We start from the raw sequence: 72,089 nt of genomic DNA, 5'->3' as shown, positions 1-72,089 counted from the left end.
TTTCCTTTGAGGTATAGTTGATTAACAATACTGTGTTAATTTCTGCTGTACAGCAAAGTGATTCATATATATATATATACACACATACATATATATACATTCTTTTTCATAGTCTTTTCTAATATGCTTTATCATAGGATATTAAATATAGTGCCCTGTGCTATACATTTGGATCTTCTTTATCCATTCTATATATACTAGCTTGCATCTGATAATCCCAAATTCCCAATTCATCCTCCCCTACACTGGCAGCCACAAGTCTGTTCTTCATGTCTGTGAATTTGTTTCTGTTTCATAAATAGGCTCATTTGTGCCATATTTTAGATTTCACATATAAGTGATTAAAAATGATATTTGTCTTTCTCTTTCTGACTAACTTCACTTAGTATAATAATCTCTAGGTCTAACCATGTTGCTGCAAATGATATTCTTTTGTTCTTTTTTATGGCTGAGTAGTATTCAATTGTATATAGATACTGCATTTTCTTTATTCATCTGTTGATGGACATTTAAGTTGTTTCCATATTTTGAGTATTGTAAATAGTGCCACTACGAACATAGGGTTGCATGTATATTTTTGAATTATAGTTTTGTCTAGATACACGCCCAGGATTGGTATTGCTGGATCACATGGCAACTCTACTTTTAGTTTTTTTGAGGAACTTCCATACTGTTCTTTGCAATGGATGCACCAACTTTCATTTCCACCAACAGTGTAGGCGAGTTTTCTTTTCACCACACCCTCTCCAGCATTTGTTACTTGTAGATTTTTTAATGATGACTTTCTGACCAGTGTGAGGTCATTGTACTTTGATTTGCCTTTCTCTAATAAAGTAGCGATGTTGAGCATCCTTTCACAGTGCCTATTGGCCATCTATATGTTGACAAGCTATTTTTTATTTTTTTTTTGAAAGTTTTTTTTTTTAATTTTTATTTTTACTTTATTTTACTTTACAATACTGTATTGGTTTTGCCATACATTGACATGAATCCACCACGGGTGGACATGCGTTCCCAAACATGAACCCCCCTCCCACCTCCCTCCCCATTAACATCTCTCTGGGTCATCACTGTGCACCAGCCTCAAGCATGCTGTATCCTGCATCGGACGTAGACTGGCGATTCGATTCTTAAATGATAGTATACATGTTTCAATGCCATTCTCCCAAATCATCCCACCCTCTCCCTCTCCCTATGTGTCCAAAAGTCCGTTGTACACAGCTGTGTCTTTTTTGCTGTCTTGCATACAGGGTCGTCATTGCCATCTTTCTAAATTTCATATATATGTGTTAGTATACTATATTGGTGTTTTTCTTTCTGGCTTACTTCACTCTGCATAATCGGCTCCAGTTTCATCCATCTCATCAGAACTGATTCAAATGTATTCTTTTCAATGGCTGAGTAATACTCCATTGTGTATATGTACCACAGCTTTCTTATCCATTCATCTGCTGATGGACATCTAGGTTGTTTCCATGTCCTGGCTATTATAAACAGTGCTGTGATGAACATTGGGGTACATGCGTCTCTTTCAATTCTGGTTTCCTCAGTGTGTATGCCCAGCAGTGGGATTGCTGGGTCATAAGGCAGTTCTATTTGCAATTTTTTAAGGAATCTCCACACTGTTCTCCATAGTGGCTGTACTAGTTTGCATTCCCACCAACAGTGTAAGAGGGTTCCCTTTTCTCCACACCCTCTCCAGCATTTATTGCTTGCAGATTTTTGGATCACAGACATTCTGACTGGTGTGAAGTGGTACCTCATTGTGGTTTTGATTTGCATTTCTCTAATAATGAGTGATGTTGAGCATCTTTTCATGTGTTTGTTAGCCATCCGTATGTCTTCTTTGGAGAAATGTCTGTTTAGTTCTTTGGCCCATTTTTTGATTGGGTCGTTTATTTTTCTGGAATTGAGCTGCATAAGTTGCTTGTATATTTTTGAGATTAGTTGTTTGTCAGTTGCTTCATTTGCTATTATTTTCTCCCATTCAGAAGGCTGTCTTTTCACCTTGCTTATATTTTCCTTTGTTGTGCAGAAGCTTTTAATTTTAATTAGATTCCATTTGTTTATTTTTGCTTTTATTTCCAGAATTCTGGGAGGTGGATCATAGAGGATCCTGCTGTGATTTATGTTGGAGAGTGTTTTGCCTATGTTCTCCTCTAGGAGTTTTATAGTTTCTGGTCTTACATTTAGATCTTTAATCCATTTTGAGTTTATCTTTGTGTGCGGTGTTAGAAAGTGATCTAGTTTCATTCTTTTACAAGTGGTTGACCAATTTTCCCAGCACCACTTGTTAAAGAGATTGTCTTTACTCCATTGTATATTCTTGCCTCCTTTGTCAAAGATAAGGTGTCCAACACAGAAAATAGTGTAAAATGTGCCTTTTGCAGCTTTCAAAATTGCTTAAAAAGTTTGAAAATATTTGAAATAATGTTTTCCAAGGAGGTTGGAGTCAGGTTTTACCTCCTCTTTCTATTTGAATTGCAAATACATTTTAAAGTTAAAATTACTTTGGTAATGTCAAAGGAAAAGGAGGAAGGAATGCCAACATGCTCAGATGGTTTCCAGCAGGTTGTATTATGGATGCTATTGGGGTAGCATGCTCCCCATCTCTTCCCATTGCCCACACCACGTTTGGTGGACTATTTTACTTCAGTTTAGGAAATTCTCCCCCGCACAGTCTAATTAACTCAAAACCATTCATTTGAGTTATAGTACCTGGCACATTAGCTAGCAGGGCACCTCTCCTTCCACCATGCTGCCAAATTACTGACATTTGTATGTTTTTGGCTGAGGGAAATGGAAAACTTTTCCATTTGTGCTTTCTTGACGTGCTAAGATTCTCTCTTGACTCACACAGTGTGATTCCCTTGAATAGTTTCACTTCCTGCTGTTTGGAGATTTGTAAGTACATCATAGTTTCTGAATATTTCGACTGCATACAGGCTTGCTTTGCCTTTGTCTGTGACTCACATATCTAAGTATTAACTAATTTTCCTAGAGAGAACTAACTTCCCATTTCTTTTAAACAGATCTTTTCCTCTTCTCCAGGTGTTCAAGTATTTTTGGTTGTTTATTCATTTATTTAATTTAAATGAGCTCATTAATAGCTTCTGCCACTATTATAGCCACATTACATTTGTAATGAATTTAAAAATGGAACAAAAATTTATAATATCTATTTCACCAAAATTACACCCCACTGTAAATCATCATCAAAAAGAGTGAATTTCTAAGTCAGCCATCCAAAGCTATTTGTGATTTAGCTCTTGTAAAATTTTCAGCTTTGTCTCCCCACCCAACATCTAAATTTTGACTTTCACCCCATTCTCAGGAAAAGCTGTGTACAGCCCTTATTTTCATTTATTTGTTCTGTTATTTTTCTTATACTAAATGTTTGTCTTTACCTATTCTACATTTTACACTTCCTTCCATTTGGAAATAATTATCAATGGCTTCTCATCAATTCTTCCTAATTAGGTTAGCCAAATAAAACACAAGATGCCCTGTTAAATGTAAGTTTCACATAAGCAACAACTAACTTCCATAAGCCTCTTATCCTTCTCCATCAGAGGGTAGACAGAATGAAAACCACAATCACAGAACACTAACCAATCTGAGCACATGGACCACAGCCTTGTTTAACTCAATGAAACTGTGAGCCATGCTGTGTAGGGCCACCCTAGACAGATGGGTGATGGTGGAGAGTTCAGACAAAACGTGGTCCACTGGAGAAGGGAATGGCAAACCACTTCAGTATTCTTGCCTTGAGAACCCCATGAAAGTATGACAAAGCAAAAAGACATGACACTGAAAGATGAGCTCCCCAGGTTGTTGGGTGCCTGATACTCTACTGGAGAAAAAGAAGAAATAGCTCCAGAAGGAGTGAAGAGGCTGAGCCAAAGTGGAAACAATGCCCCGTTGTGCATATGTCTGGTGATAAAAGTAAAGTCTGATGCTATAAAGAGCAATACTGCATAAGAACCTGGAATGTTAGATCCATGAATCAAGGCAAATTAGAAGTTGTCAAACAGGAGATGGCAAGAAGGAACATTGGCATTTTAGGAATCAGCGAACTAAAATGTACTGGAATGGGTGAATTTAACTCAGATGACCATTATATCTACAACTGTGGGCAAGAATCCCTTAGAAGAAATGGAGTAGCCATCACAGTCAACAAGAGTCTGAAATGCAGTACTTGAATGCAATCTCAAAAATGATAGAAGATCTCTGCTCATTTCCAAGGCAAACCATTCTAATACTCCAAGTTTATGCCCCGACCAGTAATGCTGAAGAAGCTGAAGTTATATGAAGACATACAAGACCTTCTAGAACTAACACCCAAAAAAGATGTCCTTTTCATTATAGGGGACTGCAATGCAAAAGTAGGAAGTCAAGAAACACCTGGAGTAACAGGCAGATTTGGCCTTGGAGCACAGAATGAAGCAGGGCAAAGGCTAATAGAGTTTTGCCAAGAGTATGCACTGGTCATAGCAAACACCCTCTTCCAACAACGCAAGAGAAGACTCCACACATGGACATCACCAGATGGTCAATACTGAAATCAGACTGATTATATTCTTTGCAGCCAAAGATGGAGAAGCTTTATACAGTCAGCAAAAACAAGACCGGGAGCTGACTATGGCTCAGATCATGAACTCCTTATTGCCAAATTCAGACTTAAATTAAAGAAAGTAGGGAAAACCACTAGACCATTCAGGTATGACGTAACTCAGATCCCTTATGATTATACCATGGAAGTGATAATTAGATTCAAGGGATTCAATCTGATAGAGTGCCTGAAGAACTATGGACGGAGATTTGTGACATTGTATAGGAGGTAGTTATCAACACCATCCCCAAGAAAAAGAAATGCAAAAAGGCAAATGGTGTCTGAGGAGGCCTTACATATAGCTGTGAAAAGAGGAGAAGCAAAAGGGAAAGGAGAAAAGGAAAGATATACCTATTTGAATGGAGAGTTCCAAAGAATAGCAAGGAGAGATAAAGCCTTCCTCAGTGATCAATGCAAAGAACAGAGGAAAACAATAGAATGGGAAAGACTAGAGATCTCTTCAAGAAAATTAGAGATACCAAGGGAACATTTCATGCAAAGATGGGCACAATAAAGGACAGAAATGGTATGAACCTAACAGAAGCAGAAGATATTAAGAAGAGGTGGCAAGAATACACAGAAGAACTGTACAAAAAAGATCTTCACGACCAAGTTAATCACAATGGTGTGATCACTCACCTAGAGTCAGACATCCTGGAATGTGAAGTGAAGTGGGCCTTAGGAAGGATCACTACGAACAAAGCTAGTGGAGGTGATAGAATTCCAGTTGAGCTATTTCAAATTCCAGAAGATGATGCTGTGAAAGTGCTGCACTCAATGTGCCAGCAAATTTGGAAAACTCAGCAGTGGCCACAGGACTGAGAAGGGTCAGTTTTCATTCCAATCCCAAGGAAAGGAAATGCCAAAGAATGCTCAAACTACTGCACAGTTGCCCTCATCTCACATGCTAGCAAAGTAATGCTCAAAATTCTCCTAGTCAGGTTTCAACAGTACATGAGAGATTGAAGCCAGGAGGAGAAGGGGACGACAGAGGATGAGATGGTTGGATGGCATCAATCCCAGAGTTTGAGCAAGTTCTGGGAATTGCTGATGGACAGGGAAGTCCATGGAGTCACAAAAGAATCGGACACGATTGAGCAACTGAACTGAACTGAACTGAACTGATGGTTGGTGGGGAGAAGGCGTAACAATTTGACAAGGAACACAGCTGGCATTAGAAGAGCAGCTCCTGGCTGACAGCCAGCAAAGGAATCAAAACCTCAGCCTTATAGCTGTAAAAATGAATTTATGCCCACAACCTAAATAACTTTTAAAAGAATGTTCTCTGACAGAGCCATCAGAGGTCAGCCTAGGCCAGCTGACACCTTGATTTTGATCTCCAGAGACCTGGAGCAGAGGACCCAGTTGACCCTGCCTGGACTTCTGACCTACAGAATTGTGACATGATAAATTGATTTAAGTCATTGACTGTGATATTTTATTTCAGCAGCAAAAGAAAATTAATACAATTACCTTTACACAGTTTATAGACATTTTGTGGGACATACTTATACTAAAAAGTTCAGTTCAGTTCAGTCGCTCAGTTGTGGCCAACTCTTTGCAACCCCATAGGCTGCAGCATGCCAGGCTTCCTTGTCCATCACCAACTCCCGGAGCTTACTGAAACTCATGTCCACTGAGTTGGTGATGCCATCCAGCTTCTGTCGTCCCCTTCTCCCCCTGCCTTCAATCTTTCCCAGCATCACGGTCTTTGCTAGTAAGTCAGTTCTTCCCATCAGGTGGCCAAAGTACTGGAGTTTCAGCTTCAGCATCAGTCCTTCCAATGAATATTCAGGCCTAATTTCCTTTAGGATGGACTGGATGGATCTCCTTGTTGTTCAAGGGACTCTCAAGAGTCTTTTCCAACACCACAAAAGCATCAATTCTTCAGTGCTCAGTTTTCTTTATAGTCCAACTCTCACACCCATACATGACCACTAGAAAAACCATAGCCTTGACTAGACGGACCTTGGTTGGCAAAGTAATGTCTCTGCTTCTTAATATGCTGTCTAGGTTGGTCATAGCTTTTCTTCCAAGGAGCAAGCATATTTTAATTTCATGGCTGCAGTCACCATGTGCAGTGATTTTGGAGCCCCCAAAAATAGTCTCTCACTGTTTCCATTGTTTGCCCATTTATTTGCCATGAAGTGATGGGACCAGATGCCATGATCCTGGTTTTCTGAATGTTGAGTTATAAGCCAACTTTTTCACTCTCCTCTTTCACTTTCATCAAGAGGCTCTTCTGTTCTTTGCTTTCTGCCATAAGGGTGGTGTCATCTGCATATCTGAGGTTATTGATATTTCTCCCAGCAATCTTAATTCCAGCTTGTGCTTCATCCAGCCAGACAGTTTTCATGATGTACTCTGCATGTAAGTTAAATAAACAGGGTGACAATATACAGCCTTGACGTACTCCTTTCCCAATTTGGAACTAGTCTGTTGTTCCATGTCCAGTTCTAACTGTTGCTTCTTTACTTGCATACAGATTTCTCAAGAGGCAGGTAAGGTGGTCTGGTATTCCCATCTCTTGAAGAATTTCCAACACTTTGTTGTGATCCACAGTCAAAAGCCTTGGTGTAGTCAATAAAGAAGAAGTAGATGTTTTTCTGGAACTCTCTTGCTTTTTCTATGATCCAGCGGATGTTGGCAATTTGATCTCTGGTCTCTGCCTTTCCTAAATCCAGGCTGAACATCTGGAAGTTCTTGGTTCATGTACTATTGAAGCATAGCTTGGAGAACTTTGAGTATTACTTTGCTAGCGTGTGGGATGAGTACAATTGTGCAGTAGTTTCAACAACCCCTACTACCTGGGATTCTCTCTGTCTTTTCTTCTACCACATCACTACTGCTGCCAGCATGAGAAAAAGCTCATGTAATTAGACTGAGACCTCCTGGATAATTTGGGATAATTTCCCTTTTAAAAAATCTATATCCTTAATTACATCTGCAAAATCCCTGTTGCCATGTATTACAATGTAACATGGCTTCCCTGGTGGCTCAGAGGGTAAAAGCATCTGCCTGCAACCCTGGGTTGGGAAGATCCCCTGAAGAAGGAAATGGCAACCCACTCCAGGATTCTTGCCTGGACAATCCCATGGACAGAGCAGCCTGGTAGGCTACAGTCTACAGGGTCACGAAGAGTCAGACCCGACTGAGTGACTTCACTTCATAAAGTAACATATTCAGAAGTTCAAGGGATTAGGCCATTATTCTGCCTACCACAGTATAAATTCTCCTAGGATTATTTTCTGGCATATCCTTCACTTGGATGATTTGGAGAAATATCTTACAGCAATATTGCTTAATTTATTTTGGCTACAGCATTGAGTTTTGTTTCAACAAAAAGAGGCTAGAAGTTCTTTGAAGAGTTCTTATAAGCCAAACTTTAATAATCAATAGAAGGAGAAGTTGACTATTGATTTAGAGAAAGAAAGGTCTATAATAGATCACTGGTGAAACTTGTAAATCAAAGGAGAACAAATAAATGATACAGGAGCGATGTGGATATCTATTTTATCTAGGAGCCAAAGGATATAGGGTAGAACAATTACTGTATTTAACATTATTGCAAGCGCGATCTTTTCCTGAAGGATATTAAATATCATTAGCCTGCTCTTAAAAATAGAAGACAATTTCCTATTTTGCACATCACTGAATTTATAGCATTTAAAATGAACTGAACTTCTCTTTTCTCTTAAATTTTTTTCTAACATCAAAAGAATCATGATGGGTTTTAATTTCCATTTGTAACTTATTAACCGGTAATCTGAATGAAATTAAAAGTCAATAATACAGAATTTTAGAGAATCTACACTCTGTTGGGTAGTATGCTAGACCCAAAGGATACACATACAGTTATGTTATACTCCATGCCTACAGGAAACTCACAGGCATATAAACAAATAAATAAAAATACTGTGCAGGCAGGGAACCTGGAGAAGCTAGCACACATGGAAGGCATGTTTTACTCATTGTTTCTGTTTTTCTCTTTTCAATTGCACTTTTTTTAGAGCAGTTTTAGGCCCACAGCAAAACTGAGAGGAAGGTATAGCTATTTCTCATATGCCTCTGCCTTCACACATACATTACAGATTGTGATATCGCTCAGTCAAATCTGACTCTTTGTGACCCCATGGACTGTAGCCCACCAGTCTCCTCTGTCCATGGGGTTCTCCAGGCAAGAATACTGCAGTGGGCAGCCATCGCCTTCTCCAAGGGGTCTTTGTGATCCAGGGACTAAAGCCGGCTCTCCCACATTGCAGGCAGATTCTTTACCATCTGAACCATCCTGAAAGTCATCCCCACCAGAGTGGTACATATATGTTTCAATCAATGAATGTACACTGGCACATCATAATAACCCAAAGTCCATAGTTTATCTTAGGGTTTGCTTTTGGTAATGTATATTCTATGAGTTTGAGCAAATGTGTAATGACAGGTATCCATCATCAAATATCACAGAGTGTTTTCACTGCCTTGAACATCCTCTGCCTAATCACACACTGCCCCCATCCCAATCCTTAGTAACTGCTGATTTTTTGTTTGTTTTTACTATCTCTATATTTGCCTTTTCAGAATTTCATATGGTTGGAATCATATGATATATGGCCCATGTAGATTGGTATAAACATTTAAGATTTCTCCATATCTTTTCATGGCTGAAAGTTTGTTTTTAGCTCTGAATAGGAGATCCAACCAGTCCATTCTGAAGGAGATCAACCCTGGGATTTCTTTGGAAGGAATGATGCTAAAGCTGAAACTCCAGTACTGTGGCCGCCTCATGTGAAGAGTTGACTCACTGGAAAAGACTCTGATGCTGGGAGGGATTGGGGGCAGGAGGAGAAGGGGACGACAGAGGATGAGAGGGCTGGATGGCATCACTGACTCGATGGACGCGAGTCTGAGTGAACTCCGGGAGTTGGTGATGGACAGGGAGGCCTGGCGTGCTGCAATTCATGGGGTCGCAAAGAGTCGGACACGACTGAGCGACTGAACTGAACTGAAATGAATAACCCATTATCTGATGTTCCACAGTTTACTTAAATATTCACTTACTGCAGGATATCTTGGTTACTTCCAAGTTTTGGCAGTTGTGAATAAAGCTGCTATAAACATCTACATGCTGGTTTTTGTGTTTGTTCACACAGGTCGCCAACTCTTTAAGGTAAATACCAAGAATAACAATTGCTGGATTGTATAGTAAGAGTATGTTTAGTTTTGTAAGCTTTTCTAGTTTTGAAGGAGGTATGAGCAAAGGTACTGAAGCATGAAAAAGCACAGGGTATTCGAGGAACCATAATTATGGCCAGTCTTTGGGGTCACAAAGAGTTGGACACGATTGGGTGACTGAACAACAAAGCACGGCCAGAGGGTAAAGAGCAAAGCGAAAGTAGTGAAATTAAGGCTGGAAGCTCGGTAGGCTTGAAGCCTAGCACGCCCTGCATTTGATTCCATGAAGAGGAAGCATAAACTTCTTAATCAGTGAAATCGCGTGATTGGACTTGCACTTTAGAAAGACTACCTTGGCTTCCCAGAAGAGAATAACTCTGGGTTGGAGGTCAGTTACAGGATTTCCCTGGTGGCTCAGATGGTAAAGCATCTGTCTACAACGCGGGAGACTCGGGTTTGATCGCTGGGTCAGGAAGAACCTCTGGAGAAGAAAATGGCAATCTACTCCAGTACTCTTGCCTGTAAAATATCATGGATGGAGGAGCCTGGTTTGCTACAGTCCATGGGGTCGCAAAGAGTCGGAGACGACTGAGCGACTTCCACTTCACTTCACTTCGCAGGCTGGAAAACCAGTTTAACAAGATTGAGGATGAAAGCTTAAACTAAAGCAAGGGAGGCCAAGATGTAGAGCAATGGAAAGACTTGAGAGATCCTCCACTAAGATCCTCAGACTTCAGGATGGTTAAAGTTATGGGGAAGAAAGAATAAAGGAGAAGGATTCAAGAGTTTTTAAAAAATTCTGGCAAGGGAGGAAAATGTAGATATTGGATAAAGTCTGACTAAATTAGGAAGTGAAGGAAAACAAGCAGGGGAGGGGAGGATGGATGATTGGATGGTGACAAAAGAGTTTCTCATTCGTCAAACTTTGATTTCTCTGAGCCCGCTTCCATCAAGGCTTTCGCCCCAGGTCCTGTCTTTGGTCTTCCAAGTCCAATTTTATTAAGAATCCTGCTGAGTCAGTTTAGAGAAAATCTCCCACCCTTGATATCTAGTCACACTGGTCAGTCTTTAGCAAGAATCACCGCTACCCTTGGCGTCCCCTCTTAGTAATTTTTCATCCACTGGCCATTCTGCTCCTTGGCTACACATCTCCAACTGTCTTTGTTGTATTTGTAATTCAGCCCAATCTCTTTCCCCAATGGCAAAAATCTTGACACCTATGGCAAAAGTACTAAATAAAGTCTTAACTGTTTTAACAAGTATAATTTTTTTAACAACAGGGAGGAATGTCTCTCTGAAACTAAGGTTATTTCCATATGCTTCTAAAGTGTAGCTTGTGCATGTACATTTTAACTATAGTATGGCTAAATAACCTGTCTAGATCACACACTGCAGAGGTTTATCAGGCATTATGATGTACATAATCCAGCCATTTGTGCCCCAAGAGCCTGGCAAGCTGGCTTCCTCCTCTTAATTAAAAAGAAAAAACGAGGTGTAAGTCTGACACCCACTATGTGACAGCTCATACAATTCCTTCCTTAAACACTTCACAATCATCTTATATGGACTAAAGCAGTAACACTCACCCGTGCAAGACATGACAAGGCTAGAGAAAAGGGAATCTGTCATGGCAACATTTTGAAGTTAGTAATGACTACTTTTCTGTTTTCTAACCTCAACTTATTTAAAGGAAGCTGCAGTAACCATCCAAATTTTCTGTTTTAGCAGTAAAGCTTCTTGACATATAATGGCTATGCTCGAAAAAATACCTTTTTTTTAAAAGACATTGAATTTGAATTTCGTGTCAATGTCACGTGTCCCAACAAGTTTTTTTTTTTTTTAAACTATTGAAAATGAAAACCCCATTCTCACTTTGCAGACGTACAGAAACAGGCCATGAGCTGTATTTGCCTTATGGGTTGTATAGGCTATTTGCAGACATGGTAGGCATAAAATGTTAGGATTGAAAAACCAACGTGTTAAGTGTGGGACCTTCTGGAAACAAGAGCATAGCGGGGCTTTACTGGCTGACTTCCAACAGGATAACGTATGTGAAAGAGCTTTCCAGCGATTTTTAGTCCAAGTGGCGAAGCTAAGGAATGATGACAGCAAGAGTGGTTAGGACCCCGGTCCATGCCGCTCACCATCCTCCAGGCGGCTGGTACGCAGCCCGGGTTCCGAGAACCTGAAGAAGAGGGGACAAAACCTCAGTGGACGCGGAGACAGATGCTTAGCTCAGCTGATCGCTTACTGAGTCCTGCACACAAGCCCGCCGAGCCAAAGAAACTCCCACGGCTGGTCGCCAGGCGGCGCCTCTCCTGGTGCCCGCAGGCGCGTGCACGCACGCACGTCTCCCGCCCGCGCTCAGCCGTGCTCTATTGCGCATGTCTGGGAAGGGGGCGGAGCGGCGGCTGACGGACAGGCAGAGGCCTCAGCCAGGCGGAGGAGCTCCTCCCCGGTCGGCGAGTAGACCTGGGCCGCCCTGCGTCACTTCCGCTGGGGCGGGACGGAGCTGGGGGAGGGTGGCACCCCAGCTGCCGCCCGGGTGTTTGTGCTGGAAGCTCAGCTGATGCTGGCGGGCAGAGGGGACGCGCGTCCGGGGAAAAGGCGCTTCGCCCCTGCCGCCCAAGTAGTTGCGGCCTGCATCCGGGTAGGTGGCCCGTGGGGGGCTGGCGGGACGGTAGGCTGGGGGAGAAGGCCGCGGGTCGCCCCCGGGACTCCTTTGGCCCTCCGGGACTTCTGATCTCTCCTCGGAGGGCGCTTCCAGGGCGAGAGGGCGGGGAGACGCCCGGACCCGGGCTCCGGAAGGCGACCGGGCACCGGAAGGGTCCGCAGGTCCCAGCCCTGAGGGGTGCGCGATGCTCTCCTCGTCTTCTGGCCTGGTGGGCTTTGCTGGTCCGCACGGCTCAGACTGTTTAGGTTTTCCTGGTTCAGCTCCGAGCTGTCTGTTCCACCCCCCGAGCCTCGCAGCCGAGGTTCCCTGAGTCTGTCTGACTTCCCCTGGGCAGTAGGTGCTCCGACAGTTCCCGGTTGCTTGTCAAAATCGCGTCCCTATTCTACCTACATGATTCACCACTGTCAGTGCACCTGATGAGTCGGCTGCTCCAGGTTTTTAATTATCAGCAGTTTCTTTGTAACCCCACCCACACTGAACTCTGTCCCCCGCTCCTGTTGCTTAATTGGTTTCAGATGTGTGCCGTTTAATAGGTGAAGGTTTGTTGCACTGCTTCCAGTCGCTGTCATGTAAATCACCATGCGGGCAGGAAACTGGTTTCTATACCTAATACTATGATAACTTTAAATAAAAAGTGGTGACACCTAGGAAAAACTTAGATGAGGAGCTATCACATAATCCTATTTAAAGTGGTGCTTTTTACTTATGCTAACATCCCAGTTGAACTCCATCCCAATCTACAGTCCCGATTATTGAGCTTTCAAAAATGACAAAAGTAGGTTTCAGTGTATCGAGGAAATGCTGTTAAGACAGTGAAATACTGAGCATTTTTAAATCCGGGAGTTTTAGAAACGTTTATTACACTGTGAACTGAGAGTTTAATGCCTCTTATGAGGCAAATATTTCATGCCCATTGTAGCTGTTTATGTCATATCTCTTGTGCACATTAGTTGTACTTTGAGTATAAGAACATATTCTTACTTCATCATTTTTCTTAAATTTTTTTCTCAGTGTTGATCTTGTTTTTCTCTGTTCCTGGGTCAGATCTCAATTAAAACCTTGAGAGCAATGTCCTTTTAACAAGTCATGTTGGATGAAAAGATATAAACATGTTAGATGAAAACATAAACTTTCACTAGTTTATATGTTTACTTGCTTCAAGTGCAAAGTTAATCAAGGTACATCTTTTGAGTTGTTTTTTTGCTTAGTAATAATGACGGAGGATTTGTGCCGAAGGGTTCTTACTGCTTGGTGTGTGGAACATATATTTGCGACAAGGTCATAGAACTCTTAGCGGGACATCTTCCTGTCATGTCTGACCTTTATTTCCCATGTCTTATATTTTATTTCATTCACTGTCCAGTACTTTTTCGGACGTCCTGCCATTGCCCTGAGCTTTTCTGGATGTCTTTTCTCCTGTGCTTTTTTTTTTTTTTTTTCCTGCTTGGCAAGCTCCCTCTTCCTCACTCTGAATGGCTGTCAAGGCTCTACCCTTGTTCTCTCTACACCAGAATTTTAAAATTTGAAACCCAAGGAATACTTTAGTACTTCTGTAAATATCCTGAAATGTCTTGGGAAATATAGTGTATACATGCAGATAAGCATTTTTTCAAGGAAGAGAAACTTTTATCAAATTTTGCAGTCCCCAAATTCTGGAGAAGTGTTAACTGTATATCCTTCTTTGGTAAATCCAGTCTTAGGATTTCAGCCGTCACTGTGCTAGTAACTCCAAACATAAATCCAACAGCCTATGTTCCTGCAGTATGTCTCCATGTGAATGCCCCACTGTTTCTGCATTCTGTAAAACCAAGAGATTTTTTATTAAATTGGCTCCCTTCCAAGCTATCTCATATCCACAAATGGCATTCTCCCTGTTTCTCTGACTAAAAACCCTTAAGTTGTCTTGACACCTCCCTCTACTTACCCTATTCTTTCCTGTCACCAAGTCCTGTGTTTCGCTGATTGCTCTGTTTTCAAAGTGTGGCTCAGAGCAGTAGTCATCTCCATTATAGTTCAGTTCAGTTCAGTTGCTCAGTCGTGTCCGACTCTTTGCAGCCCCATGAATTGCAGCACACCAGGCCTCCCTGTCCATCACCAACTCCCGGAGTTCACTCAGACTCACGTCCATCGAATCCGTAATGCCATCCAGCCATCTCATCCTCTGTTGTCCCTTTCTCCTCCTGCCCCCAATCCCTCCCAGCATCAGAGTCTTTTCCAATGAGTCAACTCTTCGCATGAGGTGGCCAAAGTACTGGAGCTTCAGCTTTAGCATCATTCCTTCCAAAGAAATCCCAGGGTTGATCTCCTTCAGAATGGACTGGTTGGATCTCCTTGCAGTCTAAGGAACTCTCAAGAGTCTTCTCCAACACCACAGTTCAAAAGCATCAATTCTTCAGCGCTCAGCCTTCTTCACAGTCCAACTCTCACATCCATACATGACCATATGGAAAAACCATAGCCTTGACTGGACGGATCTTAGTCGGCAAAGTAATGTCTCTGCTTTTGAATATGCTATCTAGGTTGGTCATAACTTTTCTTCCAAGGAGTAAGCGTCTTTTAATTTCATCGCTGCAGTCACCATCTGCAGTGATTTTGGAGCCCCCCAAAATAAAGTCTGACACTGTTTCCACTGTTTCCCCATCTATTTGCCATGAAGTGATGGGACCAGATGCCATGATCTTCGTTTTCTGAATGTTGAGCTTTAAGCCAACTTTTTCACTCTCCTCTTTCACTTTCATTAAGAGGCTTTTAAGCTTCTCTTCACTTTCTGCCATAAGGGTGGTGTTATCTGTGTATCTGAGGTTATTGATATTTCTCCCGGCAGTCTTGATTCCAGCTTGTGTTTCTTCCAGCCCAGCGTTTCTCATGATGTACTCTGCATAGAAGTTAAATAAGCAGGGTGACAATATACAGCCTTGACGTACTCCTTTTCCTATTTGGAACCAGTCTGTTGTTCCATGTCCAGTGGTAACTGTTCCTTCCTGACCTGCATACAGATTTCTCAAGAGGCAGGTTAGGTGGTCTGGTATTCCCATCTCTTTCAGAATTTTCCACAGTTTATTGTGATCCACATAGTCAAAGGCTTTGGCATAGTCAATAAAGCCATTATAGTACTTTTATCTTAATCCAGTCCAAACCTCTGTCACTTCATGTCTGCATAATTGCAGTATAACCAAATGAAGTCCCCCATAAATTAATTCTTTCTTCCTTAGCGGAGCCTCCACCTGGCAGTTGCTGAATTTCTTCTAGTCACAGCTTCGTTCCACCCCCAGGGGCTGGTCTGAGCCTCCCTCTTCTGCCTACATCTGTATTTGTGTACTGTCCTACAGATAGAGAGTCTGGTCCTCCTGCTCTTTTCTGCTGATGATGGCACTCTACAGTTTACCTTCTTTATCTGTTTGCAGTCTAACTTTTGCCTCAGCTCAATTTGCTTTCCAAACCCTTATCTGCATTTACTAGTGGTGTGTTTTGGGATCAGTTAAATTCAGCTTGTTGATTTTGTTGACAACGCTTTTTGGCAGTTTTGGCCTGATAACTGTCGTTTCTAGAGGGGTGTTTTAAAATTGTATGGTCATGAGATTGTCTAGACTTCCTTAATTGTTCCCCCTTTCAGATTTGCTCTATATGCTGTATTTCTTTGCCAGGTTGATAGGTGTATTGTAGTTGGTCTTGAGGATTTTCTCTTACTGGAAAGAAACAGTGCAGACCCCTTACTGTAATCCCGGCTTTTATAGCTCTGTTCTCTGCTTGGCTCTTGGATCCATGTCTACCATTTTTCCTATTTCTTACTTTCCTTTAACTACCTTACTCTTACTATTCCTGAATAGACAAAGTTCATTCCTGTCTCCAGAGCTTTGATTGCTTTTCCCTCTGCCTTGAGTGCTTTTTTCCTGGATACTTTTAAATAATTTGCTTCCTCACTTCATTCAGGTCTCCAGTAACATGTCAACTCAATTCTCCTGACTACATCAGCTGAAATAGCCCTCCCTGGGCCCTTTTCTCCCCAGCCTCCAGCTTAATTTTTCTTCATGGTACTTCTCGATCTATTGCTTTACATTGTATTAGTGACTTGTTTATTAATAAGTTGTCTTGTTCTCCAAGACCTAGGAAACTGAGGTTTAATAACTCTCAATAAATGGATTATTCCTTTTACTATGAAATAGTATGCCTTTTTTGGAGAAGGCAGTGGCACCCCACTCCAGTACTCTTGCCTGGAAAATCCCATGGACGGAGGAGCCTGGTAGGCTGTAGTCCATGGGGTCGCTAAGAGTCAGACACGACTGAGCGACTTCCCATTCACTTTTCACTTTCATGCATTGGAGAAGGAAATGGCAACCCACTCCAGTGTTCTTGCCTGGAGAATCCCAGGGACGGGGGAGCCTGGTGGGCTGCCGTCTATGGGGTCGCACAGAGTCGGACATGACTGAAGCGACTTAGCAGCAGCAGCAGTATGCCTTTTTAATCTTATTTAATGCTTTTGCTTTAAAGTGCTTTTTGCTTTCTTTTGATTATATAGGCCTTGGTGTATATTTTCCCCTCTTCCTTTATTTTCATCCTTTCTTTGTCATCATGTTACAGTAACATCTAGTAACTAGCTTGTAGCTGGAATTTTCATTCTAAAATTTTACTCTTCCTGTAAATTTTGTACAGGTTTGTGGTTTTTTTTTTTCTTCCTTAATTTTGTTCTATCATTGCACGTCTTAAACCTACTTATTTTTTTTCTATTATTTCTAATCTCGGTTACACTTTTTCTTGTTGGCTGTACTTGCCAGTAGTCTTGCAGTGATGGTTTTTTAACTGTGAGTTCGTCTTCAGTGGGGGTTGCTGAACGAGAGAGTCTCTTGCCTGAGCTTTGGAAGTGTCTTTCCATGGTGGTTTCAGTGGACTCTGCAGGGCCACATGGAGTTCCCTAGCTCAGACTAGTTTCCATTGCTTAGTCTCTGCACCTTAAAGGAAATGTGACTGCACATCCAGGTATGTGATACCTCTTCAACCGTGGGTTTTCCACTGTTGGTTTTGTTTCATTAGGGGTTTCTTTTTTAAAAAAAACTTTATTGTGGTAAAAAAATCATAAAATTTAATATGCTAATCATTTTTAAGTGTATAGTTCAGTGGGATCCTCTAGATTCAAAATTGTCGTGAAACAGATCTCCAGCACGTTTTCATCTCGCACAACTGAAACCGTGCCCCGTAAGCAATGCCCCTCTGCCCCATCCCTGCAGCCCCTGTAACCATCATTCTGCTGTCTGTCCCTGTGAACGTGACTGTTGCAGAGCTCTCATGTAAGTGGAGGCATACAGTACTTGTTCCTTTTGTAACTGGCTTATTTTACCTCATGTCCGCAAGGGTCATCCATGTCAGCGTTTGAGGGGATTTCCTGCCTTTTTCAGTCTGCATAATATTCCATTGTGTGCATATACATGTTGTTTATTTAACTGTCCACGCACATTTGGATTGCTCCCACCTCTGCTATTATGAGTGCTGTTATGAACATCGGTGTGCGAACTTTTTAAGTCCCTGTTTTCAGTTTCTTTGAATATATACCTAGGATTGCTGGATCTTATGGTATTAATTGGTATACTGTGTTTTTGTTGTTTACCTTTTATTGAAGTGTAGTTGATTTATAATGTTGTGTTTCACTATTTTCCATAGTGACTACACCATGTTCCAGTTCCACCACCAGTGCTCTGGTTCAGTGCTCAGCTTCTCCACATCTTTATCAACACTTGATATTTTCTGGCATTTTTGTTTTGTTCTGTTTTTTGGTTTAAACAACAGAATTTATTTCTCAGGTATTTTTTTCTTTTCTTTTCTTTTTTTGGTAATAGCTATCCTGATAAGTGTGGGATAATACCTCATTTGGTTTTGATTTGTATTTCTCTGATATCAGTCTTGTTTTTCATCTTTTCTTGTGCTTATTTACTGAATGTCATCTTTGGAGAAAGATGATGCCTTTCATCTATTCAAGTCCTTTGCCCATTTTTTAATTGAGTTGTTTGATTTTTGTTGTTAAGTTACAGGAGTCCATTATTAGTTTTGAGTATAGCTTTTTTATCCACGAGTCCTTTAGGTGTATTTTATCATGTATTTCTGTGTTGGGGATTGTGGAACTGTTGTGTTAATTCAGCTTATTACATTGACTGCAGATCCTGAGGGGTTCAGAAGAGCCAGCAAGGCAGATAGGTTTGCTTCTTTTCTTTCCTCCCCTCTACAGATTTTAAAATAGTATGCTCACATGCAGTTTGGAAAGATGTTAGTTCAGACTATCTTCTGAAGAATCACAATGGGTTCTTGATTCCTGTCGTTCTGTCTTGTCCTGTTACTCCATCTGTCAGAGATCTGCTGGAAGCATCTTCCTAATGTCATTCCTTTGCTTAACATAGTTCATTGACAGTTTGATCTTTAATCTCTTTGCTAAGATTGTCAGACCCTTCATAATCTGGCTCCTCCTGTCTTTGCAATATCACCTTCGGCCTGTCCCTCATTAATGGCTCCAGGTCTTAGAAAGAATTGACTGTTTGCAATTTTTGCTTATATTGTGTGTGCTTTCTTAAATGCTTTTTTGTTTGTTTGTTTGTGTTTGTTTTCCCCATTATTTAGAATTCTCTCCTTCCCCTCTCCTCTTTTACCATGTGATGAATTACTTTTTTGCCCAGTTTTCAGCATCTTTTTTTTTCAGACTTCCCTGAATGTCTACTCTGACTTTGTGTCTTCCATTCATATAGTTCAGTTCAGTCGCTCAGTCGTGTCCGACTCTTTGAGACCCCATGAATCGCAGCACGCCAGGCCTCCCTGTCCATCACCAACTCCTGGAGTTCACCCAAACCTACGTCCATTGAGTTGGTGATGCCATCCAGTCATCTCATCCTCTGTCGTCCCCTTCTCCACCTGCCCCCAATCCCTCCCAGCATCAGAGTCTTTTCCAATGAGTCAACTCTTCGCATGAGGTGACCAAAGTACTGGAGTTTCAGCTTTAGCATCATTCCTTCCAAAGAACACCCAGGACTGATCTCCTTTAGAATGGACTGGTTGGATCTCCTTGCAGTCCAAGGGACTCTCAAGAGTCTTCTCCAATACCACAGTTCAAAAGCATCAATTCTTTGACGCTCAGCTTTCTTCACAGTCCAACTCTCACATCCATACATGACCACAGGAAAAACCATAGCCTTGACTAGATGGACCTTAGTCGGCAAAGTAATGTCTCTGCTTTTGAATATGCTGTCTAGGTCGGTCATAACTTTCCTTCCAAGGAGTAAGCGTCATATGGTACCATCTGTTAAAGTGCATTGCATTGTTTTCTTAAATTACAAATATGATGCTTTCTCTTTGTAAATAATAGAATCCATCCAAAAGTAAAAGCCCTTCTCAAAAGCCCTTCTTTTTCAATTCTACTTCTCAGTTCACAGGAATAAACAAACAGGTGCTTACCCTTTCAGAATGTGTGTATGTGTGTGTAACCACAGATTTCAGCTGCATATATAGGTTTTTGTTTCCTTGTGTTACATAATATCTTTGTGTCTACATCTGTGTATCCTTGTGTGTATGATATTCATACATATGTTATTGCAGTTTGCCTTCCTCTCTATACTGTATATAAAGGATATACATTGGATACATTGGATCATCTAGTTCCTAACTGCTATATAACATTACATTGTAACTCATTGTATTATATGGTATGTACCGTAATTTATTTAACCATCCCTTTCTAGAAGACACTTAAGAGTTGTTTATCAGTGTTCTGATATTTCAAGCAGTGTGGCAAAGAATGTGTGTATGTACCTGTACTCCTATGCAGTTATTTCTATAGGATAGATTCTTTATGGTGGAAATACTAATCAAAGAACATGTGCCTTTAAAATTTCGATAGATAGCTATTAAAATTTCATTAGATTTTGTCAGGTAGCCCTCTGTGTCCCTTTTTCCCAGGTTATTATCAGTATTGGATATTATCAATTATTTGCATTTTACCAACTGAAAGAACAGAATGTCTGTTTTAAACAGCATTTATGCTGTGGTTATGAGCCCCTTGTCTGTTAGGTGCTGCACATAGTTTTGGAGAAGGTGTGGCAACCCACTCTAGTACTGTTGCCTAAAAGATCGCTTGGACAGTCCATAGGGTCTCAAGGAGTTAGACTCTACTGAAGTGACTTAGCATGACTGCACAGTTTATTCTAGTCTGACTTCTTTGATTAAATGAGCAGTTACTACTAGACCGTGAAATCTTCTTTACAAGGCTATCTCAAGCTCTAGACTGAAAGTTTCTTGGTATCCTCTTTGTGGTCTCAGCATTTAGGACTGTATCTGGCATCAAGTTGTTGAATGTGTGCCTGACACACAGTGAGGCCAGACAAACTGAAATGTCCACGTTTGGAGTGGAGAAGGGTTTATTGCAAGAGCCATAAAGCTGGCAGCTCCTGCTCGAAAGACCTGAACTCTGATGGGTTTGGGGGAAGAGATTTTATAAGCAAAATTTGTGGGGAGGTCTCTTCTGATAGGTTGAGGTGACAGAATGGTGTCCCGGGAATCTTAGTCATCAGCTTTCTGGTTCCAGCCAGTCTGGGGTCTTAGGGCTTGTGCTCAGCCTGCCATTAACCATCGTCTTCCCGGGAAGGGGGTTAGTTCCTGTAGAAGAACTCAGAGATTTCTATAAGATTGTTACATACATCCCCCCAGGATGAACCAGGACCCTGTCCCATCTCTGCGCTGATGTCTCTCTCTGCATTCCCTCACTCTCGTAATTAACTGTTTGAATCTGCCCTTTGGAACTCAGGGAGGGTCTCAGAGGCTGAAGGGCTTTTTCTTACAAACAAGAAATTGGGAACACAAGCTTTCATGCATGGGAGGGTCCCACAGAGTCCTGCTTGGTTTCAGTCCCCCCTTTTCTTTGATATGCCTCAATCCTGAGGGGAACAGGTATTGGACAGGAGAATAACATTTTGGATAGAGGTTAATAAATTCGACAGAGGAACTCGGTTTCATGGGGACTAAGTTTCAGATTAAATATTCTATAAATGGTTTACAGTGAATAGGCATAGAAGACTTAACTATTGTCCTCAAAGAACTTAAAGTCTAATGTCACAAACTAGTTAAGACTTAATAATAAAGAAGAAAAACAGCAGACTATTGTGTCAATGAAAAATTAATCAGTAGGTCTAAGAAAGAATTGGGAGATTTTATTTGAGCCAAAGTTGAGGATTATAACCCAGGAAGAGTCTCTCAGAAAACTCTGAGATACATTCCACCTATTAGAAGTCAAGACACAGTTTATATAAGATGTTTTGAAACAGAGGGCTGTACATAAAATCATAATCCAGACTTAAGTACCAGCACAGTGAGTCACGTGGCCCTTTACAAGGTCAAGAAAAGATGTTCTATCTTGCTGATATTGGGAGAATGTGGAACAGGTATTCCTGCTGGTGGGGGAGGTGTGGTAGGTAGAGAGTGCAGGTAGAAAGGAGGCCAAGGGGCAGAGAAGAACCTTTATGTTTAAGTTTTCCTTGTCTTACCATGAATATAGATTGTGTTTCACAGTTGCATGTTCGGTTTTGTGTTGTAGGAGACCTTATCTACCCGGTAGTAGTAGTAGTGAAGTTGCTCAGTCGTGTCCGACTCTTTGCGACCCCACAGATTGTAGTCTGCCAGGCTCCTCTGTCCATGGGATTTTCCAGGCAATAGTCCTGGAGTGGGTTGCCATTTCCTTCTCCAGGGGATCTTCCCAACCCAGGGCTTGAACCCGGGTCTCCCGCATTGTAGACAGAAGCTTTACCATCTGAGCCACCAGGGAAGCCTTCTCTATCTGGTAGCTTCTCTAAATTCGTTTCCATGAAACATCCTCCTACTCACTTTCTTTTCTCATTTATTTCTATACTAAAAGATCAATTACCTTCTATTTGCTTAAAAATGAAATCTCTATTGCCATCCTGAAAATATATTGCCCTATCTTCTTTTGAGACAAGTTCCTGAGTTTAGTTCAAGTAATGTAATGTATTTTATCTCTTCCCCAACTTCAGTTTTACCTTGAATCCTAATCTTTTTTTTTTTTTTTTCTTGCCATTTTAGGTAAGACCATGAATTATGGCATTTCTTAAATGAAGCATTCAGGAATGAAGTGAAAGTCATAACGTATAGAAAATAAGTAATTTTTAAGTTATGTCTATTAATTTGACTATAGATCTATATTATATTTACCTCCTTAGTAATGCGAGAAGTCTTTGTGGGAAGCAGAGGAGCAAGCAGCTGCCTTTCTTGTGCTCACCTGAACATTACTGGAGGATAAGCCACATCAGTCTACAGAGAGGTGTTCATACGAGCAGAATAAGATGTAAATGGACCAAAAGTGAAGCTCATTCTTGCAGTAAGCACTGTTCCCCCCTAAGCCACCATGGTTTACATCTTGGAATCTTGAGACTTAGCACTTCTGCTCCCAAGGGACTTACAAAAGTGAGCCCTCGTATGTCCCGTATTAAAAATACTTTGAACTCTATTTCAAAGGCTGTTTTTGGCAAACAAAATGAAATGATCTCTCGTTTAGCTCAACTTAAGCCAAGTTCTCGAATATTAAGAAAAGTGACAGATAGCGGTTGGTTAAAACAGAAAAGTGTTAAACAAACCATCAAGTTTCTGAAAAAGTATAGTGACAAGTCAGCAGAAAAGAGTTCTGTTCCAGCAAAGGAAAGTCAAGTTATAGAGAAAGACAATATAGGTAAACCAAGCCTTTTTCATTACACAAATAATATAACCACAAAATTTGGAGAGTCATTCTACTTTTTGTCAAGTCATATTAATTCATACTTCAAGTGTGAGGAAAAAATGTCTCAACAGAAGGAAGATCAACATTTCCAGGAAAAATCAGAACTTGAACTTAAAAAGGTTGAAGATGAGAAACCCAGTTCTCCAGATCCTGGCATCCTGTCTGATAAGAAGTTAGATTCAGAAGCTTCTTTATATTCTGAGGACAAGCCTGGAAGTCCCAGTAGGACACCTGAAGTTCTTCCCATTTCTACTAAACAGAGTATTGCTAACTTTCTTTCTCGTCCCACGGAAGGTGTACAAGCCTTAGTAGGTGGTTATATTGGTGGACTTGTCCCCAAACTAAAGTATGATACAAAGAGTCAGTTAGAAGAGCAGGAAGAGACAACAAAAGCTGAGCAGGCTGTCAGCAAAGACAAAAACGCAGAGGAGAAAAGGCGGTTATCTCTTCAGCGAGAAAAGGCAAGTCGTTATTCATTGTGATTTTAAGTTTTCATTTTGTCAGATTTCTAAGTTTCATTTCCTAATGTGATTTAAGAACTTAGATCATCTGTTGGTATCACTGGAGCAGTTTTCATACTCGAATCATACATATTTTAATATGTCTTTGCAGATCATTGCCAGAGTGAGTATTGATAATAGAACGCGGGCGTTAGTTCAAGCATTAAGAAGAACAACTGACCCAAGACTCTGCATTAATAGGGTTGAAGAACTGACTTTCCATCTTCTAGAATTTCCTGAGGGAAAAGGAGTGGCTGTCAAGGTAATTTTGATTACCTTTAATCTGTTTTCTTCTTGGAATAAAAGTACTAGTAAACCTTCTGAAATGGGGAAGATGACACCTTTCATTTTTCTGTTTAAACATTTTTGTGGTTTTATCATACGTGTGTTTTACATACTCAGTAATTACCCATTTATTCTGTGATATACATTGCACTAAATGCTCATTTTTCTTCTGTAATATGTTATCCTCTTGGTACTCATATCTGTACTTTTAAAATACTTCCACCATTTTAAAATAGAAGATATATCTCAGTGTATTAGTTGAATTGCCCAATAGCTACCAAGGTTTTCTTAAATGCAACGTTAAGTGTTTATGCTATGCAGCAAGTAAAACCATTGCTTGTTTTTATTTCATGATCTTTTTGTATTTGAAAGTCTAAAATAAATTTTATGATCTTATTGGCAGTTGAACTTGTGATTCTATTAATAAAACAAATAGATTTTCTTTGCCTCAGTTTTTTCAAATATAAAACAGTGAAAATAATTTAGATCTATTTAAGTAGACCGTTTTCGTGCTAGCACGCGTGCTACGTCGCTTCAGCTGTGTCTGACTCTTCGCGACCCCATGGACTGTAGCCTGCCAGGCTCCTCTGTCTACGGAATTCTCCAGACAAGAGTACTGGAGTGGGTTGTCATTCCCTTCTCCAGGGGATCTTCTTGACCCAGGGATTGAACCTGTCTCATGTCTCCTGCATTGGCAGGCAGGTTCTTTACCACTACTGCCACCTGGGAAGCCCTGAAATACCATAAAATGTGAATGATGTCTCTCTACCTCTGTACTAAGATTATTTGTGACCTTATCTATATAATTAACAATTTGGACATGTCATATAAAGAATAGACAGTGTTAATATTTCATTAGAGATCCATCAGTGCTTATTTTTTACTTGCCATCCAGAAGATTGTCAGTTAACTTAGTTCATATTTATTCAACAGTTTGATAACAATCTTGCTAAAAAGACATTTTACATTAATTTTCCCTCTGAAATTTCATATAATACATATATTGTAATAGTTAAACTTTAGAATATCATGTTCATAGAATTTGGAATTATCTTTCATATATATGTAATCTCTTACCTAAAAGATAAAATTTTCCAAATATGGAAATGCTTTTAAGTCATTTTAACATTTGGGTGATACACTGAAAGCAAACCTCTAAGATAAAGATGCACACTTTAATGAACTTAAGAAAAACATTTTATTGAAGTATGATACACATGCAGTTGTAAGTATAAAGCTCAGTGAGTTTCCACACACCTTCACGTAGCCAGCACCCAGATGAAGAGCAGAATTTGTCAGCACTGCAGAAGCCTCCCCTGGACCCCGTTTCAGCTACAGTCTCCCAAAACAAGGATCACAAATTAGTCCTGTCTGTTTCTGTACATTATGTAAACTGTTGTTTCTGTCACTCAGCACACTGGTAGGAATCTTTTACATTGTTGTGGGTAGTTGTAGGTCATTCATTCTTGTTTCTTTCTTATTCCATTGTGTGAATGTATTGCAGCTTATTTACTCATGGTAGTGTTGATAGATTTCTGGATAGTTTTCAGTTTTAGTCTGTTGTGACCTGTTTTTGTTAATAGAAACTTTGAGAACTATTTATAACTGACCTTAAATATAGGAACTCTTCAATACCTTGGAGAAATGTGATATATATTTTCTTGTAGAGTGGCTAACCTTCCGAATTTACCTGGCTTCCTTTTTGTTGGTATTGTTGATGTATTCCTTCTTCCTTTTTGTTTCTTGCCCATTGGAATTTAAATATAAAGACTTGATTGCATTGAGCGTTTTCTTGTTGGAGTACACTGTAGATGATATTGTGCACCTCATATTGCATCATGTCAAAACATAATCGGCTGAACAACAATTAGTAATGCTAAGGTTGATCACTGAGTTTGGAAGATTACAGTCTTATCTTTTCACTGTACAGTTAGGCTAGAAGTATTAGTCCACCAACTGTTAACCTAATTGTTTCCAAAACTTGTCATTTTATTAGGGTTGCAGAATGATAAATTTCTAATTCTGTCATTCCTTCTGCCTTATAATTGACATTTTCCTGTAAAAGTGGAGATTTCTTCACCCAACTAAAGCTATTTGGTTACTCTCAGAAATCAGTGTTGCAGGAAAAGTGAAAGAATGCGTAATTTCTTTCTACTTAGTCACCAGTTTTCAAAGGAAAGAGTTTGCTCTAAAAGCTGCTTCAGTGGTGAGATGAATTCTTGGTGCTTTTTTCTTTTTATTATCATTATGAACTCATAATTTTTCATAAGTTGTGTTTCCATAATCTTTCCCCAATCCTTTTTTTTTAATGTGAAATTTATTTTAACTTTGACTAGTAGGGTGCCCTTCAAGCTGTTCCTTGTGTCTTTTTTGAAATTTTTGTAAAACTATTATACAGAGAAAATATACATACTGTATGTATACAGCTCCATAAATTTTAAAAAATTGAACACATCTATGTAACGGCCACCCAGTAAAGAAACAGAATGTTTCTGAAAGCCTCTTTATGCTCCCTTCCAATCATTCTTTAAAAAGATTGACCAGTTTCCTAGCAGTATAGATTAGTAGTACCTCTTTCTGCTTGTCATATAAATGGAATGATACAGAATGTGCTCTTTTAAGTCCCCCTACCCCCATCAGCATTATGTTTGTGAGAACCTTCCATACTGATGAGTGTAGCTAAGGAACATTTATTCTCATTGTTATGTATTCTCTTGTATGAATATAGTGCAATGTAGTGGACATTTGGATAGCTTCCTGTTTGGAAAGATTTAGGAATAGTACTTCTGGGATGCATCTTTTGGAAAACATAAGAGTAGTAGTCCTGCTTGGGCTTCTCTGGTGGCTCACCAGTTGAGAATCTGCCTGCAATGCAGCACACCAAGGTTTCATCCCTAGGTTGTGAAGATACCCTGGAGGGGAACATGGCAACCCACTCCAGTTTTCTCGCATAGAGAATCCCATGTACCTGGGCAGGCTGCCGTCGATAGGGTCGCACAGTTGGACACGACTGAAGCAACTAAGCAACAGCAGCAGCAGCAGTCCTGCTTATAGAGTATGCCTGTTCTCATATTAGTGGATACTGCCAGATGGTTTTGCAGAGTGCTTTCATCAGTTGATACTTTCACCAGGATTGTGTGAGCCTTCTGGTTATGCTTCTTCCTCTCCAATGCCTTATATTATCTTCTTATTTTAGCCATTTTGTTCTATGTTTAGTGATTTAAATTGGGGCTTTAATTTGTCCTTCTCTGGTACCTGTGAAGTTCAGCAGCTTCCCAGTGTTTACTGGCCATTTGTTTACTGCTGAGGCTGAAGCTCCAACACTTTGGCCATCTGATGCGAAGAGCTGACTCACTGGAAAAGACCCTGATGCTGGGAAAGATGGAAGGCAGGAGGAGAAGGGGACGAGAGGATGAGATGGTTGGATGGCATCGCCGACTTCATTGGACATGAGTTTGAGCAAGCTCCGGGAGTTGGTGATGGACAGGGAAGCCTGGCGTGCTTCAGTCCATTGGGTTGAAAAGAGCTGGACATGACTGAGTGACTGAGGTGAACTGTTTACTGCCCTCATGAAGTGCCTCGTCCAGGTCTTGCTCGTTTTCCCATTGGGTTGATCAGCTTTTTCTGTTTGATCTGGAAATTTTCTTTATCAATTATGGATATATCTTTATATATTATAACATATGTATATGTTATACATGTATGTGCCTTATAAATATATTCGCCTACTCTATGGGTTACCTTTCATTCTTTCTAATGGTTTTTGATGAGTAGATGTTCTTAATTTTAATATATTACAGTTTATAAATATTTTCCTTATGATTAGCACTTTGTGTGCTGTTTTAAAATCAGGCAAAGATTTATCCTGTGTTTGCTTCTGAAACTTTATTGCTTTCACTTATACATATATACTCTTCATCTAGAATAGGTTTGATTGTATAGTGTGAGGTAGGAGCCTTGATTTTGTGAAATGCCTATATCGAGTTGACCTGGCACCATTTATTGAAGAGTTTCATCGTAAATCAGGTGATTATTTATGGATATATTTTTGAACACTGTATTCTTTTCTGTTAATACATTGTTTATCCTTGTTTCAATATTGTACTGTCTAATTTATCGTGTGTGTTAGTCACTCAGTCGTGTCCAACTCTTTGCAACCCCATGGATTGTAGCCCACCAGGCTCCTCTGTCCCTGGAATTCTCCAGGCAGGAATACTGGATTGGGTTGTTATTTCCTTCTCCAGGGGACCTTCCCAACTCAGGGATCAAACCTGGCTCTCCTGCATTGCAGATGGATGCTTTACCGTCTGAACTACAAAGGAAGCCCAGTTTATTATAGCTTTGTAATAAGTTTGATGTCTGTAGTGTAAATCTTCCAACATTGTTCTTCCTCTTAATAATTGGCTTAGTTATTCTTGGCACTTGTGCTTCTGTATAAATTTTAGAATCAGCTTTGTTGTTGTTCAGTTGCTCAGTTGTGTCCAATGCTTTGTGACCCCATGGGTTGCAGCACACCAGAATTCCTTGTCCCTCACCATCTCATGGAGCTTGCTCAGACTTATGTCCATTGAGTTGGTGATGCCATCCAGTCATCTCGTCCTCTGCTGTCCCTTTCTCCTCCTGCCTTCTATGTTTACCAGCATCAGGGTCTTTTCCAATGAGTTGGCTATTCTCATCAGGTGGCCAAAGTATCAGAGCTTCAGCTTCAGCATCAGCCTTTCCAATGAGTATTTAGGATTGATTTCCTTTAGGATTGACTGGTTTGATCTTTTTGCAGTCCAAGGGACTCTAAAGAATCTTCTCCAACACCATAGTTCAAAAGCATCAATTCTTCAGTACTCAGCCTTCTTTATGGTCCAACTCTCACATCCATACATGACCTTTGGAAAAATCATAGCTTTGACTGTATGGACCTTTGTTGGCAAAGTAATGTCTTTGCTTTTTAATACACTGTCTAGATTTGTCACAGCTGTTCTTTCAAGGAGAAAGCATCTTTTAATTTCATGCCTGCAGTCACTGTCCACACCCAGGTAAATAAAGTCTTTCACTATTTCCATTGTTTGCCTGTCTATTTGCCATGAAGTGATGGGGCTGGATGCATGATCTTGTGTTTTTTGAATGTTGAGTTTTAAGTCAGCTTTTTTACTCTCCTCTTTAACCTTTATCAAGAGGCTCTTTAGTTCCTCTTTGCTTTCTGATGTAAGGGTGTTGTCGTCTATGTATTTGAGGTTATTGATATTCCTCCCCCAAATCTTGATTGCAGCTTGTGCCTCATTCAGCCCAGCATTTCACATGATATACTCTGCATATAAGTTAAATAAACAGGATGACAATATACAGCCTTGACATACTCCTTTCCCAATTTGGAACCAGTGAATTGCCCCATGTTTGGTTCTCATTGTTGCTTCCTGACCTGCATACAGGTTTCTCAGGAGGCAGGTCAGGTGGTCTGGTATTCCCATCTCTCGAAGAATTTTCCACACTTCATTGTGATTCACCCAGTCAAAGGCTTTAGTGTTGTCAATGAAGTAGAAGTACATGTTATTCTGGAATTCTCTTGCTTTTTCTGTGATCCAGCGTATGTTGGCAATTTCATCTCTGGTTCCTCTGCCTTGTCTAAATCCAGCTTGAACATCTGGAAGTTCTTGGTTCACATACTGTTGAAGCCTGGCTTGGAGGATTTTGAGCATAACCTTTCTAGCATGTGAAATAAGTGCAATTATGCAGTAGTGTGAACATTTGTTGGCATTGTCCTTTGGGATTGGAATGAAAACTGACCTTTTCCAGGTCTGTGGCCACTGCTGAGTTTTCCAAATTCGCTGGCATATTGAGTACAGCACTTTCACAGCATCATCTGTTAGGATTTGAAATAGCTCAGCTGGAATTGCATCACCTCCACTAGCTTTGTTTGTAGTAATGTTTCCTAAGGCGCATTTGACTTCACAGTCCAGGATGTCTGACTCTAAGTGAGTGATTATGCCATCATTGTTATCCAGGTCATTAAGATCTGTTTTGTATAGTTCTTCTGTGTATTCTTGCCACCTCTTCTTAATATCTTCTGCTTCTGTTTGGTCCGTACCATTTCTGTCCTTTTTTGTGACCATCTTTGCATGAAATGTTCCCTTGATATCTCTAATTTTCTTGAAGAGATTTGTAGTCTTTCCTGTTTTATTGTTTTCCTCTATTTCTTTGCATTGTTCACTTAGGAAGACTTTCTTATCTCTCCTTGCTATTCTTTGGAATTCTGCATTCAGATGGGTATATCTTTCCTTTTCTCTTTTGTCTTTCACCTCCCTTCTTTCCTCAGGTATATGTAAGTCCTCCTCAGACAACCTTTTTTTTTTTTTTTTGCATTTCTTTTTCTTGGGGAATTTGGTTTTATCAAAAAAATTTTAAAAAAATCATCCTGAGATTACATTAAATTTATGGAGTAATTGTGGTGAATTAAGTCTTTACGGTATTGTCTTCCAAGCCTTGAAAATCTTGTCTTTTTCCATTTATTTGGGCTGTTTTTATTTTCCCTCAACGTCTTAGTCTATTAGGGATGCTGTGTTGTAACAAAATGCTACCAACTTGGTAGCTTAGAAACAGCAGACAATTATTTCTCAGAGTTCTGAAAGCTGCAAGTTCAAAATCAGGGTTCCAGCATGATTGGTCTCTGATGATGGCCCTCTTCCTGGTTCACAGCAGGTGCTTTTCTCACTGTGTCTTCACCTGGTGGAGTCTCCAAGGGATCTCTCTGGAGCCTCTGTCATAAGGGCACTAATCCCATTCATAAAGGCTCCACCCTCATGACCAAGCACATCCCAGAGGCTTCACTTCCTGTCATTTTGGGAGAGTTAAAATTTCAGCATATGAAATTTTGAGAAGACACAAATATTCAGACCAGGGCACTCAATATTTAAAAACTTCAGTGTAGGTGTCTTGTATATCTTTTGTTAGATTTTTTTGAAAATTAATTCCTAGGTATGTGAGAGATAGGGAAGATGCCCTGGAGTAGGAAATGGCAACCCACTCCAGTATTCTTGTCTGGAGAATTCCACGGACAGAGGAGCCTGGTGGACTACAGTCCATAGGGTTGCAAAAAGTCAGACGGGACTGAGCGCACACACACATACACATATGTTTGAGGATAGTCATTTTATTTTTGTTATTTTTATTATATTTAAATAATACCAAGATCACGTTTGGTACCAGATTCACATACCTTATAATTTTCCTGGATGCTGGATGTTGTAAATTTTAAAAAATTGCATAGGATCTAGACTGTATCAGATGATTTCTTTTTCCAGAGATAGGCTGTTTGTTCCTTTACTTTATGTACAGAGTGAGGCACTGATAGCTTCAGTTAAGTTAGGGTCAGAGCTGGGTCATGGCTGGCTTACAATTGGCTGACACCTCTAGTTTGCCCTCTTCTTAGGGTATATCTTTCTAGGACTTTTAGTTGAGAACTTGACGTGTTCTCTACCACCACCACCCTCTTGACCACTAAATCTCAAAACTACGGAAAATTCCATTCTCGTATTCAGAGTTTTTCATGCTAGCTTTTGAACTTGTCATTCCACATAAAGACTCTAGCGAATGTCTTGAGGTGAAACCAGTCATGTGATTGAGACCCCTCAAGGCTTCAATATTGTGTGGCTCCAAACCCTTGAGATTCTAAATGCTCAGCTGATTTCTCTGGGCTCTCTTCATGGCCCGCTGTCTGAACCAAGCCCAACTTTTCAATCCTTTTTTTCTCCCCCAAGTCAGCAAGTGCCTCAAGGGAAGAAAAGTTATACTTCCCAGCAGTCATCCCCCTTCCAAATTTGATTTATCATAGTAGACAAAATGACTGCAGCATTGTGAAGTCACTTCATTTACTGAACGACAGGGAAGTCTGGTATGCAGCAGTCCAGGGGGTCGTAAAGAACTGGACATGGCTGAGCGACTGAACAACGGCAAAGCACAAGTATAGCTGTGACTCAATTGTTCTGTTAAACTTGGGGTGCTGACAAGATGAGATGCTTCTATATAGTAGCTAGTAGCTCAGGTAAACTCAACATAGAACCCCTAGGATTTATTTAATCTCCTGCCTTTGATCAACAATATGAAGTTGAATGCTTAGAATCTTGAGGTCCCAGTTTTGTTTAAACTGATTACTTGTTTGTAATGGTCACCCTTTGCCTTCTACCTTAGTTTTATTTATTAACATTTGTTCATATTTCACAGTGAGCTACCCTTGTATTCCGTATGCAGTATACACGAGTTGGTTTATTTTTTTCTGTTAATAACAAGTTTAATTTCCAATAATTACTATGAAGCAATTTCATCTTCTTTAGGATTCAGACAAAATATTGTAGGAACTATATTACATTAACCTTTTGTTGTGATGGTACTTTGTAAATTTGTGTTAAGCAAATGGCATTTTCTCTAATTTTTAAGCACTGAACCTTTTAAAAGATATTTGGATTGAAGTTAATCTTTGGCCTGGATATTAGGACAAATACATTCTAGATATTAGTTGACAGTAATATGTGAAAAGCTAGTCTATCATTTAAGATTACTGAGAAAGTAATAAACACTGGCCTTCTGATTACATGAGATGATCTACATGTGCTGATTAAAAACAATCATGTATTTTTACTCTTGTGACAAAAGCAGCAAAATGTCTTTACTTTCAATATAGGAAAAAATTATTCCTTATTTACTACGACTGCGACAAATTAAGGATGAAACTCTACAGGCTGCAGTTAGAGAAATTTTGGCCTTAATTGGCTATGTGGATCCAGTGAAAGGACGAGGAATCCGGATTCTCGCAATTGATGGTGGAGGAACCAGGTAAAGCTAGAAAAGTGACTTTTTAGAAATTCTTTCTAACGAAGTTAGTTGATTTGCAGTGTTGTTTTAATTTTTGCTGTATAACAAAAGTGATGCAGTTATACGTACATACATTCTTTTTTCATATATTCTTTTCCATTACGGTTTATTGTAGAGTACTGAAAAGAGTTTTCTGTGCTGTTCAGTAGGACTTTGTTGTGTTTCCATTCTGTATATAATAGCTTATATTTGCTAACCCCAAACTCCCACTCCATCCCTCCCCAACCCTCACCCCCTTGGTGACTATAAGACTGTTCTCTCTGTCCCTTAGTGTATTAGCAAAATGATCTTTTTAGAATTATAGATCCTAAATAATACAAATAGAACTACCATATTATCCAACAATTTCACTTTCTGAGTATTTATCAGAAAAAAATGAAAACACTAATTTGAACAGATATATGTACCTTTGTTTGTTACAACATTATTTACAATAGCCAAGATGTAGAAACAGTCTGTGTCCACTGATGGTGAGTGGGTAAAGAATATGTGAGGGATATTTGTATACACACCCGCAGGAATACTGCTTAGCCATAAAAATGAATGAAATGCCATTTGTGACAGCATAGGCAGAACTTGAGGGTATTTTGCTAAGTGAAATAAGTCAGGGAAAGACAGATACTGTATGATCTTACTTATATATGAAATATAAGAAACAAAAACAAAGCAAGAGAAAACTCAAAGACTCAGAGAAGAGCTTGGTGGTTGCCATATGGAAGGCAGGTTGGAGGGTGGGTGAAATGAGTGAAGAGAAGTGAAAGGTACAAATTTCCAATTATGAAATACGTAAGTCATAGGGATGTAGTGTACAGCATAGGAACTGTAGTTAATAATATTGTGTTTGCAAATTTGAAACTTGCTTTAAAAAGTAAATCTTAAATGTTCTCATCACTAGGAAAAAATTTTATACTTTATTGGTGACAGATGGGGCGGTCATTTTGCAGTGCATACAAATGTTGAATCATTGCATTGTACATGTGAAACTAGTACAATGTCATATGCAATTATACATCAGTTAAAAAAAATATACCTATAGATCAGTGCAATTGTAAGAATTTTTTAAACTGATTCAGTATAATTATGTCATTATAAAATCAAATTCTAAAGTAAAACATGAAATTGTTTTTCTTGATTTACTGATTTATCAATCTAAGAACTTTTAATTCTAAGAACTTCCTTTAACATATACCTGAATTTCCTTTTATTTTAATGTGACCAAGTCTTTATGTTTTAGTTTGATCTTCTCAGACATTTTTGGTAGTTTAGGACAGTTTATCAACCATGATTCTCATAAAATTTTGGCAGTGTTATGTAATGTTACCTTTCTTTTATTGTGTGTATCTTACCTATATATGTCAACTAGTAATAATGTGATTGTTAGAAAAGGAGCCTATATCAGTAACTTCCTGACTCCCTACATCTTGTAGATGCCAGTTCTGGTGTACACAAGAAATATTTAATACATTCCTAGCTCAGAAGGAGATTTCACCATCCCCTTTCACCGATCGGTGGAATTCACCAGTTCCACCAGCAGACTCCTTTCTTACTACAGGCAGTCCATCCATGCTTGCTGATTGTGTAGTTCCTCACTATTTGCTGGCTAGACGCTTTGGCTTGGTTTTATAAATCTTTTCCCCCTAAAATTTCTAGCTTGTGTTCTACTTCCCTGCCATCTCTACTCGTCCCTTAAGAGATAGCAACTAGAAAAACAGACATGTATAATGTGTGCTATGAAGAAAAATAAGGCACAGGGGAGGGATAGAGCTTAAAAGTGCTGTTTTAAAGAGTGATCATGACTGTGAGTTTTTAAAGAAATAACATGTGAGTTGAGATCTGAATAAGAACCTTAAAGAGCATTCAAATGTCTGTTTAGAGTGAGGAATCTATAGAGTGAAAAGAGGTTTGTGAACGAAGAGTATTCGTTTTATTAGTCAATACAGGGAGAAAATCGAAGTGAAGACATTTGGGAAAATCCAGAGATTGGTTAGGATGAAGGTGGATTGAGACCAGTGATTATCTCCACTGGAGATGATTTTGCCCCCTGGAGAATATTTGTCAGTGCCTGGAGACATTTTTTCCTTGTTACGACTGGGGAATCCGTGCTTTAATTTAGTGAGAAGAAAACAGTTGGTGCTAAATATCCTGCAGTGCCTGGAATAGTTCCTACCGCAAAGGAATATTGTGCGCAAAATGTCAGTGATGTTGCTGTTGGGAAACCCTGGTTTAGGGGACTATGAGAAAGCACCTAGGATGGGAAATTTGTATAGAACGAGTAAGATAAGGAGGCTCATGAGAAAAGGAACCTATGCCCTGTATTTCTTTTATAAAAGAGAGCCTGGTACAGCATTAAATATAGAATCGACCTAGAAATAATACTGATTTTAAAATTAGTCCAGAATTAATACTGCATTTTAAAAACAGTTTTCTTCTGGCTTATACAAGTAAAACTTGGGAGGAAAAAAAATACAAAGAGAAACAAGCGAGAGATAACAGTCATATCTCACGTATCCAAGATTATTTTTACTATTTTGATTTATTTCTTCAAATATTTTTTCTGTATGAATATATATGCACGTGTATGTGTGTGCATGTTTTATTTTCCTTTTCATAAGATAATGGAGGGCACACTGTTAAATATATTTTATCCGGCATGATCTTTAATTTTTCATGTCTCACATTAAAGGCACGTGACATCTGCAGTGTCTCTCTCATAAACCATCTTATCAGCTGTCTGTCTTACATTATTTCTACAATTAATAATAAACAATCTTCATTTTCTACTTTAATAATACAATATTTTCTAGTGACTTTGTGCAATTTTATTTTATGGTACCTGATTAATACAGTGTTCTCTGCTCCACACCTTGTATTGAGATTAAAACTTTTCATTGTGTATGTATATCCTCCAATATTAAGGACTGTCCACCTGTTACACACATCCTGAATTGGCCTGCATCTCCTAGGCTCTTTAATCTTTCACATTTGAAGCTACTTGCTACCTTTGGTGAGGATTCAGAAATGAACAAAGTCAGCAGCGTAAATTAATACCTCCTTAGTGAAGAACCTTGTCTTGAGATAGTTGAGAGTTTAAAAAAAAAATGAAAAAAGAAAGCTTAAAAATATGACTGATGAAAAAAAAATATGGCTGATAAATTACAGAAAATGAAATGTGTAGAAGCATAGGTTTACCAACCATGTTGGTAAGTGGAGAAACCAAAGCATGATATCCCAAAACCAGTGAATACAGAGTTTAAGCAATTTCCAGAGTTATAGTGTCTGCTAAAATACCTTATATTGCTGTATCTTCATTGTCTTATTTAAAGAGATACTAGTGTGAATTCAAAATGTGCCGCCGTAACTCAGGTTTTAATTCCATTATGTAGATACTGTATTTTCAAAAGCAATCTAGAAACCTTTGGCAATTTTAACTGATGCTAATTTGTATTACTAGTTTTCATATTAGCATATAAACTAGAAAACCAGGGATTGTTTTAGTAAATAGATTAGCTTTCCTTAAAACAGGAATTCTCATTTTTGCCTTTTATTTTTCCTACAGGGGTGTGGTTGCTCTTCAGACACTACGAAAATTAGTTGAACTTACTCAGAAGCCAGTTCATCAACTCTTTGATTACATTTGTGGTGTAAGCACAGGTAATTGTTGCTATTATATGGAAGTGGTGCATCCCAGCAGTGCGTTAAGAAAAGGAACATTAAACTCTCATGATTAAGATCATGGTCATTTCCTGAAATGATGGATGTTAATTTCATATTTTGATACTGAATAGTCTTTTAATTTGCTTAATGAGCTTTTAAAAATGCTTATTGGAAATAAGTTAACATTCAGAAATAGATTTTAGTGTGCTTTTCTAATATGTTTTAAATAAGCCACAGTGACAAGAACAATTTGTAAATTAATTGCCTTACGGAAAGTAACAAAATGGTGAAGAAGTGAGTGTTAGTTGCTCAGTCGTGTCCAATTCTTTGCAACCCCATGGACTGTAGCCCGCCAGGCTCCTCTGTCCATGGGATTCTCCAGGCAAGAATACTAGAGTGGGTTGCCATTCCCTTCTCCAGGGGATCTTCCCAACCCAGGAATCAAACCTGGGTCTCCTGGATTGTAGGTGAATTCTTTATGTCTGAGTAACCAGGGAAGCCCACAAGATGGTGTATATTCAAAATTGTACTTGAACCAGTAGAACATCAAGGATGGATAAGATTTTGCTCTCTTTTGGAAAGTGTCCCTCTGTGAGGAAATCTTTCAAACAGATTCTCACATTTGTCTGTTTAAGTTTTGATTTCAGACAACTAGATAATAAAGGATATAAGAAGCAGTTTCCTCACAGAGGGATGCTTTTGCTACTCTAATACTCCTAACTGATGTACATTTAAAATTCTAGTTTCGTATTTACATGGAAGAAATTGGCAAGTTAGGGTATGATTGTTTCTGAATAATTTTCTAGTTTTTCACTGACTCACTATCAGATGAATGTTTGTTTTGCTTTCCGTTTGTTTTGTTTTCGTGTTCCCTATATCAGCTCTAACCCCTGTATCACCACCACCCATCCCCACCCCCTACTCTCCTGTGTGTACAGGAAGCTTCTCAGGGTACCCTGGCCATTGCTTACTGTCCAGGTAACGCTAAAGGACTATTAGTATTACAGATCCCTGCTGTGTATTTTACTGCCTTACCTGATAATTCCTTTACATTAGTTTATCATCACAATTTTTTTTGTTTTTTTCTCATTCTTTAGAATTATGATAGTAGTCCTAAAGGCTACCAGCATCAAAGCCAGATGATTTCTCTGTATTATCTGGATCAAGTATGACATATTCCCAAAGGGCATGTTAATTTATGCTGCATTTTGAAAACTCAGTAACGGTTGTGGGGATAATTTCAGAAGCATAAGGAGTTGGTGATTCCTTTGATTTTCCACTGAACAGTGATTCCTCAGATGATAGCAAATTTTGAAAAGCCTGGGTTAAAGAAAGTTAAGGGGCTTCCCTGGTGGCTCAAATGGTAAAGAATCTGCCTGTAATGCAGGAGACCCAGCTTCGATGCCTGGGTTAGGGAGGTTCCCTGGGGGAGGGCGTGACAACTCACTCCAGTATTCTTGCCTGGAAAATCCCACAGCAGGCTGCAGTCCATGGGGTCTCAAGAGTCAGACATGACTGAACAACTAACACATACAAAGAAAGTCAAACAGATTTCTTTACAGACGCACTTCTTAGATGTTCTAGTATGTTAAAAATGCATTGTGACTCACTCTCAGGATAGGAAAGTAATACGTATACACCCAATTGATTTAACTATGGAAACTTTTCTTAAAGAGACCTTTCCCAGGGCAAATGTTCTTGGAATTTTTTTCCTGAAGCCGTTATCGTGGCCATTTCTGTTAATATTTGGAATGGTCCTAGATTCATACCTTTATTTTTATTTTTTATTTTTTTTATTTTATTTTTCTAATTTTAAAATCTTTAATTCTTACATGTGTTCCCAAACATGAACCCCCCTCCCACCTCCCTCCCCATAACATCTCTGTGGGTCATCCCCATGCACCAGCCCCAAGCATGCTGTATCCTGCGTCAGACATAGACTAGCGATTCAATTCTTACATGATAGTATACATGATAGAATGCCATTCTCCCATATCATCCCACCCTCTCCCTCTCCCTCTGAGTCCAAAAGTCTGTTATAGACAGCTGCATCTTTTTTCCTGTCTTGCATACAGGGTCGTCATTGCCATCTTTCTAAATTCCATATATATGTGTTAGTATACTGTATTGGTGTTTTTCTTTCTGGCTTACTTCACTCTGTATAATCGGCTCCAGTTTCGTCCATCTCATCAGAACTGATTCAAATGAATTCTTTTTAACGGCTGAGTAATACTCCATTGTGTATATGTACCACAGCTTTCTTATCCATTCATCTGCTGAGGGACATCTAGGTTGTTTCCATGTCCTGGCTATTATAATCAGTGCTGCGATGAACATTGGGGTACATGTGTCTCTTTCAATTCTGGTTTCCTCGGTGTATATGCCCAGCAGTGGGATTGCTGGGTCATAAGGGAGTTCTATTTGCAATTTTTTAAGGAATCTCCACACTGTTCTCCATAGTGGCTGTACTAGTTTGCATTCCCACCAACAGTGTAGGAGGGTTCCCTTTTCTCCACACCCTCTCCAGCATTTATTGCTTGCAGATTTTTGGATCGCAGCCATTCTGACTGGTGTGAAGTGGTACCTCATTGTGGTTTTGATTTGCATTTCTCTAATAATGAGTGATGTTGAGCATCTTTTCATGTGTTTGTTAGCCATCCGTATGTCTTCTTTGGAGAAATGTCTATTTAGTTCTTTGGCCCATTTTTTGATTGGGTCGTTTATTTTTCTGGAATTGAGCTGCATAAGTTGCTTGTATATTTTTGAGATTAGTTGTTTGTCAGTTGCTTCATTTGCTATTATTTTCTCCCATTCAGAAGGCTGTCTTTTCACCTTGCTGATATTTTCCTTTGTTGTGCAGAAGCTTTTAATTTTAATTAGATCCCATTTGTTTATTTTTGCTTTTATTTCCAGAATTCTGGGAGGTGGATCATAGAGGATCCTGCTGTGATTTATGTCTGAGAGTGTTTTGCCTATGTTCTCCTCTAGGAGTTTTATAGTTTCTGGTCTTACATTTAGATCTTTAATCCATTTTGAATTTATTTTTGTGTGTGGTGTTAGAAAGTGATCTAGTTTCATTCTTTTACAAGTGGTTGACCAGTTTTCCCAGCACCACTTGTTAAAGAGATTGTCTTTACTCCATTGTATATTCTTGCCTCCTTTGTCAAAGATAAGGTGTCCATATGTGTGTGGATTTATCTCTGGGCTTTCTATTTTGTTCCATTGATCTATATGTCTGTCTTTGTGCCAGTACCATACTGTTTTGATGACTGTGGCTTTGTAGTAGAGCCTGAAGTCAGGCAAGTTGATTCCTCCAGTTCCATTCTTCTTTCTCAAGATTGCTTTGGCAATTCGAGGTTTTTTGTATTTCCATACGAATCTTGAAATTGTTTGTTCTAGTTCTGTGAAAAATATGGCTGGTAGCTTGATAGGGATTGCATTGAATTTGTAAATTGCTTTGGGTAGTATACTCATTTTCACTATATTGATTCTTCCGATCCATGAGCATGGTATATTTCTCCATCTATTAGTGTCCTCTTTGATTTCTTTCATCACTGTTTTATAGTTTTCTATATATAGGTCTTTAGTTTCTTTGGGTAGATATATTCCTAAGTATTTTATTCTTTTCGTTGCAATGGTGAATGGAATTGTTTCCTTAATTGCTTTTTCTACTTTCTCATTATTGGTGTATAGGAATGCAAGGGATTTCTGTGTGTTGATTTTATATCCTGCAACTTTACTATATTCATTGATGAGCTCTAGTAATTTTCTGGTGGAGTCTTTCGGGTTTTCCATGTAGAGGATCATGTCATCTGCAAACAGTGAGAGTTTTACTTCTTCTTTTCCAATTTGGATTCCTTTCATTTCTTTTTCTGCTCTGATTGCTGTGGCCAAAACTTCCAGAACTATGTTGAATAGTAGCGGTGAAAGTGGACACCCTTGTCTTGTTCCTGACTTTAGGGGAAATGCTTTCAATTTTTCACCATTGAGGATAATGTTTGCTGTGGGTTTGTCATATATAGCTTTTATTATGTTGAGGTATGTTCCTTCTATTCCTGCTTTCTGGAGAGTTTTTATCATAAATGGATGTTGAATTTTGTCAAAGGCCTTCTCTGCATCTATTGAGATAATCATATGGTTTTTATTTTTCAATTTGTTAATGTGGTGAATTACATTGATTGATTTGCGGATATTGAAGAATCCTTGCATCCCTGGGATAAAGCCCACTTGGTCATGGTGTATGATCTTTTTAATGTGTTGTTGGATTCTGATTGCTAGAATTTTGTTGAGGATTTTTGCATCTATGTTCATCAGTGATATTGGCCTGTAGTTTTCTTTTTTTGTGACATCTTTGTCAGGTTTTGGTATTAGAGTGATGGTGGCCTCATAGAATGAGTTTGGAAGTTTACCTTCCTCTGCAATTTTCTGGAAGAGTTTGAGTAGGATAGGTGTTAGCTCTTCTCGAAATTTTTGGTAGAATTCAGCTGTGAAGCCGTCTGGACCTGGGCTTTTGTTTCCTGGAAGATTTCTGATTACAGTTTCAATTTCCGTGCTTGTGATGGGTCTGTTAAGATTTTCTATTTCTTCCTGGTTCAGTTTTGGAAAATTGTACTTTTCTAAGAATTTGTCCATTTCTTCCACGTTGTCCATTTTATTGGCATACAACTGCTGATAGTAGTCTCTTATGATCCTTTGTATTTCTGTGTTGTCTGTTGTGATCTCTCCATTTTCATTTCTAATTTTATTGATTTGATTTTTCTCTCTTTGCTTCTTGATGAGTCTGGCTAATGGTTTGTCAATTTTATTTATCCTTTCAAAGAACCAGCTTTTGGCTTTGTTGATTTTTGCTATGGTCTCTTTTGTTTCTTTTGCATTTATTTCTGCCCTAATTTTTAAGATTTCTTTCCTTCTACTAACTCTGGGGTTCTCCAATTCTTCCTTTTCTAGTTGCTTTAGTTGTAGAGTTAGGTTATTTATTTGACTTTTTTCTTGTTTCTTGAGGTATGCCTGTATTGCTATGAACTTTCCTCTTAGCACTGCTTTTATAGTGTCCCACAGGTTTTGGGTTGTTGTGTTTTCATTTTCATTAGTTTCTATGCATATTTTGATTTCTTTTTTGATTTCTTCTGTGATTTGTTGGTTATTCAGAAGTGTGTTGTTCAACCTCCATATGTTGGAATTTTTAGTAGTTTTTCTCCTGTAATTGAGATCTAATCTTAATGCATTATGGTCAGAAAAGATGCTTGGAATGATTTCGATTTTTTTGAATTTATCAAGTTTAGATTTATGGCCCAGGATGTGATCTATCCTGGAGAAGGTTCCATGAGCACTTGAGAAAAAGGTGAAATTCATTGTTTTGGGGTGAAATGTCCTATAGATATCAATTAGGTCTAATTGATCTAATGTATCATTTAAAGTTTGCGTTTCTTTGTTAATTTTCTGTTTAGTTGATCTGTCCATAGGTGTGAGTGGGGTATTAAAGTCTCCCACTATTATTGTGTTATTGTTGATTTCCCCTTTCATACTTGTTAGCATTTGTCTTACATATTGCGGTGCTCCTATGTTGGGTGCATATATATTTATAATTGTTATATCTTCTTCTTGGATTGATCCTTTGATCATTCTGTAGTGGCCTTCTTTGTCTCTTTTCACAGCCTTTGTTTTAAAGTCTGTTTTATCGGATATGAGTATTGCCACTCCTGCTTTCTTTTGGTCTCTATTTGCGTGGTATATCTTTTTCCAGCCCTTCACTTTCAGTCTGTATGTGTCCCTTGTTTTGAAGTGGGTCTCTTGTAAGCAGCATATAGAGGGGTCTTGTTTTTGTATCCATTCGGCCAGTCTTTGCCTTTTGGTTGGGGCGTTCAACCCATTTACGTTTAAGGTAATTATTGATAAGTATGATCCCGTTATCATTTACTTTATTGTTTTGGGTTCGGGTTTATACACCCTTTTCCTGTTTCCTGTCTAGAGAATATCCTTTAGAATTTGTTGGAGAGCTGGTTTGGTGGTGCTGAATTCTCTCAGCTTTTGCTTCTCTGTAAAGCTTTTGATTTCTCCTTCGTATTTGAATGAGATCCTTGCTGGGTACAGTAATCTGGGATGTAGGTTATTGTCTTTCATCACTTTAAGTATGTCTTGCCATTCCCTCCTGGCCTGAAGAGTTTCTATTGAAAGATCAGCTGTTATCCTTATGGGAATACCCTTGTGTGTTATTTGTTGTTTTTCCCTTGCTGCTTTTAATATTTGTTCTTTGTGTTTGATCTTTGTTAATTTGATTAATATGTGTCTTGGGGTGTTTCGCCTTGGGTTTATCCTATTTGGAACTCTCTGTGTTTCTTGGACTTGGGTGATTATTTCCTTCCCCATTTTAGGGAAGTTTTCAACTATTATCTCCTCAAGGATTTTCTCATGATCTTTCTTTCTGTCTTCTTCTTCTGGGACTCCTATAATTCGAATGTTGGAGCGTTTCATATTGTCCTGGAGGTCTCTGCATACCTTTAAATGTATCTACAGGCACCATGGGTAGTAGGTGGATGCTCAATAAGGAGGATTTAAATCAGAGATTCATCCATGGAGTAGAGTATCTTGTGTGATAGGCGCATTTCTGTACTTACTACAGTATATCTTTTCCACTGTGTCTTCTTGATTATGTTAACCTTAACTTAGTTCTGGAGAAGGAAATGGCAGCCCACTCCAAGTATTCTTGCCTGGAAAATCCCATAAATGTAGGAGCATGGTAGACTACGTCCATGGGGTCGCAAAGAGTTGGATACGACTGAGTGACTTCACTTTCACTCTAACTTATAGTGCTCATAATTTTCCTTTCTTTTCCATTTTGCATATTCTAGTGTGAAACTTTTGTTTACACATATAGTTTTTATAAAGTTAAAAATACATATTTAGTTTAAGGTTAACATCCCTGTTGTTCTTTTTTCTCCCCGTACAGTAAAATTCAGTTTTTTAAAATATCTGTTTATCTTTCCTCAGAAGCAACTTAATTTTTTTGGCAAGTTATTTTTAGTGTAAACATTTTCTGAAACTTGATAAATAACAATTTGTTACATAGTTATACCATACAGTGAATTTTAAAACAAGCTGCAGACTTCTTTTACTAGAATAAGACTTTAAAAATACATAAAATATATAAAATGCATTATGATAATGATTTACTATTTTTGTTTCTTTTTGTAAGCAGTGATGCCATACAGATCTTTGCCCCTCCCACTCTCTCTGCATCCCCCAAAGCATTCTTCGCCCCTTTTCCTCCTTAGTTCAGGGTTATGCCAGTTAGGTACACTAGATGGCAGTGTGTGATATCAGTTGCAGCTAGGGTATTAAATCAGCTGTTTAAAAAGACATCCCAGAGACCTAATTTCTTTGTTATGTGACTTCCTGGGACCAACATGAAGGTGTAATTATTTTAAGGAGTTGCTGCTGCTGCTGCTGCTAAGTTGCTTCAGTCGTGTCCGACTCTGTGCGACCCCATCAACGGAAGCCCACCAGGCTCCCCCGTCCCTGGGATTCTCCAGGCAAGAACACTGGAGTGGGTTAAGGAGTTGATAAGTTGTCAAATATACTGTATTCTGTGACTAAAACTACGAAATTAAGATTAGAAAGGACATTACCTACCACAGTATCTTAATTATGTTATTTAATGTAAAATAACACCTTTTTATATATTTTAAAATTATCATCCGTGGTTAGTATTTGTTGACTCTTCATTGAGGCCTGGTAATGCCCTTTACATGTGTTATCCCAGTGTTACAATAATGTATAAATTTTAGTTATTGTGATTATCCTTATTTTATAGATGAACAAGATTAGAGCTCTGGGAGGTTAAGAGGTTTGTCTCAAGTGATAGAGCCAGAAAGTATGAAAGCTATAATTTTAACCAGGTCTGTGACTCAGAAGGTCTTATAAGTACTATAATGGTCATGCTGATAAAAACTAAGGATTCTTTCTTTCAGGTGCTATATTAGCCTTCATGTTGGGATTGTTTCATATGCCCCTGGATGAATGTGAGGAACTTTATCGAAAATTAGGATCAGATGTGTTTTCACAAAATGTCATTGTTGGAACAGTCAAAATGAGTTGGAGCCATGCATTTTATGACAGTCAAACATGGGAGAACATTCTGAAGTAAGTTGTATTTATTCTTTTAAAAAATGTCTTGTATTTAAACAAAGCAGAAAAATGTTAAATACTCAATTTTTGATCTCATTAGAAATAACCACTGCTAATATTTTGGTGAAGTGTATTCTATTCACTGCTTTGTTGGGCTCACATGTGTGAGACTGGTATGTAAAAATTGTAGTCACCTTTTTAAAAGTTGCGACCACATTGTGTGTAGGACATGTTTGCCTCCTGTTGATTTTCCTTCACATACAGTTTCCCCTAGGCATCTACAGGCTACTAGTTCCAGGAACCATCAGGGTACCAGAATCCACAGGTGCTCACCGGCCTTATTTAAAAAGGCATAGTAGTATTAGCCTTTCTTAAGTCATTAACAGATACTGTTCTAAAAGATTTAATAATTTTTAAACATTTTCCCCAAAATACTGTAAAGCCATTATACTCACTTTCTAAAAATATAAGCATAAAGTAGAAACTTAAAATCACCCAGTGTTATTCAGAGCCAAAGGCCTTATATTTTCTAATATTTTTCCCTTGGTGATACATATTTTCACTATATTTTATATAGTGGAAGTTATATTGTATTTATAATTTTCTATCTTTTTCCCTTTTTTCAACTTTATTAAAAACCCTTGACATATTTTAAAAAAGACTCTGGTACATTCTGCAGGGTGATGCCATATTTTCTTAACCTAATGTTAAGATTTATGATTTTATGTTTTATGTTTCTGATTTTTTTGTGATTATGAACAGTGCTGTTGTAGGAAGGTTTACATTTCTGCCCACACTTCAGAATATATCAGTAGGTCAGTTTATAAGAAGCATAATTATTGGGTCAATGTTGATGTTTTTCTAAAGTAATTATTAAATATGAAATAGAAAACATATGAAGAAAATAGTGAAAATGTATAGTTCTGCAGAGACCAAAATCACTATTAACATGGTGATGTACATTTTCCTAGAATTTCTTAGAGGTAGTAAGTGTATGTGTGTGTGAGGTTGTGAGTATGCATTTATATTCATACCATTCATAAAATTGGGATGATAATGCATAGGCATTTTCACTTAGCATTTTATTTTTATTGGTTTCCTATGTCATTAGATATTTTTTAAGACATGTTTTAATGATTGTTCACGGTCCATTTTATGGATGTACTATTTTTTAACAAATTTCCTCGTGAAAAAAGGATATTTCAGATATTTTTGCACCTAAAATAAAGTTTTGGTGGATACCCTGCATCTCTACTTAAATCTCTGGGTATGCTTTTAAGATAAACTTCTTCAGTGAAATTTTTTGGGTCAGAAAGTTTACATGTTTTAAGAATCTCGTAAAGATAGATATATTTGTATACCTGAATTGTTCCTTAAATCAGTTGTCCCAGCTTAGCCACCAGCATCAATTTGTGTTTCCATTTCATGAGATACTTAACACCAAGCATTTTAATTTTTAAAAATTTGTCAGTTTTAGAGATTTTTTAACTGGTATTTCCAGTTGGCATCACGTTGGTTATTGATAAATGTGAACATTTTTTAAAAATTTCTTTTTAGTGTACAGATTTCAAGAGCGTAGTACTTGCTCATTTTCCTACTGGGGCTTTGTGCACTATATTATAAATATATTAATCATTTGTTGATATGTTGAAAATGTGCTTTTTAATTAACAATATTTTTTAATGTGAGCTTAAAATCTTCATGTAGTCAGATCTTTTCCTTTAATTTTGAACTTTGATATTAGAAAATGTTTTCTACCTCGAGATCAGGCAAATCTTTATATTATTTTCTAGTCCTAAAGTTTAAATTTGTTTTTTTAGGTCATGATTAAGTCTCATGATTCTGTGGTTTGAACTCACTCATGGCTGCTGGCAGCCAGTGGGCAGCTCAGCTGAGATGACCGGGACAACTGGTCTTTCTCATCCTGGGCTTTATCCCACTGTGGCAGTCTCAGAATTCCATCAGGGCAAGCCCAGAGCATGAGGACTCACCAAACCTTAGTTTAATGACATGTTTGCTGATGTCCTGTTGACCAAAAGCACTCAAACCCAGGATCTGTGTGGAAAGGGACTGTATACAAGGGTATGGAAATCAGAAAGGGAAAATTCAGTGAAGGCCTTGCTGTTAATGCTCCACCATGCCCATTCCCTGTCCTTTTGAGTCATTTTTTTTCTCTCATTGTTTATTGAGAACATATTTATGTTCTTTTTTCCTTGGGATAATGATTTTGTGTTATTGAACGAACACTATTTTTAATTACAACATCAGTAGAATCTGAGAATGTTTTATTTTAACATCTCTCTAAAACAAGCAATTAATGTTTCGATTTTCTCTTCAAATTTATATTCATAACAATTCACTAAAACATTTTAGCTTTTTATAAAATTAAGGCTGAAACAAAAAAATAAATGTGACCTTTACTTAAAGTGTGAAAGTAGCATACTCCCAGGATCTCTGTCCCAGTTTTACAGAAGATTTCTATGAAAAGATAAAGTGAAAGACCCTTAGGAGAACAAAATTGCCTTGATCTTCATGCAGAAGAAACATGCAGATCTGGTTGGGGAAGACAAAGATCTTGTCCTTCATAGAAAGCATTTTACATTGTATTTATAAAAGATAATAAAGGGTATGCTGCTAAGTCGCTTCAGTCGTGTCCGACTCTGTGTGACCCCATAGACGGCAGCCCACCAGGCTCCCCCGTCCCTGGGATTCTCCAAGCAAGAACACTGGAGTGGGTTGCCATTTCCTTCTCCAATGCATGAAAGTGAAAAGTGAAAGTGAAGTCACTCAGTCGTGTCCAACTCTTAGCGACCCCATGGACTGCAGGGGGTAGACTCCTCCATCCATGGGATTTTCCAGGCAAGAGTACTGGAGTGGGGTGCCATTGCCTTCTCAAAATAAAGGGTATATTGCTACCTAATTTGTAAATATGTGGAATTCAGTAATATTCTAGTTGAGAAATGTAAGTACTGTTTGAAAAAAAATGTTGTTAGGAAGGCATTTTTCCTTATTGAGCCAAGTTGGAGGGGGAAAAAAAAAAACCCAACATTCTTTATATTTAGTATAGGGGAAAAATACATAATTTTTAAGTCTGGAAAAAAAAATCAGCACTGAACAAAATTTCCTTTTAATGGAGTTGTGGAAATTGCTGCCCAAGGGTAATTTCTGTAATGTTGCAGTAATTCAAAGGCCAGTTCAGTTTATAAAGCATTTTTGAGGGGTGGCATATGCTCTGTATTGCTAAAACAGGTTTGAAGTCTGAATGTCTTGATCTGGTTTTTAGACTGCTCTGTATATAGCCTGCCATAGTTCAGCACTCTTATTTCAGCACAGTTCCTTTATCCTATCAGGAGGACTCTGAAAACAACTAATTTGTTCTGCCTCTGTGCCTTTACTCTGTATATGTTCTGGCTTTTAATGGTGTTTTCTTGCCATCAGTGGTGTCCTTGTCAAGCTACACTTCCATCCATCTTTCCTAGATATGAAAGCCTGTATTGACCCCTCCCCACACACACACAACCTCCTGCAGAACTGTAGATACTTGTAGTCTGAATTGGAGGTTAATAGGTAGCTATATATTGTTTTATGTGCATTAGTTGGATTGTAAGCTTCCTAGAGGAGAATTTTCTTTTTTGTCCCACATAACAGGAACTGCATAGTGTATGTTCCCTGATATTGGGAAATAAAAATATTTTGATATAATTTAATTCTTCTCCTTTAATAAAGGGACAGGATGGGATCTTCATTAATGATTGAAACAGCAAGAAACCCCACATGTCCTAAGGTAAGCTTAGAGTCTCTTAAATATAACACCTATATGAAATTGAAGGTCAGGTGAATGGAATATTACAAAGGCCCTTTATTAAGGGAAAAGTTTTCTTAGGAACTGCTGTTAATAGATTATATTGATTCCTTATATATTGGGTCATTTTGTGAAGATACAGAATGTGAACAATGGAGCTTTTCTGTATCAAGTAAAGGAAAAATTTAAGAACATGAAAGACTGGGACTAAAGAATTATTATAGGGTTAATCTAATCTAGGGATTTAAGGGAAACTGTGGCATTTCCCCCCCATAGATTTTTTTTAAAGAAACTTCATGTGCCTTGTGAATATATATTAGATTAGTATACAAATGGAATCCTAGCTTTTAAAATGTCAGTGTTACTAGAATATGTCTTGGTATGGCTCCTCTTTTTATTTATTTTGTGATCTGAGTATTGCTTGAGTTCTGTGTCCTGTATTAAGACTCGTTATTCGATTAAGGAATAAGGGTTTATGTACCTAGGAATCCGATGCAGCTTGTATTTAGTCTTGAATAACAAGCTGTAACCATGAAAAATCAAATACAACTCTCTCTATTGCTCTTTCACTCCTGCTTACACATATTTTCATTCATTCGTTAGATATTAATTATGTACCCCATGTGCCAGCACTGTGCTGGGGACTTTGGATACATTAGTGAGTAAATGCAGGCATGGAGTTTACAGTCCAGTAGGGCAAAGTAAGCATTAGTCAAATGATCACACAAATGAGATGCAGTTTTCCTGAAATAAGTGCTTTGGAACACAAAAACAGTTCTCTGAAATCATGTATTTACAAGGACATGAGGGAAAGCTGCTGTAAGGAAATGTACTTTGAGGTCTCAGTGTAAAGGCTGATGAGCAGTCCTGGCAAAGGGAACAGACTATACAAGAGGAGTCTTCGAGAAATGCAGGCCCTAGAGACTGGAGCTTAGAGATCCAAGGGCAGCGTGTGCAACGAGATTAGAGGGATAGCGCCATCAGACCACGTGAGGCCGTGATGATGAGATGCAGTAGGTTGTTGGAAAGGACCCAAGAATGAGTGCTACACCTCTTGTTTGTTCTCTGGTATCTTCAGGGCTTCTTATTTGTTTGTTCTTAAAATGTGAGCCTTGCCAGACTTTAAAAAAGAAAAAAAAGAGTGGGTGTGAGGGAACTGCAGCCACCTCAAAAAGTAATTCACCCCTGATAAATGAGGCAACCACCCACATATTTCTTAATTGAGCCTGCCTGTATACCAGTTAATGAAAAGACTCTAGATTTTAGTAAATGGCCAACTCTTATACGTAGTGGCCTACAGACACACTTGGGTCACTCACAGGAACTTGGAATGTGACTTTTGGTTTATAAAATAGCAAAGCACACAGGCCTCTTGCAGCACTTGGCATAGAGCCCTAATAACTTAGGCCTCACCAGTACCATTCAGCTTCTCAAAGTTCATATAGCAGGTCATTAACAGATACATCACATTTTATATAAATTCAACTGATACTGATAAAATCTGAGACCCTAGGTAATAAAGATTAGTTTTTTTAATAAAAAAAAAAAAACCCAGCCGCCAGTTATTAAATATGATCAAAAAGCCGTGAGAATTAGTTTGTTGTGTTAGAGTTTCAGTTACTAAAGTCATAATGCTTTCAAAGAGCACAGGAACAAAGATTGATTTATAAGTGATATGAAAATAGTGTATTATTCATCTTTAAGTAGTTTTTGTTCGTTGCTACTACTGCAGTATCATATAAAGGTCTGCAAATTTATGCCTTCTCGAATCTCTTTTTAAGTAGCTAATCAAATCAGGTAGTCAAAGAATATCTTTTATTACTGTTCTTTCATAATGCATTTCTCAAAATTGTCCCAGCCCTTGTTACTGTGTTCCCATTAAAAAAAAAGACAAACCTGTTTAAAAGGATCTGCTTCTGTTTGCTTAACATTAGGGTTATGTTATACACTCTACCTTGATGGGTAGAGTTGTACAGTGTTCATTCATACCACTAAATATTTAATATTTACAGTCCTAAATATTGCTGCTTACAATGCATATTGTCCACTTTTTAATCGACTAGGTCGCTGCAGTAAGTACCATAGTGAACAGAGGGATAACGCCAAAAGCCTTTGTGTTCAGAAACTATGGACATTTTCCTGGAATCAACTCTCACTATTTGGGAGGCTGTCAGTATAAAATGTGGCAGGCCATCAGAGCCTCATCCGCTGCTCCGGGCTACTTTGCAGAATATGCATTAGGAAATGATCTTCATCAAGTAAGTTGACTGTGTGGCTTGTCTTCTAAAACTTTACATGAGTGAAAAGAGTGGGCACTTACAACTGAACTCAGAGGGATGCACCAAGGAAACTTCCTCATGTCTCCACGTGGCAAAAGATGTGTGTGCAGTATAGGATATTTTTAGCTGTTTGTTTTTCTTAAATTAACAAGCCTTCTGTTTTGAGAGCGTATTTTAGGAAAGATTGTATCTTCTGAAATGAGATTCATGACCATTTACGATCATTTTAATTTGATGGAAAAATGAAGTAGTATGTGTGCTTAGCTTTCCAGATGTGATAAAAATTAAAAGTGAAACCATCCCTAAAAGTGCAGAATGCAGTCTGTTGACAGTTATAGTGGACGTATTTGGAAGGAGATGTAATAAAATAGTAATACTAAACACTCAGTAGGTTAGCTAGGTGCCAGACACCTGTGTAGTCCTTTGTACACATTTCCTCATTTAATTATGACTGCTTATGAGACAGATAGAGTGATGTCCATTTTGCAAATGAGAAATTGAAGTCTTAAGAAAAATCATGTGACCAGACTAGGCTTGCAGCTGTTAATTGATGGAGTTAGATGCTGTCTATAATTATACTATTTTAAAATTTATGGCTAAATGATCTATTAAGCTGAACATTGTTTCTATAATGTTGAATAATATATTCTTTTTCTTTGACAGAGACTTTTATTTATCATAAATTATTTTTTCTATCAAGTTTTCCCACTATTTATGAAAATCTTAACTCATAGTTTATACTCAGTGATAAAAAGAGTCAACAAAGCTTTTGAGCTGATAACTTCCAAAATACATGTTTTAATGTATACTTACATTAAAGAGTCAGACATTACTGAGCGACTTCACTTCACTTCAATGTATGCTTAGTTTATTATATGCTACTACACTTAAAATTCTTCGATGGAGTCAATAACCTTAACTCTCCTGTCTGGCTCAGTATTCAGATATAGTCAAGAAGAAAACTTATTTTGAAAATAAATTTTAGATATTGTTCAAAAACTCATAGTTTTTTATATAAATGCATAGCATCTATATATGTGTTAATGTTACAATATCTAAAACATTGTTATCAATTTCATCTTCTATAATTTTATGTACCAGCTTAGATATATTGTATTTTTAAGTGTTACTTTCAGCTATCTCATTTTCTTTCTGTCTTACCAGAAGTAATATTATAATCTTGGCAATTAAGAGATTAAAATTGGTTCCTTTGGCCTCTGGAGTCAGTGCAGACTGTTTCCTAGTTGGTCAGCTCAGTCATTGCAGAGTTATGTAAGGCACTTCCCATTCTCGCTTTCCTTTGCTGTATTCCTCCCCCTCAGGGCAGAAAGTGCTAGCTGTAGAGCTTGGTTCTAACATTTTATTTCAGGATTTACTGGTCATAATAAAAATTGTATTTTAATATATATGTTGCCATTTGTAACGATGACTTCATATTCCATGGTGTTTTCACCATGTCATAAATGGAGAAATAACAATTTATTTGGAAATGTAATTGTTAACGTTTATAGCTTACAACTTGAAGACTTGTCATGCTACAAAATTGCAATTATGCCAAATATTAGTGAAAGTTTCAGGACCATACATTCCCAGACTTCAAAAGAAGTTATCTCACTTGCTCTTTATGCTTTATCTAAGAGGAAGTAGTTCTAAGATTTAATTTAGTCCTATAGAATGCAAATCATAAACCAAAGTAATTCAGTGATTCTTTTTCCATTTCAGATTAGCCTAGTGATATTTCTTTCCATGCAAAGCAATTTTTATTTTGATGACCATAATCTTTGAACTTAGGCTGGTCTACAGATTAAAATAATTTATATAAATTTTATTTAAAGCATGTAACTATGCAGGGAAATGTGCTCAATATTTTGTAATGACCTCTGAGGGAAAAGAATCTGAAGAAGAAAATATTTAGTTTCATAAATATATATATATATATAAATGAATTGCTGTGCAGACACGACTTAACGATTACACCACCACCACCTCCATCACACCTGAAACTAACATGATATTGTAAATCGACTATTCAATTGTAAAAAATTAAAAAATAATTCATAAAATCATATATGCAGAGAATATACTTTCATGTAAATCAATGACTTGATTCCAGAAAGATTAGCACATCTAACTTAAGAATATTCTGATAGAATCTAGAATCTAAGCAAACCATATTTGAGCAAATATTTTCCTTATTCCATATTCCTTTCTGGATACTTGAAGAAATGGGATATTTTTCTCTTCCAAAGACACCATGTAAGGCTGATTAGACTATTCTAAGATATGCTGCTGCTGCTAAGTTGCTTCAGTCGTGTCCGACTCTGCAACCCCATAGATGGCAGCCCACCAGGCTCCCCCGTCCCTGGGATTCTCCAAGCAAGAACACTGGAGTGGGTTGCCATTTCCTTCTCCAGTGCATGAAAGTGAAAAGTGAAAGTGAAGTCGCTCAGTCGTGTCCTACTCTTCACGACCCCATGGACTGCAGCCCACCAGGCTCTTCCGCCCATGGGATTTTCCAGGCAGGAGTACTGGAGTGGGTTGCCATTGCCTTCTCCTTCTAAGATATGAATGATCTTAATTGCTTAAACAAAGAAAACATTCAAGCAAAGTTCCCTTCCTACTCTTTAAAAATTGCCAAGAAGTTTTAAAACTATAACTCACTATTTATTACAATCTTCTTCTCCTTAGCTCTTAGAAAAATTATACTCAGTATTTCTAGTCTCATTTCTAAAATGAGACTGGCATGTCTTTTTAACTGTCATGTCTGACATAGGTTTTAATGTAAGTTCATATTCTTTATATAATCAGGTAAAGTATAAATTATAAATTATGGGACTTCCCTAGTGGCTCAGACTATGAAGAATCTGCCTGCAATGCAGAAGACCCGGGTTCGATCCCTGCGTTGGGAAGATCCCCAGGAAAAAGGCATGGCAACCCACTCCAGTATTCCTGCCTGGAAAATTCCATGGACAGAGAAGTCTGGCAGGCTTTTCCCATAGTCCATGGGGTTGCAAAGAGTCAAGCACAACTGAGTGACTAACACTGAAGTACAAGTTGGTGGATGGGTAGATTTCATTTGTCTTTGTAAAGAAATGAATGTTATTACAGTATTGCAAGGTTTATTAGACATCCTGGGAAACTATAAAGTAGGAAGAATTCTTCTTGAATAGCTTCTAATGTATTATTTGTCTCCCCCAAGCCAAGTAGCATCATATTTATCTTGAAATAACTACTTTTTACAAAATTATCCCTTCTCTCTCTTTAACAGCTTTATTGAAGCAGAATTGATAGACAGAAAACTATGCATATTTTATGTGTACAGTTTAATGAAGTTGATCATATGCATATCCCTTCTCTCTTTCCACCTCCTCCTCTAAAATTAAATCATTTTTTCACTGTCTGTGGAGAAAGATCCTGATAAATTAGTTTGCACTAAAGGTTTTGCTGGCAGATTCTAATATATTATTTCTTTTAGTCCTTATTTACATTTTAAAACGTTGGGTTCAGAACTCAGAATACATTAACCTAAAACAAATCATGATATTTCATATAAACCTTCCAAGTAAAGCAGAAAGAGCCTGCCTAGCATTTCTGTGCTAAATTATGCCTGTGCCAGGCCACAACTAACAGTATTCATTTTAACTGGATAAAATGTTGAGAGTGCTTACTCGGTTCCAGACATTATGTTAACCATAAAGAATATGAAAGTTTTTAATAATTGCTGACATATTGTTTGTGTTTCCTGGATCTTATCATCAAATAACTCAAAACTAGAAGAAGATAAACAGTTATAGAATGAGATGATAAATTCAATAATAAAAATATGTACAGAGTTAAGAAGTAGTATAAAAGATATGATTTGTCAGGATTGGCTTTACAAAGAAGTCTTCTTCTGAGTTTATATATAAAGAATGAATAGTTGATTAGGATAGAAATAGGATGGAGAAGATGGGGAATCATTGCTTAATGGTTGCAGATCCTATTTGGTATATAAAAACATTTTGGAAAACATTCTGAGTGTTACTGATGCCACTGAGTTGTAACCTTAAAAATGCTTAAAAGGACCAAATTTATGTTATATATATTTTTTCATAATGAAAGATGAATTTTTAAACACCCCGTTAGGGAGTTCCCTGGTAGTTAAGATTTGGCACTTTACTGCCATCACCAAGGTTCAGTCCCTTGTCAGGGAACTGAGATCCCCTAAGCTTTGCTGCATGGCCAAAATTTAAAAAAAAAAAACAACTAAACATGAGTTGATTAAGCCACATTCATTTGTATGATGCATTGGTTATTTTCCAGTATAAATTCTGATTTATGATGTGAAATGATTAAATATACATTAAAAGCAGTAAAAAGTATCCAGATATTAGGCTTTTAAAAAAGCACATGCATGATGTACTACAGTTATAACACAGTGCTGTGTACCTCTAAAAGATAAGTATCAATTTATTTTGATGCTTATACAATAAGTATCAATAAGTTTATTTTTCAAGTCTGTTTTACCTCAGCACTTTGAATAAGCAGTGGCTGATAAACATGAAGTACACAATAAATAAGTAAATGTGAGTATGAATACTGTGTGGGTGGAAAGGCTTCAGGAGATGCCATAAACATTACATTAGCCTAATGACTTGCCAATAGAAAAGGCATCTAACACGAGTAGGCTCTCATCTAACAAGAGTGGGCTAATAACTCTGTAAATGGCCTCAGGAGTGGTATGCCTTACCACTGGGCTGAAGTGAATACCAAAAATGTCAACTTCTGCACTGTTTTGGATGGAAACCAAGTAAAGTTTGAGGAACAGGAATTTTAATTTTGAAGCAAGCTATTAAAACCATTGAAAACTTGGCAACTTTTGATGGGGGGTTAATTTTATTATTATCTCTTCTTGCTAAACCTTGTTTGCCCCTCTTTTCTCCCCTTTTTCTCTTTTCTTAATCCTTCTTTATCAGTTCAGTTCAGTCACTCAGTCATGTCCCACTCTTTGCGACCCCTTGGACTGCAGCACTCCAGGCTTGCCTGTCCATCACCAACTCCCAGAGCTTGCTCAAACTCATGTCCATCGAGTTAGTGGTGCCATCCAACCATCTCATACTCTGTCATCCCCTTCTCCTCCTACCTTCAGTCTTTCCCAACATCAGGGTCTTTTCCAGTGGGTCAGTTCGTCTCATCAGGTGGCCAAAGTATTGGAGTTTCAATTTCAGCCTCAGTCCTTGCAGTGAATGTTCAGAACTGATTTCCTTTAGGATTGACTGGTTTGATCTCCCTGCAGTCCAAGGGACTCTCTAGAGTCTTCTCCAACACCACAGTTGTAAAGAAGCAGTTTTTTGGCACTCAGCTTTCTTTATAGTCCCTCTCTCACATCCATACATGACTACTGGAAAAACCATAGTTTTGACTAGACGGACCTTTGTTGGCGAAGTAATGTCTCTGCTTCTTAATATGCTGTCTAGGTTGGTCATGGCTTTTCTTCCAAGGAACAAGCATCTTTTAATTTCATGGCTGCAGTCACCATGTGCGGTGATTTTGGACCCCCCAAAATTAAACTCCCTGTTTGCATTGTTTCCCCATCTGTTTGCCATGAAATGATGGGATCATGATGCCATGATCTTAGTTTTCTGAATGCTGAGTTTTAAGGCAACTTTTTCACGCTCCTCTTTCACTTTCATCAGGAGGCTCTATAGTTCTTCTTTGTTTTCTTCCGTAAGGGTGGTGTCATCTGTGTATCTGAGGTGGTTGTTTTTTCTCCTGGCAATCTTGATTCTAGCTTGTGCTTCATCCAGCCCAGCATTTCACATGATGTGCTCTGCATATAAGTTAAATAAGCAGGGTGACAATATACAACCTTGACGTACTCCTTTCCCAATATGAAAGCAGTCTGTTGTTTCATGTCCAATGGAACTATCCTTCTCTATAGTTTTTATGATAATGAAATGTTTCATCTAAAACAGCCAAATGATTAGAAGTTATAGAGTATAAATATAGAATTGAAGATAAAAATAATTTAATGAAAGAAATAGCTTTCTGCTGAATTAGGAGTGGAATATGGTATGGGTGTCGTTCATTTTATCCCATTCCTGGCATAAACCTCATGTGATATATCTACTCAATTTTGAACAGCTATAAACTTTTAGAAAATTATTTTCTTTCCTTGTGGATTCTTCAAAATAATCTAGATTATTGATAATGCTTAGAAATATAAAGCTCACCTACTTTGTTTAGGTTATATCTGCAGTAAATGAAATTGATACTTTGAAATTGTATTGTTAATAAAATTTCAACTTAAATTGCTTTAATCAATTTGGTTTTATTGGATTTGTGAAAGAACTGGTCTTTATTTATTTGGTAAAACCACAATTATTTTGTTAGACTTTATATAGACTCTGTTAACCACTAAACAAGGATAAAAACCTTTGAAAGTAATTCTGTTCATTTGAGTAATTTTGAACAAAATATTCAGAGCAATCCAAAGTTGAAAAACAACCTCCGAAATAGTAAAGGAAAGTTTAATAAAGCCAGTTGGAGCCAGTGAATTTTCATATGACTTCTTTTGTAGCTGTAGTTTATAAAATAAATTCACTTTAAAGGAATCTCTTGTTTTTAAATAATTTGTTAAGTTTATTACGTAGTTCAGTTTTCCTAATTGAGTAAATTTCAAACTGTGGAAAATGTAATTTGTTTTCACATTTGTAAAAAAGAATTTGACTTCAAATTTACTTCCTATATTTGTTTGACTTACATTTTGCAGGATGGAGGTTTGCTCCTGAATAACCCTTCCGCATTAGCAATGCATGAGTGTAAATGTCTTTGGCCAGACGTCCCCTTAGAGTGTATAGTATCCCTGGGCACTGGGCGTTACGAGAGTGATGTGAGAAACAACGTGACGTACACGAGCCTAAAAACCAAACTGTCTAACGTTATCAACAGTGCTACAGACACAGAAGGTTAGTCTGTTTATTTGCTGTCTTAGTGTACTTTGCCTTTAGAATTCAGTTTTTGGTAGGCTATGCTGATGCTCACTGCAAAAAGAACATTGTTATGTCTGTATTGCAGGCGTAGGAAGCACATGGGAGCAGGTCTTTGTCATTTCTCTTTCTCCTCACTCATTTCTACAGTGGCAGCTTCTCTGTGTGGGAGCTAATGGTACCTTTGCCTCCTTACGGTTGGAGAAGTAGCTGAGGCAGGAGTAGCAAAAAGGCTTGGTTGGAGACTCTTAAGAAAAAGAAAAAGGAGGTTGGTTCAGATAAACACAGGATAACAGGGAGAGAATCAGAGTATTTCTGGATTATTTAATAATGTGGAGGCAAAACAGAATAAGCCCTTACTTCCACTCTGGCTGCCCCTGTAATCTAGCCTTCGTAATAAAGCCCAAGTGATCCTTTATTTATTTTTTTTAAGGTTTTAAAAATAACATTTATTTCTTAAAAGTTAACATGTGCATAATAGGAAACCAAAAAGCACAAGAAGCAAAGAACGAAGTCATTCATAATCACAAGCAGTTTACCGTTTGACATGTCCTTCTAGGTCTCATTTGTGTATTTTCACAACTATTAAAATGTAAATTACATCATGTGTTTACCTGGTTCCAAACCCTCTAGGCTTCCCATCACACTTAGAACAAAATCCCAAAGCCTCATTCACTGAAATTCACCAGGCCTTGGAAGACCTAGCTTTTGAATTCATCTCTTCCCCTTCTCTCAAGCTGTGTCCCCTCTGTAAAGTATGTCCAGCTACACTTGAATTCTTGCTGTTCCTCAACTTCCTAAGAAGGCCCTGCCTGAGATATCTGTCTTCTGTTTGTAAAGCCTTGCCCAGATATCAGTACGTGCTTGTACGTGCTTGAGTCCCTCCCTTAACTTCATTCTGGTCTCTGCTCAGATGTCACTTTCCCTGAGAGCCCTTTTCTGTTCACTTTCTAATCTCTGTATCCCACCAGAATGTAAGCAGAAACTTACCCAGCTAACTATGTTGACTGCAGTGCCTGGCACATAGTAGGCAGTCAGTATTTGTTGACTTTCTAATTTTGGCCTTTGAGATCTAGAGCTCGAAATCTGTTATTAAATTTGTAACAAGAATTGTTCCCACTTAACAGCCCCTTGCTTCTGAATCTCATTCTCTCTCTATTATCTTATTACTGACTGAGTCATCAGCCTATGTGAGCATCTTAAACTTCCCACTAAGGACGTTTATTTACTAAATGATAACCCAAGAAACTTCCGTGGTGGCTTAGATGGTAAAGCGCCTGCCTATAATGCAGGAGACCTGGTCTCAATCCCTGGGTCAGGAAGAAATCCTAGAGAAGGAAATGGCAACCCACTCCAATATTCTTGCCTGGAAAATCCCATGGACGGAGGAACCTGGTAGGCTGTAGCCCATGGGGTTGCAAACTGTTGGACACGACTAAGCAACTTCACTTTCACTTTCAACCCAATAAAAGGTGACATTCTGGATTTTTCACTATCTACAATTTTGTTGTGAAATCAATAAAATATTCTTACCATAAGCAGTCTTCTTAGAAAAAGATAGCATTGATCACCCAGTCTCATGATACTTATATGTATACCTTGTGCAAACCACATTATTGGCTCACTTGAAATTTTTAAGAAAGATGAAATACTGCCTTTGTGCACATATACTCTAGTTAATGAAGAATTAGAGTGAAACTTGAAATTGCTGATATTAGATGGTTATTGATGTATAAAAACAGCAGTTTCCTTTGAAAGTTATATGCAAAACCTGAATGGTAAAAAGTACAAAACATTACTGAGAGAAATTAAAGCAGCCAGTTATCAAATAATTGATAACTGTGCTCATGAATTCAAAATGTCAGTATTGTTATGCTGGCAAACCACAGATTGATTTATAGACTTCATCCAACTGCTAGAGAAATCAAAACAGACTTTCTGTGGGGTAGAGATTAACACGATGACTGTAAAATTCATATGGGTATGCAAAGGACCTAGAGTAACCAAAACAGTTTTGAAAAAGAACAAAATTAGAGGACTTAGATCCTCTGACTTCGAGGCTGTAAAACTACAGTAAGCAAGGGTGGTGTTTGCATTAGATCAGTGGTACCTAATAATACAGGAATTGATCCAGACATGTGTGCTCAAAAGATTTTTGACAAAGATAACTCAAAGAGGAAAGGATAATCTTTTCAACAAATAGTACCAGGACAATTAGATAACTGTATTTAAAAAACTGAACCTTGACCCTTCACACCATATACAAAAACTAACTTGAAATGGATCATAGATCTAAATATAGGAGTTAAAACTGCAAATCTTCTAAAATGCCCTAGAGAAAATCTTAATGACTTTGGGTTAAGTAAAGAGTCTTTGATAGTACATAAGAGGAAAAATAGATAAATTAGACTTCATTAAGTTATAAATTTTGTTCTTCAAAAGACACTTTTAATAAAATGAAGAGACAAGCTATCTTTGACTGAAGTCAAATATTAGTAAAATATGTCCATCATCAGAACCAAATGTACAATCAGATGCAAAACATATAGAAAATGTTTCCAATATATCATATAAGGAATATATAGAGATGAAAACAAAAAATCAATGGAAAAAAATGGCCAGAATATTTGAACAGACACTTCACTGAAGAAGATATACAGGGGACTGATAAGTACATGAAAGATTTTTCAACATTATTAGTCATTAGGGAAATGAATATTAAAAGCACAAGATATCAGTATACACCCTCTAAAATGATTAAAAATAAGACCCAACAATAACAAGTCTTCGCAAAGATAAAGAACAGTGGGACTCAGATAATCCTAATGGTTGACATGCAGAATGGTGCAACCATTTGGAAAAGAGTGTTGTTGTTCTTGATAAGTAAACTTTTACCATATGAACAAGCAGTTTCATCCCTGAGTATGCAACAAAAATAGAACCATATATCCACAAAATGATTTAGGATTACTTCTAATAGCTGAAAACTGAAGAGAAGCAGACCCAGACCAGAGAGAACAAATTGTGTAATATCCCTACAGTGAATTACTACTTAGCAATAAAAAGGAAGAAACTACTGATCCATACTGCAACATGCATTTCAAAATCATTTTGCTGAGTAAAAACAATAACCAGACACAGAAGAGCTGTATATATATTTGTAAGTTTGTTTATATGAAATTCTAGAAAAGGCAAAAGATGAAGAATCAACCATAAAGAGGCATGAAGAAGCTTTTGGGGTGATGGACAATATTCTGTGTCATGGCGGTTGTGATCAAACGTGTATACAGTTGTCAAAACCTGGCAGTTTAGACATTTAAAATTTATTAACCTTACTGTATATAAATTATACCTCAATAAAGATGATCTCAGGAAATTAAAAAACAACAAAAGGAAGGTTGAAAAGGCATCTCAGCAGTGGCTAACAGTATGACCGAAAACAGAAGAGAATCCTGGAGCTGGGATCCTAATTTAACAGAATTATATGGTATATATCAGGAATTGAATTTCATTTAATAGTTATATTCAATATTATGGATTCTTTACTCTTGCCGTTAATTAGCTAGAATGTGAAAAATAAGCAAGGCTTTCTGATTTGCCTAAAATAGTATAATTTAAATAAACATAAAATTAGATCATTGCAGAATAACTTGATTTTTTAATTTGCCCTGTCCTCTCTTTGTTTTAACAGAAGTCCATGTAATGCTTGATGGTCTTTTACCTCCTGACACCTATTTTAGATTTAATCCTGTTATGTGTGAAAACATACCTCTAGATGAAAGTCGAAATGAAAAGCTGAATCAGCTGCAGTTGGAAGGGTTGAAGTACATAGAAAGAAATGAAGAAAAAATGAAAAAACTTGCAAAAATATTAAGTCAAGAAAAAACAACTCTGCAGAAAATTAATGATTGGATAAAACTAAAAACTGACATGTATGAAGGCCTTCCATTCTTTTCAAAATTGTGATGAGTGTGTATGTGTAGTCTCCTAACTGAATGCCTGTTGAGAAGATCCACAGAATTCAATAAGGAATCATGGGGTTCAGCACGATTTATCATTAAAATGCTCTTGAATTCTGGGGAATCCTGAAAAGACAGTGTTTGGACCAGCTTGCACAGTACAGAGAGAGTGTACTTGATTACAGAATTCATATGGAAATTAGGTTTTTATGATGTTAATAATTAACTGTGCTTTAGGAATCTTACTGTACTAGTTGGTTTTAGTACATATCGATGTTGTATTGTTTGATGTTTGAAAATTTATTAATATATGTGCCAAACAAGAACTGAAAACTATCACATTATACTTGGTATTTTTACTTTAGTCACCATAATCATGTTAAATTTATTTAATCATTGATTTTCTTTCATGTGGAAAAACTAATTTCTTCTTCATTACTTTAAACATTACTTAGGTTTTTGGTAGCTACATTCTGTGATCCAAATACTGCCTCCCACGATTGTCATGTGATCTAAACAGATGCAGAAAAAAAATGAAATTCTCTCTATCAAAGGACTTTTACATTTGAAATATGAAAGAGCCAGATACCGTTTTCTATTCCAAATATGTTTATTTCAATGTTGTTTGGTTCCGAAAGATAGGTGAAGTTCCAGTCAACCACTTTTCCCTCCCTAAAACTTCAAGATAATCCTGTGTGTCAATTTTATAGCTCTAGCTTATCATTCACTCATATGAAATTAATTATTTGAATTTACTGAGGAAATACCCCATCATTAGCAAAAAATAAACTGTTGAAATAATCTGTTAAAAGGCTGATGTCATTTTTAAATTAATTACTATTTATAACATAGCCTGTCATCTCTTTGTAGCTCTGTCAACAGTATGCTTTGAAAAAATGTCAGGCTTGTTTTATCTTAACTCCTTTAACCATCTAGACTTCACAGAGAATAACATATACAGCAACTTGCATCATTGTTTATGCTAACCAAATTCATCTTTGTTGTGTTATCTATCTGCCATATAAATCCTTTACCATGTTTAGATTTGTCAAGAAAAATGAAAAGAGGTGAGTGTCCTTTGCTTTCTCTACATAAACTGGAGCTAAACCCATTACTGTGTCTTTGTATCAGTGCTGCGTAGAGCCAGTGAGGCATGGTTCACAGATGCCGGGGGAGCTGAGAGTCTGGATGCTAATTTGGGCTCCAATGCACAGTCCTTCTGTTTTGACTTGGAGGAGGGTGGATAACCTCTCTGGGCTTCAGATATTTCATTCTGGGAAAGTGGGAAGAGCTAGCTGTAAAATTTTATTTACTATTAGGGCAACTGGAAAGAAAATTCTACAAATGTAGAAGCAAACGATTAGAAGAGATGTGAAACTGAATTTTCGGTCCTACAGAGGTAAAATATCTGCTCTTTTCAAAGAAGCAAAGAATTCTCTGTTTCAGAAAAAAAAAATGTAATAAATTATCCAACTCATCAACTATTTTAAAAATATAGAAAATAGAAGTTGTAGCTCAGTCTTCTTTGGATAAATCTGTTCTTATTTATGTGATCAGTGCTGTGTTGGTAATATTTCACTTCTGTACTTGCTGCTGCTGATGTCCATTATTAAAAATGGTGCCTTGGGTAGAGTTGTCCTTAGAGGCATATAGGCTGGGGTGGAGAGAGCCTGGCCAGGGTTATAATTACACTCTGCACCTCTCCCTCTCCCACGCCACACTTTATCCAGGAGAAAGTAGGTGACAAAGGAACCTTCTGAGACGGAGGGAAGTCAGGAATACTGAGCATGCAGTCTGAGGGGACACAACCCTGCGTCCTGCCCAGCAGTTTCTGACAACTGCCTTCTCCTTTCACTTGGAATAAATCTGCTAATGACTGAAGGACTGGGACCACTAGAGTTCCAGGCTCAAAATTTTACCTGACCCGCTATGCTCTAGAAATACTGGGTTGGCCCAAAAGTTCGTTCACACTTTTCTATAACATCTTACAGAAAAACCTGAACAAACTTTTGGGCCAACCCAGAAATTCCAGTTACAGTTTTAAATATTCCATAAGTATCAATGCTAGTTAATGTGACTAGAAAGATAGCCCTGTAACATCCAAATTACAGTTTTTAGGGCTCCAAAATCACTGCAGATGGTGATTGCAGCCGTGAAATTAAAAGATGCTTACTCCTTGGAAGGAAAGTTATAACCAACCTAGATGGCATATTCAAAAGCAGAGACATTACTTTGCCAACAAAGGTCCTAGTTTGCCAACTAGGTCCAACTTAGTCAAGGCTATGGTTTTTCCAGTGGTCATGTATGGATGTGAGAGCTGGACTGTGAAGAAGGCTGAGCGCCGAAGAATTGATGATTTTGAACTGTGGTGTTGGAGAAGACGCTTAAAGAGTCCCTCGCACTGCAAGGAGATCCAACCAGTCCATTCTAAAGGAGATCAATCCTGGGTGTTCATTGGAAGGACTGATGCTAAAGCTGAAACTCCAATACTTTGGCCACCTCATGCGAAGAGTTGACTCCTTGGAAAAGACCCTGATGCTGGGAGGGATTAGAGACAGGAGGAGAAGGGAACAACAGAGGATAAGATGGCTGGTTGGCATCACCGACTTGATGGACATGAGTTTGGGTAAACTCTGACAGTTGGTGATGGACAGGGAAGCCTGGCATGCTGCAGTTCATGGGGTCGCAAAGAGTCGGACACAACTGAGCGACTGAAGTAACTATGAAGCTACCGTTGATTTCTAAAGATAGTGTAAAAAAAAATAAAAAAATAAAGACAGTGTAAAACAGTCCTTTCAGACCACAAATATTGCATATTCATATACATCTAGAAGAACTTGTACATATAAGAAAAATGCAGATAATTGGAAATCAAAATATTCTGAATTTTCATTGCAAAGTTGAAGTACAATAAAAGTATTGCCTAATGCCATTTACATACTTGTAAATTGCATTCTTGTCCTAACATGATGCAGTTCATCTGTTTTATAGCTTAAGTTAACTCTCCATCCCTTGTTTTTGCTTGACTGATTATTTCCCTCTTAAATATCACAAGGTACTTTAGTCATAGCTTTTTTCTGGAACCACACATACGGCATCTAAGTATGTTCCCATGTCCCTGTCCTTGTTGCTTTTGCTTTTCTCACTCTCCAGCAAAAGGTACACCAGTTGGGTGGCACACCCATTTTCAGTTGTCCCCATTTGTACTTGAAACTGATTATCTGAAGAATTGTGTCATTCACCTGAGATAACCTTCACTTTACAATGAAGCCAGTGCTTTCCTTTGTCCAAAAGCAGAGCGGATTTCATTTCAGAAAAGAACAGAAAAAAAGGATACTCTCCTGAAATATGAAGACACACTACCAGGTGGGTTATAGGTTCTTTATTGGACTGTTTTTGACGTACGATCAGTTGTTCATGAGAAGAATGTTTTAAAGATAGGTAATGGCCTAATTAGGTTCTTTCCAATGTAATAATTCTGTGATAATTTATAAAAGTGGTAAACAGTGATCAAATGAGTTAAATGTCAGTCAGAGAAGAAATTAGGATATTCCTACTTATTCATTCGTATCACTTATTCTTGTAAGATTTAACTGATGTCTTTGGCACACAGTTTATGCTTCTTGACAAATTCATTTAAATCAACTAGTTTTCATTCATGCTAATAAATATACCTCATTCTTTATTTTGATTTTTTAAAAATACAGCAATATGTGCCTTGCAGGTGGCTATATTTTGAAAAATGATTGAAAAACCAAAATGTATCTACTGTCAATAGGTTTACAGCTAAACCAGTAAAGTTCCATTTTCACCATAAGGGAAATTCCATAGCTCTGAAAGTAGAGAAACAAATGTGTTTAAGTGTTTTCACATCTATAGAGGAAATGTGAGTATTTTTATGATTATTGCTAGCAGTACTCTTGCCTGGAAAATCCCATGGATGGAGGAGCCTGGTAGGCCACAGTCCATGGGGTCATGAAGACTCAAGACACGACTGAGTGACTTCACTTTCACTTTTCACTTTCATGCATTGGAGAAGGAAATGGCAACCCACTCCAGTGTTCTTGCCTGGAGAATCCCAGGGATGGCGGAGCCTGGTGGGCTGCTGTCTATGGGGTCACAGAGTCGGACACGACTGAAGCGACTTAGCAGCAGCAGCAGCAGCTAACATCCAGCACTTACATGCCAAACACTATGCTGAAAGCTTTATGTCCACTATCTCATTATGTTATTTATATCCCTGTAGAAGAGGTACTATTACTATTATTCCTAATAATAATAATAATAAAGGAAGTTAAATAAGGGACTTCCCTGGCAGTCCAGTGGTTAAACCTCCGTATTTCCAGCACTTTACTACAGAGGATTTTAGGAAGTAAAGTCACATGCCAGAAAAAAAAATAAAAGGTAAAGAAAAAAATCAAATATTTTGAACTTTTTGTTTCTCTCAAGTAGCCAGGTTCAACAGTTCATTATTGATTGTGCAAATACTTATTAACTGACATCTTTGTTTCAAGATTGACTCCACCGTTTACATCACCCATATTGGATCATTCCTGCTTTCACGTGAAGTATCTTTTTCTCCTTCATTTTTTATAGCTTGATTGAGGTGTAATTTCCATACCAAAAAAGCCATCCACTGCAAGTGTCTAGCACTTTGTAGTAGATTTATAGGGTTGTGCAACCATCAGTCCAGTTTTAGAGCAATGCCGTCACCCACAGATCTTGCCTCATGCTTGTTTATAGCCATTGCCTACTGCTGTGCCCTGCTCCAGACAACCAATGATGTGCCTTCTGTCTGTGTAGAGTTACTGTTTCTGGATATTTCTTTTAAATGGGATCATATGTAATCTTTTGCATCTGTTTTCTTTACACTTAGCATGTTGCTGAGATTTATCCAGGCTCTAGCATAGCAGTAGTTGGCTCTTTCTCATTATGGTCCATGGGGTTGCAAAGATTCGGACACGACTGAGCAACTAACACTTCCAATAGCTATTGATATTGAGTATCTTTTGAGGTATTTATTAGTTATTTGTATGTCTTCTTTGATGAAATATCCGTTCAACTCTTTTGCCCATTTTAAAATGGTTTATTGTTATTGAGTTGTGCAAAAGTTCTCTATATTCTGTATACGAGTCTCTTGCCAGATAATATGTATCTCCCAGTCAGTGGCTTGCCTTTTCATATTTTCAGTAGTGTGTTTTAAGTATGCATACGAGTTTTTAATTTTGATGGTCAGGTTATCAGTTTATTCTTTTGAGTTAATTTTGTATATATGTGCATTTGTGTTCAGTCACTCAGTCGTGTCCAACTCTTTACAACCCTGTGGAAACTGTAGCCTGCCAGACTCCTCTGTCCATGGAATTCTCCAGGTAAGAATACTAGAGTGGATTGACATTTCCTTCTCCAGGGGATCTTCCTCACCCAGGGATGGAACCCATGTTTCCTGCATTGGCAGGCGGATTCTTTACACTGAGCCACCTGGGAAACCTATATGGTGTGAATGAGGGTCAAATCTTTCTTTCTGTCTTTTGCATAAGGATAATAGTTGTGCCAGCATCATTTGTTAGTTGCTCAGTCATGTCCGATTCTTTGTGACCCCCTAGACTATATCCCGGAGAAGGCAATGGCACCCCACTCCAGTACTCTTGCCTGGAAAACCCCATGGATGGAGGAGCCTGGTGGGCTACAGTCCATGGGGTCGCTAAGAGTCGGACACGACTGAGCAACTTCACTTTCACTTTTCACTTTCGTGCATTGGAGAAGGAAATGGCAACCCACTCCAGTGTTCTTGCCTAGAGAATCCCAGGGACGGGGGAGCCTGGTGGGCTGCCGTCTATGGGGTCGCACAGAGTTGGACACGACTGAAGCGACTTAGCAGCAGCAGCAGCAGACTATAGCCTGCCAGGCTCCTCTGTGGAATTTTCCAGGCAAGAATACTGGAGTGGGGTGCCATTCCTTTCTCCAAGGGGATCTTCCCTATCCAGGGATCGAACCCGGGTCTCCCACACTGTAGGTGGATTCTTTATCTCTGAGCCACCGGCTTGGGAGGATCCCCTGGAGAAGGAAATGGCAACCCACTCTAGTATTCTTGCCTGGAGAATCCCATGGACAGAAGAGCCTGTCAGGCTACAGTACATGGGGTTTTAAGAGTCGGACACAACTTAGTAACTACACCACCACCACCACCAGAACCATTTGTTTAAAAAAAAAATCCTCTCACCACTGATTTGTCTTTGTTCTTTTGTCAGAAATCTGTTATCCTTATATTTGTGAGTTGATTTCTGGACTCTTTTTCTGTCCCATTGACCTATATGTTAATTTTCTACTAGTACCATAGTGTCCTGTTACTATAGCTGTATGTAAGTTTTAAAATCAGACAGAATTCTTTCAACTTAGGCTTTTTCAAACTTATTTTGTTTTTTCTAGTCCCTTTGCATTGCCACATAAATTTTAGAATCAGTTTGTTAGAGCTCATGTACACATACACACGCACACATACCCACACAGCTGAAATTCTGATAGGGATTGCACTGAATGTATTAAGTTGAGGGAACTGACATATTAACAGTATTGATCAATTATGTCTGTCCTTTGAGATATACGATGAACATGGACTATCTCCATTTTATTTAGATTAAAAAAATTTTTTTTCTAAGTAGTGTTTTGTAATTTTCAGTGTATATAGCCTATACACCTTTTGCAGAATTTATTTCTAAGTATTTTTAAGTGTGCAATTCCAATTGTACTGCAATATGTATATAAACTAAATATTGCAGTTAATTATTACACAGAATTAACTGGTGTAAAGGATTTAAATCTCTGGAAATAATATTGATTGAGAAAGATCAGATCTAATTCTGAATTAGATGATACTTTATTGTTGCAGATGCTCAGTTAACTGGTAAGTTACTGAGTTAGATTTTAACATTTTGTCTTTCCTTATTCTTATGTAAAATATTTTTAATTATTTCTGATTAAATGAGTTGGGTTAGTGTTCAGTCTCAATCAGTAAAAACAGGAATTATAGACTACTTTAGAGAAGATCAGTGCAGTAGATGCTTAAGACATTCATTAGATTTAGAGTTGAGGAGTTAGCTTGCTTTGCTTTTCATATTCATTGTAGATTTCTGTGTTGATACTAACTAATGAAACAAAATCCTTTTACATAGGCTAAGCAATTACAAGCTCTCAAGTGTAGAAGTTCCTGAAATGTATTTAGTTAGAACAGGAGCCAGTGATGAATTTAAACAGTGACTCAAAACAATCAACATATGCAGGATATAAAATTAATACACAGAAATCTCTTGCATTCCTATACACTAACAATGAGAAAACAGAAATTTCTCTAAGGAAACAATCCCATTCACCATTGCAATGAAAAGAATAAAATACTTATGAATAAATCTGCCTAAAGAAACAAAAGACCTATATATAGAAAACTATAAAACACTGTTGAAAGAAATCAAAGATGACACAAATAGATGGAGATATATACCATGTTCGTGGATTGGAAGAGTCAATAGTGAAAACGAGTATACTACCCAAAACAATCTATACATTCAGTGCAATCCCTATCAAGCTACCAACAGTATTTTTCACAGAACTAGAACAAATAATTTCACAATTTGTATGGAAATACAAAGACCCTCGAATAGCCAAATCAATCTTGAGAAAGAAGAATGGAACTGGAGAAATCAACCTGCCTGACTTCAAAGTATACTATAAAGCTGCAGTCATCAAGACTTATTGTACTGCTACAAAGGCAGAAATATAGCTCAAAGGAAAGCCCAGAGATAAATCCATGCACCTTTGGACACCTTATCTTTGACAAAGGAGGCAAAAATATACAATGGAGAAAAGACAATCTCTTGAACAAGTGGTGCTGGAAAAACTGGTCAACCACGTGTAAAAGAATGAAACTAGAACACTTTCTAACACCATACACAGCAGTAAACTCAAAATGGATTAAAGATCTAAATGAAAGACCAGAAACTATAAAACTCCTAGAGGAAAACAGGCAAAACACTCTCTGACATAAATCACAGCAAGATCCTCTATGACCCAACTCCCAGAGTGATGGAAATAAAAGCAAAAATAAATGGGACCTAATTAAACTTAAAAACTTTTGCACAGTGAAGGAAACTATAAGCAAGATGAAAAGACAGCCTTCAGAATGGGAGAAAATAAAAGCAAACAAAGCAACTGTCAATTATTCTCCAAAATATACAAACAGCTCATGCAGCTCAATACCATAAAAATAAACTACCCAATCAAAAAATGGGCCAAAGAACTAAACAGACATATCTCCACAGAAGACATACAGATAGCTAACAAACACATGAAAGGATGCTCAACATCACTCATCAGAGAAATGCAAATCAAAACCACAATGAGGTACCATCTCATGCCAGTCAGAATCATAAAGTCTACAAACTATAAATTCTGGAGGGTGTGGAGAAAAGGGAACCCTGTTACACTGTTGGTGGGAATCCAAGCTAGTACAGCCACTATGGAGAACAATGTGGAGATGCCTTAAAAAAAAACAAAAGAACTGCCATATGGCCCAGTAATCCCACTGCTGGGCATACACACCGAGGAAACCAGAATTGAAAGAGATACGTGTACCCCAGTGTTCATCGCAGCACTGTTTACAATAGCCAGGACATGGAAGCAACCTAGATGTCTATCGACAGACAAATGGATCAGGAAGTCGTGGTACATGTACACAATGGAAGATTACTCAGCTACTAAAAGGAATGCATTTGAGTCAGTTCTAATGAGGTGGATGAAACTGGAGCCTATTATACAGAGTGAAGTAAGTCAGAAAGAAAAACACCAATACAATGTATTAACGCATATATATGGAATTTAGAAAGATGGTGACAATCTTATATGCGAGACAGCAAAAGAGACGCAGATATAAAAACAGACTTTTGGACTCTGTGGGAGAAGGTGAGGGTGGGGTGATTTGAGAGAACAGCCTTGAAACGTGTATATGTGAAATAGATGACCAGTCCAAGTTCGATGCATGAAACAGAGCACTCAAAGCTGGTGCACTGGGACAACCCAGAGGGATGGGCTGGGGAGGGAGGTGGGAGGGGGCCTTCAGGATGGGGGACACACGTACTCCTGTGCCCGATGCATGACAATGTATGGACACCACAGTATTGTAAAGTAATTAGCCTCCAATTAATTAAAAGCAATCAACATGAAAGCTCAGCTCAGGCTTTGTGAGTTTATGAAAGTGTACACTTTTTATTTTTCTTTTATCAGTTAGGAGGACAACAGATAAAAGACATTTCTAGTAGCAGAAATTGGCCACTTGATTTATTTTTTAGTTGTTTTTAAAGCTGCCATAATTTGCCTTTGTTCATCCAATGTATGTTATTCTGACAGATTTGTGCTCCTCATGAATGACAGCTATTAAATGCATAACTTCCTCTTTGCTCCCTTTATGCATTACAGCTATGACATTTGAGTGTTTGCTAAGTACCAGGAGCTGAGCTAAGCAGGCTGCATGTATTATTTAGCACATTTAATACTCACATGTAAGCCTGTGAAGTGAATAGCATAATTACCCCTTATAAAGAAAATGTTTCCCAAGATATCCAAGCTAGGAAGTGGCAGATGAACCCATTTTCTAAACCATGATTCTGCTATACGTCTTCCCTAGAATGTCATTTTGTGAAATGTTGTGAAGAGATTTCAGATCCTGTTTACTAAACTGAATCTGTAAACTCTTAAGTTTAATCAGTGAAGTATAATTCTAACATCTAATTGTGTGAATACTTTCTGTGTCCTTGTATACCACAGTGGTTATCTACTAGGAGTGGTATTACCCTTCTCCCTGGAAGGATTTGAAAATCTGAGAGAATGAGGGGAGATGGTCTGGGGGAACTACTGCCCTTTAGTACCCCCAGGAGTCAGAGACAGTAAATGTTATATATACAATGCACAGGGCAGCCTCTCATAATGAACTCTTCCACCCAAAATACCAGTATTGCTTCCTTTCAGAACCGTGAGCTGTTTATCTTCACAATAGAAATGATGTATTTCTTCCACAAGAAATTGAGGGTATATTTTGCCCAGAGTTAAGGTGCATATTTGTAAAATTCCATTTTGATTCCATCTCAAGAGGAATTCTTTGTGCATTCATTTCTCCTTGTTCACTTGTTCTTTTTTTTCTTTTGCCAAGTTTAAATACAACTAAACTGTTCACTTAGTCTTACTTTTTGAACCAAATCTGTGGCAGTTACTCTGTCATAACTAGGAAGGAGGGAGATCACATTAAAAAACAGTTTGTTCTGTTCCTGGCAGAGCTATCCACCCTCCAAAAAAGGATTCATAGAGTGCAGATGGCCCTGAACGAAAGTGTTTTCATGTGCTGGTCCAGGCATTTGATAAATGTGTGTCTCTCAAGAGTCAGACTGATTGCCTTGTTCATTATAACC

General features: G+C 38.0%; 1 protein-coding gene across 1 annotated transcript; it reads left to right on the top strand.

The window, feature by feature from the left end:
• Nucleotides 1–22,607: 22,607 nt before the first annotated feature.
• PNPLA8 (patatin like phospholipase domain containing 8) lies at nt 22,608–62,411 on the top strand. The gene is made up of 9 exons (XM_052638739.1): nt 22,608–23,669; nt 23,821–23,970; nt 32,662–32,813; nt 36,409–36,503; nt 44,474–44,645; nt 48,357–48,414; nt 50,496–50,690; nt 57,463–57,658; nt 61,371–62,411. Exons 1-9 carry the CDS (start codon nt 22,608–22,610, stop codon nt 61,643–61,645), a joined length of 2,355 nt encoding a protein of 784 aa, XP_052494699.1. The 3' UTR covers nt 61,646–62,411.
• Nucleotides 62,412–72,089: the final 9,678 nt, after the last annotated feature.

The sequence above is a fragment of the Budorcas taxicolor genome, chromosome 4 (genome assembly GCF_023091745.1).
Source record: "Budorcas taxicolor isolate Tak-1 chromosome 4, Takin1.1, whole genome shotgun sequence".
Lineage (NCBI taxonomy): Eukaryota > Metazoa > Chordata > Mammalia > Artiodactyla > Bovidae > Budorcas > Budorcas taxicolor.
Note: the sequence above shows the minus strand (reverse complement) of the source record. Positions and strands in the feature narration are given on the sequence as shown.

Bases quoted from the DNA above. Each gene is read 5' to 3' on its own strand.
- PNPLA8 (XM_052638739.1), top strand. From the start codon at position 22,608: ATGTCTATTAATTTGACTATAGATCTATATTATATTTACCTCCTTAGT. The intron at 23,971-32,661 runs GTAATTTTGATT...CTTTCAATATAG, and splicing joins GAAAAGGAGTGGCTGTCAAG to GAAAAAATTATTCCTTATTT. The intron at 48,415-50,495 runs GTAAGCTTAGAG...TTAATCGACTAG, and splicing joins GAAACCCCACATGTCCTAAG to GTCGCTGCAGTAAGTACCAT.